General features: G+C 44.4%; 3 protein-coding genes across 5 annotated transcripts in view; 1 reads left to right on the top strand and 2 right to left on the bottom strand.

Moving 5' to 3' along the window:
- The window catches only part of si:dkey-89b17.4 (zinc finger protein 646), a 20,215-nt gene extending 5,628 nt beyond the window's left edge, over positions 1 to 14,587 (bottom strand). For all 3 annotated transcript variants that reach the window (XM_061712649.1, XM_061712651.1, XM_061712650.1), the window contains exons 1-3: positions 14,439 to 14,587; positions 3,505 to 6,308; positions 1 to 58 (exon numbers count right to left, since the gene is read on the bottom strand). The exon at positions 1 to 58 is cut by the window's left edge and continues 1,052 nt beyond it. In XM_061712649.1, coding sequence (XP_061568633.1) covers positions 1 to 58; positions 3,505 to 6,092 — 2,646 coding nt within the window. In that variant the 5' untranslated portion in view covers positions 6,093 to 6,308; positions 14,439 to 14,587. The remainder of the gene's footprint in view (positions 59 to 3,504; positions 6,309 to 14,438) is intronic.
- A 14,178-nt stretch (positions 14,588 to 28,765) lies between these two features.
- Positions 28,766 to 51,226, top strand: thoc6 (THO complex 6). The gene is made up of 13 exons (XM_061712689.1): positions 28,766 to 28,895; positions 29,869 to 29,960; positions 30,104 to 30,168; positions 32,116 to 32,219; positions 32,291 to 32,328; positions 34,143 to 34,191; positions 34,280 to 34,351; positions 35,562 to 35,664; positions 35,768 to 35,817; positions 46,821 to 46,883; positions 47,946 to 48,056; positions 48,219 to 48,347; positions 51,082 to 51,226. Exons 1-13 carry the CDS (start codon positions 28,881 to 28,883, stop codon positions 51,160 to 51,162), a joined length of 972 nt encoding a protein of 323 aa, XP_061568673.1. The 5' UTR covers positions 28,766 to 28,880; the 3' UTR covers positions 51,163 to 51,226.
- A 6,051-nt stretch (positions 51,227 to 57,277) lies between these two features.
- LOC133422673 (histone-arginine methyltransferase METTL23-like) lies at positions 57,278 to 60,508 on the bottom strand. Its single transcript, XM_061712695.1, has 4 exons — positions 60,407 to 60,508; positions 59,158 to 59,395; positions 57,668 to 57,752; positions 57,278 to 57,578 (listed from the first exon to the last, which is right to left on the bottom strand). Exons 1-4 carry the CDS (start codon positions 60,488 to 60,490, stop codon positions 57,374 to 57,376), a joined length of 612 nt encoding a protein of 203 aa, XP_061568679.1. The 5' UTR covers positions 60,491 to 60,508; the 3' UTR covers positions 57,278 to 57,373.
- Positions 60,509 to 65,582: the final 5,074 nt, after the last annotated feature.

The following is a 65,582-nucleotide window of genomic DNA, read 5'->3' on the forward strand; positions in this document are numbered from 1 at the left end:
GTGGTTGATGAGCTGCTTCTGGATTTTAAAGGCTTTGCCGCATTCCTCGCACTTGTGCCTGCAGCAAGGAGCGCCAGAGGCGAGGGAGACACAAACACATCACACTGAGTGACTCGAGCCCTGGGGACGAGGCCGCGGCTCACAAGTCCAAGTCATTCAGAAGGTGGACCTTTTTATTACAGAGACTTGGAAGACGGGAATCACATTATCTGATACACTCTGGTTCTCTCGTGTGAGCAAGGATCCTCACAAACCAGAGCCGGTCATGGTGTTCAACAGGGCTTTGTACTTGGACCACTACTTCTCACATTTCATATGTTCCAATTTAGCGCTGCTTGAGTACCAAGAAAAGAAATGTTTAATCCGAAGGAGATATTTAGCTCTCATTTGGATTGAAAAGAGGGAATAGAATAAACTCCATCCTCTCTGGATGCCTGGAATCAGTCCTACCAGTATCCCAGATACCTCGCTCTAACATTCTTTTGGCAAAACTTCACAACACAGATGCAAGTTTAGACTCTTCAGTGTTTTTCTGAGGAGCTAGAAGCTAGAATGTCTGAGTTCTGGTTCCTGAAACTGCCCTGCCTGGCATACACTTTCATGCTTCTATGTAGATGACACTCAGCTGTCCATGAAGACAGAGATTAGTCCGCCAGCTGTGCCTAGGTGACTGCTAAGATCCTGCTACTAAACCCAGACCAGAATCCTCGTCACTGGACCTTTTTTGTTAACTCCGGCACCCGTCTTGAATCTAACACTGCTGTGTAAGAATGTGTGACTTAAATAACACACTCAACAGAACTCCTGAGGAGGTGCAGACTCGGTCTGGGGGATAAAACCATTAGTTCATATTCATTTGTATTAATAGTTTTCTTGTATTGTTTAATAATATAACATTATAATATACCTTATATATAAACCTTCATCTGAAAAATCATCCATAATGCCTTTTGTTTCCAAGAAAATAGAGAAAAGATTTTACTTCTAGGCAGTATTTTCCAGCCCAACTCCAAATTTACTGAAGCTGCTGCGACGACGTGTCTGGAGGTTGTTGAGCTGCGGTGGGTTGTGGGTGGAGTCGATGTTTATGTTCACCTGCATCAGTCAGTTACGCAGTGAAATAAAAGGCCATTCAAGTGGTATTATTTATGTGTTAGGAGAAAAATAAAAACTATTAACAACCAATCAGTTGAAACTGGAAGTGTGTGCATGTATGTGTGTACATGTATGACTACCTATGAATATGTGCATATATGTTCACATGGTTACGTGCGTCCCCTATTTATGTCTTTACTTAATAATATTGGTTTTATTAGTGAGAAGTATATATATATATATATATATATATATATATATATATATATAATAAAAGTATGTATTTATGAGCATGTATGTTCAGGAGTGTGTGCTCTTCAAGTACATGTACGTGCACGGCTCACGTACCACTACTACGGCTGTAAAAAAATATTCTGCATTCGAATAGTTTTAAAAAACAGAATTTTGAAGGTGAAAGTTGATATTTGAATGTGGACAAACCGCCACGTTAAGTTACTGGACCAGAACTTCACCAGCACCCGATATTTGTTGGTTGTCGTAACGCGTTAAACCGTTATCCACAGAGAGCGTGAGGGCAAGCGAGAGAGAGAGCGTAAGGGGGGGAGAGAGAGAGCGGGCGAGCGAGCAACAGAGAGAGAACGAGAGCGAGGGCGAGAGAGAGAGAGTGTGAGAGAGAGAGCATGAGGGCGAGCGAGAAAGAGCGTGAGGGCGAGCGAGCAACAGAAAGAAAACGAGAGCATGAGCGAGAGAGGGCGAGCGAGAGAGAAAGAGTGTGAGGGAAAGGGTGAGGGCGAGTGAGAGAGAGAGCATAAGGGGGAGAGAGAGAGGGCGAGCGAGCAACAGAGAGAGAACGAGAGGGCGAGAGAGAGAATGAGGGCGGGCAAAAGCGTGAGGGTGAGAGAGAGAGAAAGAGTGAAAGAGAGCATGAGGGCGAGCGAGCAACAGAGAGAGAACGAGAGCATGAGCGAGAGAGGGAGGGCGAGTGAGAGAGAAAGAGAGAGAGAGAGGGTGAGCGAGAGAGAGAGGGCGAATGAGAGAGAAAGAGAGAGAGAGAGGGTGAGCGAGAGAGAGAGGGCGAGTGAGAGAGGTCTGCGGTCTTGGCCAGTAGTTGATTTTACTTGTTCGTTTCTGTAAAATGTTGTTAAATACGTTTAAACTTAAATCAACAACCTCCGCAAGTAGTTATGTCTCTTTGTAATCGTTTGTCCTGTTATGGCTCTTTTCCACCAGCACCTACTCGTCTCTCCTCCACTCGGTTTGGTTCTTTCCCACCAGGGGTCTAACGTGCAGAGTAGATACTTTTCTGTTTCTACTCTGACAAGGTTCTAATGGCGCTTTTCCACTAGCACCTACTCAGCCCGACTGAGTCCCGGCTCCACCCGTTTTGTCCTCATTTGTTTTTCCACACCCAGGTGAGAAGTGGGCGGGTTGGGCTGAAAAGATACAGAAAAGTATCTGCTTGGCGCGGCTCCACCCGCCTTGGCCCGTAGTGGAAAAGCGCAAGACGGGGGCGTGGCGGGTAGAAGCGAGCTGAGTAGGTACTAGTGGAAAAGGGCCATAAGCAGCTGAGTCGGCTGTGATATCATCACACTACAGGCCACCGATTGGTCGGGGGGTTGGAGTCAGACGTCTGAGTCAGGATGTGACTCTGACGGAGTTTCTTGTTCATTTTATTCCACCAGCAATGGCAGCAGAAGTCTGTTTGGTGATCCAACTCTGAGGTGCAGATGTTCATAAACCTGGTGCTGAGGAGAGAATTAAAAAGGGATCTAGACGGCGATAAGGAACGACCAGATCTACCAGGAGCTCTGTCACTTCATAGCTGCTCGCGGCTCCCAACGGAGTTTTCAGCAGCGCCGAGAAACTAAAAAACATTGAAAAACGTCACCGCTTGAAGCTTCTCTCTCTCTTATTTTTAACTTGATATGAAACAGAAGCCACAGATCCAGCAGCACATCTATCATCTCCTCCAGATTCTACATCTTTAGTGTTGTTGTCTTCTTCTTTTAGATACACAATCAAATACGTCACAGCAGCTTCTCTCCAACCTCCTACTTCTGCTCCAGGTGCTGAATTGTAGTGGAAAAGAAACCAGGCCGAGTCGAGTCGAGCAGGTGCTAGTGTAAAAGCGCCATTATTGACAAAATCCAAAACCAGATGTTCGAAAATTTGAACGTCATCTTTGAGCAATCTTGACCTCCCTCGCCACGACTCATTTTTTTTAAGATTTTTTGTGGCTCTAGTGGCCCTTTATTGAAGTTGCAGACAGGAAGGGGGTAGAGAGAGAGAATGGGGATGACATGCAACAAAGGTGCGCAGGCTGGGATTCAAACCTGCAACCCATGCAGGGGGACTGTAGCCTCAGAATATGAGCCGCTTAATAAACAGAAGAAGGTGGAATCATGAAAGGAAAGAGACACTTGTACACATAAAGGGGGCGTGATCTACCTTTTCAGGTCAAAGTGGGTCCTCTGGTGGTTCTTGAGCGCCAGCAGGTTGTAGTAACGCTTCTGGCAGACCAGGCAGCGGAAGACGCCGGTCTTGTGGGACTTCTTGTGGTTGAGGAGCGAGCAGGGATGTCGGTACCCCCGTCCGCACTGGTCGCACTTGTGGGGCTTGTCGCTTTGGTCGACCATCGTTCTCCGGCCGTCGCCGCCGCCAACGTCGCGGCTACCTCCGCCGACACCCCCGCCCACGCCGTCCCCTCCGGTCATCCCCTTGGCTCCGTTCAGACCCTGCTTGTTCATGGAGCCGCCTTGGCTTTTCCCGGGGCACAGGTGGGTGATCAGGTGGTGGCGGTCCGTGAAGAACATGCCGCAGTCCACGCAGATGTGGTTGCGGCCGTCGATCTTGCTGCCGTTGGCCGAGCCGCCGGCGATGACCTGCTGCTGCTGCTGCTGGGCGTCCGGCCTCTGGGGGCCGTGGATCAGCTGGTGGTTGAGGAGGTCCTGCTTCCTGGAGAAGCTCTGGCCGCAGGTGGAGCAGATCATCCTCCAGTCCTGCTCCAGGTTGGAGGGCCCCGGGGCGGTGGGGTTGTTGGCGTGGCTGCGGAGGTGGCTCCTGAGGGCTCTCAGGCTGGCGTAATGGTTGCCACACACCGAGCACTGGTACACCTCTCCGTCGTCGTCGTCGTCCTTGTCGTTGCCGCCTATCCTCTTGCCTCCGCCGTGTGCGAACTGTCTCTGACCGCTGCCTTCCTTCATGCCGCTCGAGCTTCCTGACGGTAGCGAGGTCCCCCCCGAGCCGTGGTAGCTCATGTTACCCATGAAGCCGTTGGACATGTTGCCTTGCTGCTGCTGCTGCTGCTGCTGCGGACCGCGGCGAGGGCACATGTGCGACTTGATGCCTGAAACGTCTCCGTACATCTCGCCGCAGTCGGCGCACTGGTGGCGGTCGGCCTGCCGGTGGGCGGAGCTGTTCTGGGAGAGCGAGCTGCCGTCGAAGCGGTCGTGGAACTCCAGGGAATCCAAACCGCTGCTGTGCCCCGCGTCCGGCACGAAGTGGGCGGCGTCCCCGAGGTTCCCCGGCAGCGAGATGGGCGTGGTGGCACCGCTGCCCTCCTGGACGTAGTTCTGCTGGGAGTCCAGCGTGAGCGGCTCGGGGGACAGCCAGTCGCTGCCGTCGTTGTTGATGGGCTGGTTAGAGGGACGGCCCTTGTGGCTGCGCAGGTGGCTGTGCAGCGCCGCCAGGTGGGGGTACTGCTTGCAGCAGATGGTGCACTGGTAGTGGCCCGTCTGATGGCAGCGTTTGTGGTTGACCAGACTACCCGCGTGACGGTAGCTTTTGCCGCACTCCCCGCACTTGAATCGCCGCTCTTCGTCGTCCGGAGAGTTGGCCTGAGGCACGCGGGCCCCCGACGGAGACGCCACCGAGCCCTGAGATCCGGAGCTGAGCGCGTCCGAGTTCAGGATGGAGCTTTCTTGGCTGTGGGCGGGCGGGTGGGGATCGTGGGTCAGGTAGTGGACTTTCAGAGTCTCCAGGTCTGGGTGTCCGGCGCCGCAGTATGCACATGTGTAGATGGGGTTGTTCACCGGGGGCCCCATTATAGGGTCATAGGGGCCTCTCTTATCAGTGGGCAGAGGCGGCAGCGGCAGAGGGTCCCCCAGGGCCGGGGTGTACGCCGGCGACCTGACAGCGCTCAGGTTGTGAGGCATGATCCCGGGAAAGCTGCGCGACAGGCCCAGGGGAGGCGCGGCGGCGTTGTGGAGCAGGATGTGCTCCTGGAAGTCGCTCTTGCTCGGCAGCGCTATCTGACACAGGTGGCAGAAGCAGGAGCCGGCGTCGTCGCTCTGGGACGACTGCGAGCCGGCGCCGCGCTCCGAGTCGTGGTGGCTGCCGCCGCTGCTGCTGCTCACCATGGTCGCCCCCGGCGTCTTGAACTTCGAGTGAGTTCTCTCGTGGCTGTTTAAGGCCGCCAGGTTGCCGAATTGTTTAAAACACACCGAGCACTTAAAAGTTCCTTGCTGGTGACACTTCTTGTGGTTCACCAGGCTACCGTGGTGCCGGTAGGTTCTGTCGCACTGGTCGCACTTGAACGGCCTGTCCCAGGCGTCGTCCGATTCAGGGGAGCTTTTCTTCCCGTTGTCGTCTGTCTCGTGGCCTGGCAGGACGCTATGGCCCATACCACTATTGTTCAAATGGGAGCGACCAAATCCGTCCGAGAGGTCCTGGGCGAGGCCGTAGTCCCTCTCGTCGTGGCCCGCCTCCTCGGGCACCTCCTCGCTCTCCTCCTCTGTTTGCGCGCTGCTGGGGGACAAGGTATGGATGCGTAGGTGGTTCTTCAAGGCCACCGCGTTGGGCAGCGTACGGGTGCACACCGGACACTGGAACGAACCCACCTCGTGGGACTTCTTATGGTTGGCTAGGCTGGCTGCGTGCTTGTAAATCCGACCGCACTGCTCACACTCGAAACGTCCACTCTCTTCTTGCTGATAATGTGCTTTCATATGCTCTAGTAGACTTGGAGTACTCGGACAGACCATATCACATTCTTTACAGGGGAAACCCTTGGCGCGACTCATATCATGCATTGCCATAGTACTCTACAGCGCAGCGGTCGGAGGAAATCACGGTTCACGACATGGCGTTGAACTGTGATGTCGGGGGTGGGGGTGGGGGTGGGGAGGGGTGGGGTGGTGGAGTCAGTGAGGCCTAGCTCTTCAACCGAGACCGGTGGCCATCTTCGCTGACAGTGTAGCTCCAGCCAATCAAGGCCCGCCACCGCGGGGATCACACCGGCCAATGAGGTTTCACTGCAAACACAGAGAAAAGGAAGAGTTACTAACAGGGAAGTATCATCTGACTAGGGGTGTAACAATGTATCGTGCCACGAAATTTCGCGATACAAAAACGTCACGATACGTGTCGTGGAGGTGACAAACTGTAGCGCAATATTAGGACAAATTTATCCAGTCAATACAAGAAGACGCTGATTTCTTTTTCAATGTAGTGATTTTGTTTTAACACAAGAGGGTGCTCAGAGCTAGTGGGTGACTAATCTGCGCCGCACCCCTCTCCCATCTTTCCAATGCTTGTTGTTTCAGTGGAGTGTGTAGCACGTAGAATTTACAAGTAGAATGGAGAACAATGTAGCAATAGAAGACGCCCCCCGTCACATTTAAGTCACCGGTATGGCGGCATTTTGGATTTCCAATTCTGGATAGAAACGGCGACTGAGTGGCTGACAAGACGCAAACAATCTGCAAACATTGTAGGGGAACCCTGCCCTACACCTAACACTAGCAACATGCAAAGCCACATGCAGCACCATCACAGTGAATTACAGTTAGCGGTGCCTGGGAAGAGTTTTGGACTTTTCATAGTTTATTTCTTTACTTTTATTTATTTATTTAATTTTAGTTGTTAAATTTCTGGAAAAAAAAAAAGTCAAGTCATACATGAGAGAAACTATTCAGTTTGTGGTAAAATATTTGTACTTGTATGAAACTGAAGATGCATAATGCAAACCTGACATTTACTTTTAGTTCAGTTTGTGGAAAATGGTTGGCCTGGCTTTCTCTTTAAAACTTAACAGTTACAAAGCATTACAAACTGTAACAATAGGGCAAACGCACAGGATTGTTTTGCATTTTGTGTCTTTCAAATAAAAGACATTTTTTTCCAGTCATATGTTCCTCATTCAATTTCATTCCATTTTACAATTCAAACAAGGTTATCTTAATATTATATTATTGTTACCTTATAGACTCAAGAATACATTCATTCCAGATACAGAAGACTCTAATTTGAGTTTACAACTTTTATTTTTTCCTGTGATTCTGTGAGGACGTGACGTCACCCAGCAGCAGCCACTAAACCAGAGGAAACTACTGACAACATGAAGATTAAGGATCTTTGGTAGAACATTTCGTCTCGTTTTGGTCAACGAAAATGAAGACACATTTTAGCAGAGTTTTTATTTTGTAATCTACATTTTAGTCTGGTATTTATTCCTGTAGGATATTGCATTATATATTTAATTATCGTTATTGTCACGACCAGCATTTTCGTTGCATCTCGTCTCGTTTTCCTCAGGTGATAAAGGTTCGTTGACGACGATATTTAGTCATAATTTTCGTTGACGAAAGCAACTTTAGTTACAACAGACCTGCCGTTTATTATTAAAAAAAAAAAATATAAATAAAAACATTTGATCACAAAAAAAAAGATACAACATTCAGGGATGATTACGTATATGAGCTGAAAATCATCTTAGCTCTGGCCTGCAGCCCCAACCAATCAGCAGTACAACAACAACAATAATAATAATAATAATAATAATAATAATAATAATAATAATAAGAGATGCTCACAACGCTCTCATTATTCAGTCACTCATCATTCATACTGATGGTCAAGCTCACATCTATATTATTAAAAGTCTTCCCACGTTTCATTTATTGAACTTTTTTGTTGGTATTCTTACACGTAGGGCTGGGGATCAATTCAGATGTCAAGAATCAATTCGATTACGATTCTTAAGATTCAGAATCGATTATCAAGATTCGATTCAGATATTCATTTAGGTTAGTGTTATTAAAACTGTTTTTTGAGCTGTTGCATGAATTATATGACTGTAGTTGTGCAAAATATTACTACTAGTATTATATTGAGATTAAACAGCAAGTATTGGCAGCTAATGATGCTGTAAGGACCAATCAGCTCCCAGAATGCTGATAGAACTGCTTTCAGAAACATCGTGTGGGGCAGAATTACCAAAGAGATCCAGGGAGGAAACAGAGACGGATGAAATCGGTTTTATTTTTTCCCACATTCCGTTTTTATTTTTTCCATTTTCTCTGTTTTTCATTTTTGAGAATTTGGTTTTTAGCATTTTATGCAAATGTAACCCCAAGACAGTATATAAAGTAATGAAATATAGATCATTTATGCAATTATAACTGAAAACTTTAATGTTTTCATACCTTTAAACATATTTAAAGGCAAAAACATGGCACCATTTATTCTTGTGTCCAACAAAACATTCCTTTTTCTAAATCAATCTTTAGACATATGAATCGATTTTTAGGAATTAATATGAGAATAGATTTAGAATCGGAAAATCGATTTTTTCAACACAAGCCTACTGACTCGTGTCTGTGTGTTGTTGTTGGGTTCTTAAACACTACGAACCCTCAACAGGTTTCTCCTGTCCGTGGTGATTTCTCAGCGGTCAGTAATCAGATCAGCGCTTCCTTCTCAGATTATTGTGTCACTTTTAACCGTCTGATGTGGCGTCTGCAGCAGATTACTGCTCATCTCGTTAAAGAAACACCGGGATTTAAACGCTCGCATTTTCACCGTCCTGCCACCAACGGAGCCCAGACAGATCAGACCTCGCTCCCTCTCACGCCAGAACTTATGAACCCCCGCCCGGCATCCCGCGGCTCCTTCCACCAAAGTAGCCCGTTCAGAACCAGTCCCAACTGGATTTTCACTTTACTTCAGCCAGCTGCAAAGAAACTCACCGGTTCAGACCAGAAGTCTGAACAAACTTTACAGCAAACATCTACATGCACTGCTGGGTGCAAAAACTGGTTTGGTCTTTTGATTGCTGTCTGTCTGTAGCCAAGAGTTAGCTGTCGTCACTATCGCGAGTGCTGAAGTCAGTGCGCTGTCTGGACGTCTGAGCTGTGAATAAAGACCTGACAGAACATAATCGTTCATAAGAGATCAGTGACTACGTTTACATGCAGTCAATAACCTTTTTCTTACTGGAATATTAGCAATAACCCGGTTGCGCACAGCCATGTAAACACCAATAACCCCTTAGAATAACCAAAATTTGCTCATATTCTGGTTTAAAAAAAACCCGAATATGACCCCTGGGTTACTCCTTTCCTAACCCGAATATTTGGTCATGTTTAGCCTAACGGGATTTCCCCATCAGAAGGAACAGGAATTTGTTTTCTGCGCATGTTCTTTTAGCAAGGAATCTTGGTGTTTTGAGTCCAGAAAGTGCCCAAGTGCTGTCTTTCCTTCTGTCTACAAAATTATATATATATATATATATATATATATATATATATATATATATATATATATATGAATGAATTAGTTTTATTTTTGTGTCATGTCCGAAGACCCATCCCTTACAGGATTATAAGACACCAGAAACAGAAAATCATCAATATACAATATCACACTCACTTAATTGGGAGCTACACAATGTACACCAGAAAAACAAAATAAATAAATCAAATAAAAAATAAATAAATAAATAAAATAAAAATACTTAATATTTCTTTCTCCCCAACAAAAACCAGAATGGATATTTTCACATATATGTTACTTTTCTTTGTTTATTCCACACTTTCCCACACTTTCTATATAAGCAGCAATCATTAATCTAATAAAACATTTACCTCTTAAAACTGGATTGGAGCTTCAGGTTTGGGACTTTTTCAGGGAGAAACTCAACAAAACGTTGCTCTTTACGGTCCGTGTTCATCTTTGTGAGCAGACTACCAGTCTGCGCACAAGGCTAGACTTTGCTGCTCTCAGCAGTTTTGGTTTAATCAAGTGGCCGAGGCTGAATTTTCCATCACAATTTATACTTTTTTTTTTCTTCAAAAGAATCACTTCCTACACCACGGACGTAAAGGGTGTTGCAAGGTTCATAGGATCCTTATAAAGATGCAGCGCCACCAACCTCTGTGGCCTCTAGAAAGCCAAACATCAGAGGTCTGCAAAAGACGTACTAGCAACTAAATACTCTCTCCAAGGGTAAAACCCAGAACCAACTAAAATAAAGGAATAATTGAAAAAACACATCACAGTTTATATCCGGAAGGACATTTTCCATCGCAGCATCTCAACAGAAAACATCCTGGTTCTCAAACCTCAAAGTGACGACGCCACAACAACATGAGCATTTACCTCATTATTAAGTGACAGTAAATGTGTTATTTATTTTTATTTTATAGTTTTCACGTGATGATTTTCTGGTGTAAAGAATAAGACGATTATGCTAACCGGCTAAATGCTTCAAAGTCTTCCAGGCTTTTTGGGTCTTTTTTGAGCATTAAAACTAAACAAAGTTATTTCTAATATTGTCACGTTTGTGCCGTCAGCTAGTAAAAGATAATTTAAGATTAAAACTAACATATTCAATGTGATTAAACCATTCAGACTCACAACTTTGGGGAGAATTTATATTAGAATTATGGACTTTTAAACTGTGTTTGCACTTTTTGAATAAGTTATTTTAGATTTATGGAGATTGTTCTGAATAAACTAAATGAGTCCTGAGACACTTTTGCTTTGGTTTATGTATGAATTTTTTTCTTTTCTTTAAAGTAAAAAGCTGTGAGAATGGTAAAATGTATTATTCATTGGCATTTAACAGAAAAATGTATCAAGAAGTGAAAAGAATCTTCATAAGATTGATCGATAAAAAAAATAATCATTAGTGGCCTTAAATCAGATCATGAAGTGGGAAATAGCTTAAATCCATTTGTTTAGCTATTCGGTTTGAGGCCAACTGACGAGAAAACACTGAAGAAGATTTCTTCAGGTCAAAAACATGATTTATTTAACTTGTGTGGTGAAAAACTTTGCTGCTTTGAGGCCCCGTTTACACGGAGCAAAAACGGTGGTGTTTTCATGCGTTTTGGCCGTTCGTTTACGCGAAAACAAAGCTCAAAGTCACCAAAAACGATAATTTCTGAAAACTCCGGCCAAAGTGGAGATTTGTAAAAACTCCGTCTTCACGTTTGCTTGTAAACAGAGAGAAACGGACATTAAGGCTTCAGAACGTCACATTATGCGACAGAAACGTCACCAGTGTCATGTGTGCGACCTGTGTTTACAATTTGTTTGGCCACCGTCAATATTTTCTTGTATTTTACCTGTTTTATATTCTAAAGTCGCCCTTAAAAGTAACTCCACTTCTCTGTCACTTTAAACAAAAGACTCTCGTTCATCTTGGAAGTAACTGGAAGTTACTCGTGTCATTTGTTGATGTTTTTTTCCAGGATTCCGATTGGCTAGTATGACTTTATCTTCTCGTTACACTGCCCCCTGTAGGTTTGGCTGCTCATAGCACCTTAACAGCTATTTATGCGGGTTCGAGTAAATTATGGTATTTTTCAAAACGTAGAGGGGGAAATATCCGTTTGTGTAAATACAGGTAAATACTATTTGTAAACGTGGCCTAAGATTATAAAACACCAATGACCATCCTGTCGTCACCAACAGTTCTTCTCGGTACCAGAACTCCAAGACCGGTGAAGATATCCAGTAAAATGAAGTAAAAGAGGACGAGAAGTCGAGAGGACGGGGTGGAGGAGGGGGGGGATCCAGGACTCAGTTCCACCACACATCCGTACCGTTTCTACCAAAAAAATTTAAAATGCTTTCTGAAAGTAGAAAACGAGTTTCCTGGCAGTGACCTCTCAAAGGTCACGCAGGTGAGACACGCCCACAGAACGCCTGGAAAAACGACAACTTAACCCAGAGATTCTCCATCAGCAAAGTTCCTTAAAAGGAACAGAGATCTTTAAAAAAACAAAAACAAATTCAGGACAAAATGAATGGAGCGTTGTGTTTCTGTAAAAGGTATCAGTTTATGGAACAATCTGGATACAGAAGCCAAAGAATGCAAATCAAACATTACATTTAAAAGAATAATAAAAGCCAGTTTGATGAAGAAATATCATGATAATTGTTAAGTTAGGTGGGTTTTCTTTTTTTTTCCTCTCTCTTTTTAGCCACATTGTCATATTTTTTTTGTTTGGATCAAAAAAGAATACGACTATCTATGTTTGATGACAGCTATTTATTGGAGAGTGTTTTTTTTTTTTTTTAAATCACGTAATTTGTCTTTTTTTTTTTTTACTATTCCATTAATTGAAATGTGATTTCTTAGGAAAAAGGGGTCAGATAAAATAAGTTTAGTCTACTTTCCGTTCCCTTTCCTTCAAGGAAAGAGATTTGTTGTAATTATATTGAACTGTTTTGTTTTTCTTTTAATGAATGAAATAAATAAATAAATAAAAGAAAGTAAAACGAAAGCAAACTAGAAAAGTCCTTGATTAAAACCCATCAGCCATCATAAGGAGTATAATTTATTTAATTCTGATAGTTTTTTTTTTATTTTTTAGATTATTTAGCTGATTGTAGAGGGATCGATACAAACACAGATGAACAGTGTTTTTCACCCGGCCATAATTTCTCGGACAGACCGCCAGGTGAAGCAACATGGTAAAGAATAATAACCAAAACTTGAAAAAGTTCCTCTAACGGGGGCAAAGGGAGGCCCGTAGCATCGCTAGCACGTCTGTTTCTTCTGTCCACATTTACGTCAAATAAAACCGTGATAAAAGTTAAATGTTCTGCATCTCTGGTTGTATTTGTGTACGATCATACGATTGTTGTTGTTTTTTTACCAAAGATCACCCGTCAAGATCAAAAGATTCTCATTATTTACTTTTTATTTAATCAGCTATTTAAATCAGCTAATTGACGTATAAAATCTCCAAACAAACGAGGAGGTCACCTTGAGTTCAGGGACCAGAACCTGAGCCCTGACCCGGAATCAGACCCTGCAGCTTCCTGTAGACCCGGTCCAGGTCTGGACCTGCAGACCCGGGTCCAGACCTGGACCTGCAGACCCGGGTCCAGACCTGGACCTGCAGACCCGGTCCCTTGAAACCTCCTAAAACCTGCAGACCCTAAAACCTGCAGACCCCTGAAACCTCCAGACCCAGTCCCCTAAAAACCTGCAGACCCGGTCCCCTGAAACCTCCAGAAACCTGCAGACCCGGTCCCTGGAAACCCCTAAAAACCTGCAGACCCAGTCCCTGGAAAACCCTGAAAACCTGCAGACCCGGTCCCTTGAAACCTCCTGAAACCTGTAGACCCGGTCCCTCAAAACCTGCAGACCTGGTTCCTTGAAACCCCTAAAAACCTGCAGACCCGGCCCCTCAAAAACCCTGTGAAACCTCAAGACCCGGTCCCTTGAAACCTGAAAACACGGCCCCCTGAAACCTGGTCCTAGTCCCCTGAAACCTCTAGACCCCTGAAACCTCCAGACCCCTGAAACCTGCAGACCCGGTCCCTTGAAACCTCCAGAAACCTGCAGACCCGGTCCCTTGAAACCTCCAGAAACCTGCAGACCCGGTCCCTTGAAACCTCCAGAAACCTGCAGACCCGGTCCCTAAAAACCTGCAGACCCGGTCCCTAAAAACCTGCAGACCCGGTCCCTAAAAACCTGCAGACCCGGTCCCCTGAAACCCCTGAAACCTGCAGACCTGGTCCCTTGAAACCCCCTAAAACCTGCAGGAAACCTGAAACCTGGTCCTAGACCCCTAAAAACCTCTAGACCCCTGAAACCTCTAGACCTGGTCCACATCTAGACTTCCAGACCCGGTCCTGGTCCGGTCCCCCCTGTAACCTGGTGTTTGGGTCCTGGGGGGTCTGACCTTGGCCCCCCCCGGGGGTTGGGCGGGTTTCCCGGGCCCCAGCCCCCCCTCACCCCCCTAAACCCCCTCACCACCAGAACAGCCATTTTCCAGCTCGTCCGGGAGGAGGAGGCGGAAAGCGCGCTCCCGCGGCCAGAGAGAGAGAGAGAGAGAGCCCGCGGGAGCGCGCGGCTAGGCGGCTAACAGCTAGCAGCTAGCTAGCTCCCGCGCTGAGACAACAAAAGCTGCACAAACGAACCGAGCCAGCGCATTCCGAACCGAACCGCGGCCAGAACGCCGCGCACGCCGCTAGCGCGGCGTGCGCGGCGTTCTGGCCGCGGTTCGGTTCCGTCCCCGCACGTAGCATCGCGTTAGCCCCGAGCTACACAAAGATCCCCCCACTCCTCCTCCTCCAGCACCGGGACCAGCTCGGTTCGACCCGGTCCCGGGCCCGCTTTGTTCCGGTTCTGCTGGACTCACCCCCTCCGGCGCCGCTAGGGCGGCAGCTGCGCGGCGGCGGCGGCTCCACCGCGGGGAATGGCGGGGGTTCGGGGGTTCGGGGTTGCGGGTTCCGCTGCTGGAGCCGAGTCCTGACCGGGACCGCGCAGACAAGTGCGTGTGTGTGCGCGCGCACCGCGGCGCCGGAGCGCGGACGGAGCGGCGCAACTTCCTGCCGCGGCAGCGGCTGCCGCACGCGGCAAACGCGTGCGGCAGCCGCTGCCGCGGAAAAGAAACAAACCCACTACAATTCTATTTTATTTATATAGCCAGTACTCGAGTTGTAAAAAAAATCAGGGGGGATGGTGGATTTTATCATAAGGGTAGTGTGTTGTCTCAGATTTTAAATACCTCGGGGTGGTCATTGATAGTAATCTTAAATTTAAAGAACATATCAAAAAGGTTTCTAAATGCATCAAATTCAATCTGGCAAACTTTAGACATGTTCGCAGTTGCATGTCAACCAAAGCTGCACTAATGTACATCCACTCCATCCAGTTCCATTTTCTTTTTATTGTCCTCTGTATCATGAGCTGCGTCAAAAATTATTTGATAGGTGTAAGAATTTGGATTTGATGTGGGTAAACGATGCTGAGAGACTCAAATGGATTTTTGATCATAAAGTATTTGCACTTGCTGACTATTTGGAGAAAGCGTGGGATAGGCGAAGAAAAGTAACATATATGTAAAAATATCCATTCTGGTTTTTGATTTATTTATTTTGTTTTTCCGGTGTACATTGTGTAGCTCCCAAATAAGTGCGTGTGATATTGTGTATTTGATGATTTTCTGTTTCTGGTGTCTTATAATCCCGTAAGGGATGGGTCTTCGGACATGACAAAAAAATAAAAATCATTCATTCATTCATTCATTCATGCATTCATTCATTCATTCATTCATTCATTCATTCATTCATTCATTCATTCATTCATTCATTCATTCATTCATTCATTCATTCCACTCAATGATCTTCTCCCATATAACATAATGCTTGACAACCTGGTCTCAAGCTAGTAACACTGCACTTAAACCACTACTTTCCTTATATAAAAAAACCATAAAGGTACTGGACAAGAAATCCAATGACTATCATCACTGCCATATTTTATTGAAATATAAGTTGTTACATCTGGAAAATCTCATCAAATGCTCACACTTATGTCTATTGTATAAAATCATTCATGGACTTGCTCCTCCTGTACTGAACCAGTTTATAAAGGAGCAGCTAGAGGAGATTGTGTGGTCCAGTCAGAGCTGTCAAGTAACGAAGTACAAATACTTCGTTACCTTACTTAAGTATTAATTTTGGTTATCTATACTTCACTGGAGTAATTATTTTTCAGACGACTTTTTACTTTTACTCCTTACATTTTCACGCAATTATCTGTACTTTTTACTCCTTACATTTTAAAAACAGCCTCGTTAATCTATTTCATTTCGGCCTTTAAAAAAAAACTATCCAGTTAAATTGCTCCATCCGGATAGAGTGAATTTGGTTGTGGTTGTTTCAGATGTTCTTGTCCAGTTTTGTTCTTACATCCGTTCCCTCAGATTCCTGCAACTAAACTTGGATGTACATTCCAATAAAGGTTAGGATAAATGATAACATGCCTCTGAAGTTTGACTTTTTGCACCATTACAATACTTATAACTAGTCATCATATCTCCTGCTCTCTGAAACACATGTTAATGCTCAATAGTACACATATATGGTTCTTTAATATATTTGTATTATACTAAGATGCATTCATTTTTAATGGCTTTTTTCCCCCTTACATTACTTTTACTTTTATACTTTAAGTAGTTTTGAAACCAGTACTTTTATACTTTTACTTGAGTAAAAAACTTGAGTTGATACTTCAACTTCTACAGGAGTATTTTTAAACTCTAGTATCTATACTTCTACCTGAGTAATGAATGTGAATACTTTTGACACCTCTGCTATTACTACTAGGGTCGCCAACCATCCCTTGAAAAACGGAATCGTCTCCGTATTTATAAACTAAAGTTCGCATCCCGTATTGAGCTGAAAAGAGACGCACTTTGTCCCGTATTACTGTGAGAGTCAAAAAATAGTCATAAAATGCCAATGGAAAATGGCATTGAGCTGTTGAGTTCATAAGTTATTTTGTTTCTGTAGCTGTAGCCTGCAGTCATGGCCTTTGAGGCACAAATATGTTTACAAGTTTTCTACAGACTTTCTGTTTGCACTTTATTTATTGCACTAAAAATGTGCACTATTACAGAATGGATGTTCTGCTTTCTTTATATTGTTTTATATAAATGTATACAATTTTAAGTAAAGCAGGACAGGTTTCTGTTTAAAAAAGATACTTATTTTATTCAGTTGATTTTGTTATTTTGTATTAAAGTGAATTGCTGGATAATAATTTGTTTTCCATGTGTTTATGGCATTCAAAAATATGCATCTCAGGTTCAGGTTCGAGTCCAATAGTGAAAAAATCGTTTCACTGACAAAAAAAGGGGCTAAAAAAATTCACCACGCCAGGAAGGGTGAAGGCAATCGGGAGGTGTCCCTTATTTATTTTACAGGGAGTTGGCAACCCTAATTACAACAGTACGACGGAGTATAAGGGCCAAACTAAGACAATAAAGATTCAAGATTCAAGACAACTTTATTAATCCCTTGAAGGGCAATTTGATTCGGCAGCTCACGCCCAAACACACACATACAGGACTGTCTCAGAAAATTAGAACATTGTGATAAAGTTCTTTATTTTCTGTAATGCAATTAAAAAAACAAAAATGTCATAAATGTCAGATAAAGAAATCTGTTAATTATGTTGGTATAGACTATTATAGATTAACATGAAAATAGCACCACTATATACCCCTTTTTACATTATTAGTATTACTATTTTTATATAACATAATGCAATGACAGTTTCTCTTTGTTTTCTTTTTATATATTTATTTTCTTATTTGTGTATTATCATCCACCATATGCCATATTGTGTGAATGATATACACTGCACAGGATAGGCTATAATAAGCCCTTGGCTTCAGCCTACTCCTTTTTCGGACATTTCTATTTACCTTTTATTTTATTTGTGAAATGAACATGTAAATGTCTCAATGTATTCTGTCCGAAATAAACCATTCATTCATTCATAAACCATTCATTCATTCAGTAATCCCTTGAAGGCCAATTTGATTTGGCAGCTCGCGCCCAAACACACAGATACAGGACTGTCTCAGAACATTAGAATATTGTGATTTTCTGTAATGCAATTACAAAAACAAAAATGTCATACATTCTGGATTCATTACAAATCAACTGAAATATTGCAAGCCTTTTATTATTTTAATATTGCTGATCATGGTTTACAGCTTAAGAAAACTCAAATATCCTATCTCAAAAAATTAGAAAAATTTGAATATAAAAATTAGTTTAAAATCAACTCTAAAACGAACATGCGCCAGTGAAGGGAATAGAGGACCGGGATGATCTGCTCTCGTCTGGGTGTGTTTGTTAAAAGACGGGCAGATGTATTTTGTACCAGCTGAAGACGGCTAAAAGAAGATTGGGCGATGCCAACATAAAGTGCATTGCAATAGTCCAATGTGGAGCAATTCAAATCAACAATTCAATTCAATTCAATTTATTTGTTCCAAATAAAAGAAACCCGCTATGACCTGAGGGGGGAAACTCATGTTTGAGATGACGACAGTATTTATTTATTTATTTAGAATAGGGACAGTGTATATTAATACACATTTAAATAAGTAAATACATAAATGTAAATATGCCAGATATAGTCATCAGGCTTATTTTTCATCTGCAGTCCCTTGTCAGGTTGATGGCAACAGAATAAAACAAGAAGTCGCAATTATAAATGCACAATACATGTAACTTAGCAGAGTAGTCCACCTGACCTGGAACTTACTCTACACAGTAACACACCCATATACATAAAATAAAATATACATAAAATGTTATAAATGATGACTAAAAACAGGCAGGGGCACATGTGTGCTCTCTCTCTCTCTCTCTCTCTCTAAGAACAAATATTAAAAAGAGATGGACATCAATTAAGGCTAGAGAAATATGGAATAGTTGTGACAACGATGTAAAAATGTACAGTTCTATCTACAAGTTTAAGAAAATTTTTAAAGAAAATATTGTAAATAAATATAAAACACTACAACTATAAAGAATATTATCAAAAACATTCTAGAATGTGAAACGTCAATTTTATATTTTGTCTTCTTTATTTTTTTGTCTTCTTTATGCATTGTTTGTTTTCACGGATTAATGCTAATGTTCCAGATTTAAGTTGATCACAAGATAAAAAGTGTAGGCACTATAAACCACGGCTTCAGCTACACCTTTTCGGCAAAAGCAATGTTTATTTTACTTTTTTTTATTTTTCATTTTGTAAAAATGGCTTAACTTGTACAAGGCTTAAGACTGAAATAAAGACTATTCATTCATTCATTTATACAGCGTTGCAGAACAGAAGTTGTCACTAGGATCTTTCCAGAGTCCAGAACATGACAATTAAACAGTAAATAACAAATAAAATTAAATGAAATGATAAGAAAAGAGATAGAATAATAAAACGTACAGAGAAGGATAGATTCATCCTCATCCCGAGTCTCACAACGAGCAGCATCAGCTGCGTCACGGAGAAATAAATCAGCTTATTCTTTTTCAAGCTGCTTTGGCTGGAAACACAAGCCAATATTGAGATTATCTGAGCTATTGTCAAATGAATAGTGAAATGACTTTTTATCACAAGTAAAGCCCATGTTGAAGAACTCAGTAAGACAGATGACCTCAGGGAGAAGATTGGGTTTTTTGGTAACTTGGTACAACATGTCATGAGTCTCAATGGCAGATGTTTCCTTTCAACACCTGGAACATTCACAAATTGTACCATTTAGGCCTGTGTTGAAAAAAAAATAATTTCCAATTCTAATTTGATTCTCATATTAATTCCTAAAAATCGATTCATATGTCTAAAGATCGATTTTTTTTCATCATTATTTATGCCCGAAAAAGGAATGTTTTGTTGCACACCAGAATAACTGGTGCCATGTTTTTGCCTTTAAATATGTTTAAAGGTATGAAAACATTAAAGTTTTCAGTTATAATTGCATAAATTGTTTATATTTAATTACTTTATACACTGTCTTGGGGTTACATTTGCATAAAATGCTAAAAACCAAATTCTCAAAAAATTAAAAACCAAAATAGACCGAAAATGGAAAAAATAAAAACAGAATGTGTTAAAAAACTAAAACCGATTTCATGCGTCTCTGTTTGCTGCCCTGGATCTGTTTGGTAATTCTGACCCACATGATGTTTCTGAAAGCAGTTCTATCAGCATTCTGGGAGGTGTTTGTTTCTTACAGCATCATTAGCTGCCAATACTTGCTGTTGAATCTCAATATAATACTAGTATTCACTAGCAAGGACCACGCCATCAACAGGATACGTTTAAATGATTTATTGATACGAAGATGATAACGATGACGATGGTGATGATAATGGCGATGACGATGACAATGGCGATGATGATGATCTATGGATCAGTCGATGCGTTGTGGGGAAGCTGGTAGGGAATCCGCCGCAGCGCCCGGGCAACGACGAACCCCCTAGGAATCTATGAGGTAGAGAAAGAGAGGGAAGAAGGAGAAGAGAAAAGGGGTGGGGGGGAGGGGTGCATAGAACGAGGGCGAAGAGGAAGTGAAGGTTAGGCTGGTATTTGAAGGTTTGCCGGAAGAGGCGTGGTGCCGGAGGAGGCGTGGTTGAGGCGTGGTCCTGCTCCTGAAATTCGCTTGTTAAGCTCCAATTCACTAGCAAGGACCACGCCATCAACAGGATACGTTTAAATGATTTATTGATACGAAGATGATAACGATGACGATGGTGATGATAATGGCGATGACGATGACAATGGCGATGATGATGATCTATGGATCAGTCGATGCGTTGTGGGGAAGCTGGTAGGGAATCCGCCGTAGCGCCCGGGCAACGACGAACCCCCAAAACCGTGGATTATTTAAGGAGATGAGACTGAGCGGATCTGAGGTCGCTAAGATCTGAGCGAATGTAGCGATGATAGTTGGGAGGACCATCGGCCCATGAGCTGTATGAGGTGCTCTGGGATACGTGGCAGGAGGCTGAAGTGGCGGCTCCGATCCTAAGGAGTGACCGGAGTAGTGCGTTGGGGAGATGCCAGATAAGGAGAGTATATGACGGAAGCGATGGTGAAACCAGAAACTGGTGACGACTGTCCTGACTCGGACGCAAGGATCTGTCGAAGATGTGCTCTGTGTTTTCCAGGAAGACAGGTAGTTGGCCAGGGTCTCGAAGTATTCAGGGGTGATTGGTCTTCGGGGATGAGAAACGAGAGAGTCGGTGATGGTGGTGGAGTGACCGGGGACATGTGCTGCATGGAGGATAAATTGATGTATGGCTGAGTGCCAGACTAGACGGCGCATGAACAGCATGATGGATGTGGAGTTGGAGCGTCCTTTATTAATTATGTCGATACTTATCGATATGAAGATGATGGCGATGATGGTGGCGAAGAAGATGGCGATGATGATGGCGATGAATGATGATGGCGATGACGAAGGCGATGACGATGGCGAAGGCGAAGACGAAGGCGATAACGATGATGGTGGCGAAGACGATGCCGATGATGATGGCGATGAATGATGATGGCGATGATGATGATGGCGATGAAGATGATGACGAAGGCGATGACGATGGCGAAGACGAAGGCGATGACGATAACGATGCCGATGCCAATGATGATGGCAATGACGATGTCGATGGCGATGAAGATGATGGCGATGATGGGGGCGAAGACGATGCCGATGATGGCGATGAATGATGATGGTGATGATGATGATGGCGATGGCGATGGCGATGACGAAAGCGATAACGATGACGATGCAAATGATGATGGCAATGACGATGTTGATGGCGATGACGATGGCGAAGGAGATAACGATGACGATGAAGATGATGGCGATGATGATGATGATGATGATGATGATGATGATGATGATGATGATGATGATGATGATGATGATGATGATGATGATGGCGATGATGATGATGGCGATGATGGTGGCGAAGACGATGGCGATGATGATGGCGATGAATGATGATGGCGATGATGATGATGATGATGGCGATGATGATGATGGCGATGACGATGGCGATGACGAAGGCGATAACGATGACGATAACGATGATGATGCCAATGACGATGCAAATGACGATGGCAATGACTATGGCAATGACGATGATGATCTATGGTTCGGTCGAAACGTTGTGGTATTCGTTTGCGCGCTCTGAGGGCCGTCCTGCTGCGAACCATCTGCCATCGTAAAAGCCCCCAAAACCGATTGAAGGAGCAGCATCAGTGTATGGATTGATGTCGTGGGGGTGAGCCAGTTGGTCATCATAAAAAAAAAGTGATCGCCTTCCAGGTGGCAAGGAGGTTGAGCCAAAATGGAGCTCGGCACGGCTCGAGTTGTCTGGGGAGATGGGAGACAAGAGAGATGGAACAGCGGAAGTGATGGACGGCAAGTGTGAGATGAAGGCCCGCCCTTGGGGAATAATGCGCATGGCAAAATTGAGGTGGCCCAGGAGGGAGAGGAGTTGGCGTTTGGTGCAGCCTGGAGCTAAGAGGAAATAGAAGACCGATAAATAAGAAGACCGATTCGGTTGAGCTTTCGGTTGGAAGAGAAGCCTGAAACAGATCCGTATCAAGAGTGATACCAAGGAATTCGAGGGAGGTGGAGGGGCCTGCCGTTTTCTCAGCGGACAATGGAACCCCGAGTTCAGAGAAAACGGAAGTCAGGGTGACCAGGCCGGAAGCGGGTGGCGATGAGAGAGGGGTAACGATGAGGAATCATTCAAGAGATGGACGAGGAAGGAATGCCGTGGTTGTTGGAGAGGATCCAGCAGAGGGCCTCTGAAGGTGTCGAAAAGTTAGGGGCTACTCTTGCAGTGACTGACTGCAAGTAGTATGCACCTCGCCAGCGGACGCTGAAGTACACCAGCCCGGAAGCGGGTGGCGATGAGAGAGGGTGCCAGAAACCCTGGCCGGATCTAGCGGCTGTAGTTGGTGGAGGTGGGCTGAGGGGGGCAGTGGCATCCCGGTGCCAGTAACCCCGGCTGAAGTTAGCTGTTGTAGGTGCTGGAGGTGGATTAAGTGCTGGAGGTGGGCTGAGGGGGGCAGTGGCATCCCGGTGCCAGAAACCCCGGCCGGATCTAGCTGCAGTAGTTGGTGGAGGTGGGCTGGGGAGGGGCAGCGGCATCCCGGTGCCGGAAACCCCAGCCGGATCTAGCTGCTGTGGTTGGTGGAGGTGGGCTGAGGGGGGCAGTGGCATCCCGGTGCCAGAAACCCCAGCCGGATCTAGCTGCTGTAGTTGGTGGAGGTGGGCTGGGGGGGGCAGTGGCATCCCGGTGCCAGAAACCCCAGCCGGATCTAGCTGCTGTAGTGGCATCCCGGTGCCATAAACCCCAGCCGGATCTAGCTGCTGTAGTGGCATCCCGGTGCCAGAAACCCCAGCTGGATCTAGCTGCTGTAGTTGGTGGAGGTGGGCTGGGGGGGGCAGTGGCATCCCGGTGCCAGAAACCCCAGCCGGATCTAGCTGCTGTAGTTGGTGGAGGTGGGCTGGGGGGGGCAGTGGCATCCCGGTGCCAGAAACCCCAGCCGGATCTAGCTGCTGTAGTGGCATCCCGGTGCCATAAACCTCAGCCGGATCTAGCTGCTGTAGTGGCATCCCGCTGCCAGAAACCCCAGCCGGATCTAGCTGCTGTAGTGGCATCCCGGTGCCAGGGACCTTGGGGAGGGAGTGAGGAGATTGCTGGTGTGGGTGGAAATCTGACCTGCGACGACGGCTATGGGCTGATCCGGATTGTCCGCGTCCTCTTCCCTCCGATGGCGGAGGTGGGCTGGAAAGGCTGGAAGATGGTGAGCTGCAGTGATGCCGGATGTTCAGAAGGGATGAACCGGGTGGAATGTGGACGACTGAAGAGGCAGAAGTTTCTGGGCGGCTGTCAGGCTCGGGAGAGTGGTTATTCGGGCACGGCGGCGGCTGAGGAGTTTGCCTCCTCCGAAACATGGCGGGGTGTGCTAGCATCCCGGTGCTAGTAACACCGCTGAGTTAGCTGTTGTAGGTGCTGGGGGTGGGCTGGGGGGGGCTAGCAACCCGGTGCTAGTTACCCCAGCCCCGAAGTTAGCTGTTGTAGGTTTGTTTGCGCAGGTTTGGCCGGAACCGGAGAAGTGCGGGGAGCGAAAGCGTTGGGATGACGGGCGGCGGGACCAGCCGCGGACGGGGCGAACGAGCAGCTGCCCACGGGGCCGGAACGAGTCGAGGAAGAAAACCGGGCCGAAATGCGGTGGGAGGGAAGCCAGGCACTGGCCGGAACTGGGGAAGGGCGGGAAGCGAAAGCGTGGGATGACGGACGGCGGGATTAGCTGTGGACGGGGTGAAATGAGTAGTTGCCTGCGGGGCCGGAACGGGTTGAGGAAGGAAACTGGGTTGAAATGCGGTGGGAGGGATGCCGGGGACCGACATCACGATGCCGGTGGCCCCCAACCGAGGTAACCTGTTGGGACTGAGGAAGCAGAGGATCCTGGCAACCCGGTGCCAAGAGCCCCTTCTAGCGCTGGCGGTTGAGGCTGCTGAATGAGCATGGCCGGTCGGGGGGGGGGGGCGGCGGATTGCGCAACCTGCGCTGTCGGATCGATGGCGAGGAACACGGAAGAGGAGTCGGAGACCTGCGGCGACAATCCAGGATGTTCAGGAGAGGTGAACCGGACGGGATCACAGAGGATACGGGGCTTGACCGGCTCGCCGGGCGGCCGTGGGGGCCCGGAAGAGCGGCGCTTCAGGCACGGCGACGGCTGAAGAGTTTTCCTCCTCCGGATTCCGATCAGCTGGTGTTTGCTGGTGATCTCCTGCAAGCCGATCGTGGTCCGGAGGCGATAGCAACACGAGATCCATGAATGGGTGAGTAACTGTTTTCGAGATACGAGAGTGTGTAGGAGCGTTGACGTGCTGCCCGAGAGCGAGCGTGCTGTGCATAGAACGAGGGCGAAGAGGAAGTGAAGGTTAGGCTGGTATTTGAAGGTTTGCCGGAAGAGGCGTGGTGCCGGAGGAGGCGTGGTTGAGGCGTGGTCCTGCTCCCGAAATTCGCTTGTTAAGCTCCAATTAATATGTTGCAGAACTACAGTCATATAATTCATGCAACAGCTCAAAAAACAGTTTTAATAACACTAACCCAAATCAATATCGGAATCGAATCAAATCTTGATAATCGATTCTGAAGCTTAAAAATTGGAATCGATTCTTGACATTTGAATCGAAGGAGTCCATCCAGGTACGAGCAGGAAGCAGAGGTTTGTGAATATGGACATCCAGCAGCAGAGGAGGCCGCTAATGTACTTCATTATCAATGCATAGTGCTAAATGGAACATACAAGGTACATTAGATATGTTATATAGCTGTCTTTAAGCTGGAGGGGTATAAAGAAATAACAAAATTACAATGTGATTTATTCTGTTCTTCAATGTGAGTGTGAGATAATGACATTTCAGAAAACATCGATCTATGTTTTTTTAGGGTCACAAAGGGGTTGAAACATTAGAAAAGAGGCTCCATCATGACAGGCTCACATAGAGACAAACAACCATGCACACTAACTCCCGCTAATTCAGTCTAGATCAGAGGTCGGCAACCCAAAATGTTGAAAGAGCCATATTGGACCAAAAACACAAAAAACAAATATGTCTGGAGCCGCAAAAAATGAAAAGTCTTGTATAAGCCTTAGAATGAAGACAACACATGCTGCATGTTTCTATATTAGTTAGAACTGGGGGGAGATTTTTCTTTTCATTATGCACTTCAAGAAAAAAGTCGAAATGTTGAGAAAAAAGTCGAAATGTCAAGATTAATGTTGAAGTACAATCTTGAGAAAAAACCTGAAATGTTGAGAAAAGTCCAAATTTTGAGAAAACAGTCAAAATGTCGAGGAAATAGTCAAAATTTTGTGAAAAAAGTCGAAATGTTGAGAAAAAAGTCGAAATTTCGAGGAAAAAAGTCAAAATTTAGAGAAAAAAAATCAAAATGTTGAGATTAATGTTGAAGTACAATCTCGAAAAAAAAGTCGAAATGTTGAGAAAAAAGTCAAAATGTTGAGAAAAAAGTCAAAATGTCGAGATTAAAAAAGGAAGAAAAGAGAAAAAAGAAAAAAAGGAAAAAAAGAAGAAAAAAAGAGAAAAGGAAAAAAAAAAAAAAAAGATGAAAAAAAGGTCAAACATTTTTGAAAAAGCTCCAGGAGCCACTAGAGCCGCGGGTTGCCGATTCCCGGTCTAGAATAATCTATTTTAGTTAGTCCAACAAGTAAGAACAATATTTGCCTTAGTTTTTGGACTGTAGGAGGAAGCCATAGCACCCAGAACTAAAACCTACTGGAGTGTTTATGCTGTTACGCAATATAGTCAGTGATTGTGATTATTGTATGTATGTATGTATGTATGTACAGTGGGGCAAAAAGTATTTAGTCAGACACCAGTTGTGCAAGTTCTCCCACCTAAAAAGATGAGAGAGGCCTGTAATTTTCATCACAGGTATATCTCAACTATGAGAGACAGAATGGGGGGAAAGAATCCAGGAAATAAGGAATGTATTTGCAAATTATAGTGGAGAATAAGTATTTGGTCAATAACAAATGTTCATCTCAATACTTTCTTATATACCCTTTGTAATACTGTATTTGACCCGGTCTTTGTAAGTTTTGACCGTATAGAAACGTAATTCTCGTCAGTTGTGTGAAATAAGACCTGAAACAGGCATTGCGGCATAGAATTATCAAATTGCTTCAATTCACCGTACGAATTGTTACAGATTACTTTTGTAATATTGTATTTGACCCGGTCTTTGTACGTTTTGACCGTATAGAAACGTAATTCTTGCCATTGTAAGAATGAGGTGTACCTGCTGTACTGTACAGCCCTTACTTTTTAATTAACAACTTGTGCTTTTTATTATTTTCCCTCTTTTCTTATCATTTTATTTCATTTTATTTGTTATTTACTGTTTCAATGTGTCTTGCGCTTTTAATGTTGATGTAAAAACACTTTGAATTACCTTGTGTTGAATTGTGCTATACAAATAAACTTGCTTGGCCTTGTTGGCAGTGACAGAGGTCAGATGTTTTCTGTAAATCTTCACAAGGTTTTTCTCACAGTTGCTGGTATTTTGGTCCGTTCCTCCATGATCTCTAGAGCAGAGAAGTTTTGGGGCTGTTGCTAGGCAACACAGACTTTCAACTCACTCCAAAGACTTTATTTTTTATTTTTATTTATTTATTTTTTTATTCTCTTTTTATTAAGATTTCACAAAAGGTTCACAGAAATATCACAATTTCTCTCATCTCACCCTCTGTTTCATAACCTAATGCATCTGAAAAGTTAAAGTGAAACAGAGAGAGAATAGATAAACAGACAAACACATTGTACCTCATCCATCTTTCCCACTTTCTCAGACCGTAGTCCTGTTTCAATCTCTTTTTTACATTTTTTTTTTTTTTTTATAAATGAACAATGAACAATTAAAATTTTGTAGCAAGAACCAAGGGAATCTTTAAAATGTATTACTACATTGTACTGCTATTACTAAGTCTGCTCTCAATGGTGACACGAATTCAACCCAGTGTTTCCAGAAATTCTTAAATTTGTCCAAATCTAATCTAAGCGAGAAAGTCAATTTTTCCATCATGTAAATGTTGCTTCATAGGTTTAATTGTTTATTTGTTTAATTAGGATCCCCATTAGCTACAGCATGACTGCAGCTATTCTTCCTGGGGTCTGCCAACATTTTAAAATAATACAGTACTAAACATAACATAATAAAAGCTAACCAAATAAATTTCCACTAGATAAAGAGAATATCAAATTAAAAATACTAAAAAAGCAGAGACATTCCAAAAAATGAAGATAGCGAAATGAGAACAAAACAAAACAAAAACACTGCACAGTTAAGTTCATCTGAGGTCGTCAAAAGGTCTGAAAAGCAGTCCACAATTTCATTTCATTTGTAGTCTAGAACTTCACAACTGATCTAATACAGAAAAAAGAAAGAAAAAAATACATTCAACAACAGTCATAACCAACTATGTTTCAATTTCCAGCATGTCAGACAATCAGTCTCAGCAAGCTGCTTGTTTTGTGATCTCTATTTCAATGTTCTATCATTTTTACTTATACTGATACAAAAGATGTTGCTCAACTAATAATTTGAATGTTCTTATGCTGTTTGTTTGTGTGTGTTTGGGAAATGAATTCCAGTCATACATGGCCCTGTACAGTACGGAAGAGTGTTAGGGCCAGGCAGGAGAAAAATAAAAATATTATTTTAGAGGAGGAAGATTTCTTTTTCATTATGCACTTCCAGAATAAAGTCGAAATGTCGAGAAAAGTCGAAATGTTGAGAAAAAAATTGAAATGTTGAGATTAATGTCGAAATACAATTTTGAGAAAAAAGTCAAAATGTATGTCAACTTTATTCTCGACATTCCGACTTTATTCAGGAAATTTCGACTTTATACATGAAATTTTCGACTTGATTCTTGAAATTGTATTTCAACATTAATCTCGACATTTCGACTTCTCGAAGTGCACAACAACAAAAAAATCTTCCCCTCTCAAATATTTTTTCTCCTACATGGCCCTAATACTCTTCCGTAGCACACAACAGTCTTTTTTACCAGCATTAGAATTCATTAGAATTCTAATAATAGGTATGGTGTGGTGATTCTAATAGAATGCTAATAGGTTAATAATAATGATAATAATAATAATAATAAATAATGTTCTTTGGATGCAACTCAGCTTTCTTTCTCTTCCAAACACGACAAGTTGTGTTTCTACCAAAAAGTTCTGTTTTGGTTTAATTTGACCAGATAACATTCTCCCAATTTTTTTTTTATTTTTGAAATGTCCAAAAAAGAGAAAAATACATTTGCAAACATTGATTAATGGTTCTTTTTTAATTTTGAAAGAAAGTATTTTTAGATACATTTTTTTTCTGTATTCAGCTAAATAAGTAAAAAAAATAGCGATGTAGAAATACAAAAAAATTAATAAATAAAAAAGTCGATAGGTTGACAAAAATGAATGAATAAAAAATGTAAATTATTTATTTTCTATCCTGTATTTGCCTCAAAGCTCTTCTATCTGCTTCTTGGCGTTTTACTACATGTCCCAGAATGCCCCGCGGGTCGCTGACGTCATCAGCGCGCTGCGCTTGTTCTGTTTCCCTCCTCGCCGCGCAGCTTCGCTTCTGTCCGTCTTCCTGCGGGTTTTTCTCTGTTTTTCCTTCAGTTTCGGAGTTTCTTTGGGACCAGAACAACTCGGACGTGCAGGATGGGTCCCGTAGAGGTGAAGTTAACCCTTTTCTCTGGTCCCGTATGTTTCAGTTTGTTCTATCTTCCTTAATTATACAAACTAGACGGTTGAGTATTACCATTATTATTCACAGGGAACTTTATTAAACACTCATTACAAAGTGGTACATCAGGTACATCAACTGCGCATGTGCGGTGCTTCACCTGAAGCCGTCCGTGTGAAACAACATAAACAATCCCATTTCCTTTAAACAGAATAAGCAATAGTAACGAAAAATGATTTATAAATTCCTTTTTTCCATACTCTTCCTTTCAAATTAAACGATAGCAGTGTATGTTTATATATTTTCCCAACTCCTGTACATCTGTACATTTTTCAACTGTACAAATTCACAAATGCAACATTGAACAATAATATAACTTCAATAAAATGGCAGACTTAAACATAAATTTCAAACAGCTAAATTATAATCTCAATAAAGTACTTCACATAAACAAACATTACTGTATGAAAGTCCAGAAACATTTTTTTTCTTTTCATTATAGAATTTCCTTTAACATGTTTGCAGTTGATAATTATCATAGAAATACGATGATTATCGAACAAATACGATATTTATCATACAAATACGATGATTAAAAAAATAATGAATACGATAATTGTCGTACAATACAATAATTATCGAACGAATACGATAATTATCGTGTATCCGCTGATGTTTTTACATTTATTACCGTAGTTTCAGCTATTGATCGTACAAAAGCGATAATTATCGTACAAATCGGATAATTATCATACAAATAGATCAGACCCAGACTGACCAGACCAATAACAGAGAAGGGCGTCGGTGGAGGACCCGCTGGTCCGGGTAAATAAAGCTGGAGGTAGCCGAGTTCTGCACACGTGCATGTTCTGAGTTGATGCTGCCGGTCCTGGTCCGGTCCTGGTTGGGTCTAGGTGGTTCTGACCCGTCTCTCTCTCTCTCTCTCTCTCTTTCTCCATGCAGCTGCTCCACATGTCCGTCTTCTCCCAGAGCTTCTCTCCCTGCGGACGCTTCCTGGCGGCGGGGAACAACTACGGCGAGATCGCCCTGTTCAGGTGAGCAGAACCCAGACGGGTCGTGGGGTCCAGGACCCAGACGGGGCCTCGCCACGACCCGTCTGGGTCCTGGACCCCGCGACCCAGACGGTTCGCGGCGAGGCCCCGCCCACGTGAAGGCTCACCGTCTACTTGTGTTGCAGCCTGTCGGCGGCGCTGAGTCCAGAGGCCACGGCGGACAACCAGAGGCCGATTCTGACCTTCACAGGTTTGTTTGTTTGTTTGTTTGTTTTGTTTAGGATCTCCATTAGCATTAGCAACAGCATCAAGCTGGGCATACACTGTGCGATATTTTAAATTGTTTGATTCAGCCCCATCTCACACTGCACGACTAGATCGCGAAGTTCAAAAGTTCACAGCCCACGATTTATGGTCTCACACTGTACGACCCGATGCTCTGATGCTCCGTCTGCTCACACTATACAATCATAATCCTCACGTCGGACCTCTGTGTACTGGAACTCGAGGCCGGTTTTGGGGCACGGGTAGGCTGTTCCAACCCAAACGTGCGTCCTGCCCACCCGATCAAAGGTTATGGGGATCCTTTATTTTTTTATAGTTAAATTTTTTTCATATATATAAAAAAAATTCCCAAAATATTTGTACCGTTTCTGATTGGGTGGGCACTGCACATCATTTTTAGACACAGAGAAGTTCAGAACAGCACACACTAAAGGCTGATTTATGGTTCCGCGTTACACCAACGCAGAGCCTACGGCGTAGGGTACGCGGCGACGCACCCCGTACGGTGCGGGTCGCCGCGTAACCTACGCCGTATGCGTATGGTTGGGCAGACGTGGGAAATGCAGTCTTTTTTTCTGCTATTAAAACATGATTTGTAATGTGAATTTGCAACACTTTAAACTACAAATAATAGTTTTTGACGTGACATCAGAGATTGTGCATGCTCTCTGTGAAAGGATGAGGCAAATCGGGTCATAGCTGCTTCAACTGTGTGATTCCTTCACGAGGAGCGACCAGGATTTCAAACACGTTAGATTTTCTTGCGAGCACACGATTTGTGATCGGGAGCTCGTCGTGAGGTGTTACCCTCTCGTCGTTACCCCACGTTTGCTGCACGAGGCACGAGCAACGATTGGGTCGAAATCCGGCCCGATCTAAAAAATAGTCGCACGACAGGAAAATCGGCTCAAAACGAGCCGACAATCGCACAGTGTATGCCCGGCTTTAGCTATTCTTCCTGGGGTCTGACATACACACAACACACAAATTAACTCTTAATACTTAACAGACATACATTATACATGACAAACAAAACAATTAGTGTGTTTACATGGGAACTTTAATTCCTCTTTAATTCAGAATTAAAATTAAATCAGATTTAAAATGAGTAAAGATTACCACGTAAACACCTAATTCCGAATGAAAACGGCCATTCCCAATTAAACTTAATTCCGAAGTAAGTGGCTGGTTTATTCCGATTTTAAGTCTGCATAGAATAATTCCATGATCATGTAAACACTCATTCCACTTTAAATTAATTCCGGTCTTTCTTTCTGCTCGTTCCCTCGCCCGTCTGTCTCCATGACGCTTATATTCCACGCTGGGCTTGTTTTCCAAACAAAGTTTCAAGATGGCAGCACGCAGTAAACGGTGGTCAAGAGCAGAGACCATTTATTTAGTAAATATCTTGGAGGATCTGGAAATAATTAAAGAACAGATGGAAACAGGAAACATAAAAATTGTGAACTTTTCAAAGTTCTAGCGGCTAAGTTTGTTTTTCTTCCGGTAGACGTAACTTCCGGTCCGCCCCCCTATCCAATCAGAACCTTCCCAACCCCCAGACCTGAAGAGGAATTGGATAAAGCCGATCAACCGTGTTTTCCATCAGAACCTCAATTCGGAATTACTATTTCCATGTAAACTCGAAGGAAAATAGTTTAATTCGTAATAATTAATTCAGAATTAAAAAACCTCATGTAACCGTGGCCACAGTGATAGTGAGTGATAGTTGGTGAGTTGGGCCTGGTGGGATGTGTAGTCCGTTACCGTGTGGGCTCTGTCCTGGTCTCACCGACCCGTCTCCTGTCCCTGTGTCCTGGTGTCCTCCTGGTGTCCCGGCCTGGTTCTGGTTCTGATGTCCCGGCCTGGTTCTGGTTCTGGTTCTGGTTCTGGTTCTGATGCCCCCCCTCAGCCCACGAAGGTCCGGTCTTCAGCCTGCGGTCCTCGGACGGCGTCCTGCTGAGCGCGGGGAACGGCGAGGTCAGCGCCTGGAGCTGGACGGAGCTCAGCAAGAAGGTGACGCCCCGGTTACCCACAATCCCCGGTGTCCCCGGGGGACGCTCGTCTCACCATGTCTGTCTCCGCAGAACGTGAAGCCGCTGTGGACCAAGAGACCCAACTACAAGTAAGGAGGACCGACGTCCGTCCGTCTGTCCCCCTGATGGACCGTCCATCTGACTGTCCATCCGTCCATTTCTCTGACCGTCCGTCCCTCTAACTGACCATCCCTCCAACCAGAGGTGGAAAAAGTACAAAAATATTGTACTTAAGAAAAGTACAGATTTTCTGCTTGAAAATTACTTAAGTAAAAGTAAAAAGTACCTCAAATTAAATATAATAGAGTACCAAAACTACATGGTGTAAAATGTACTTAAGTACAAAAGTAAAAAAGTACAAAATTCAAAGTACAAAATAATTTTCAAAAGGATTGCAAAGAAATGAAGTCCCAACATTGTCATGCTGTTGAGAGTGGCTTTATTCCAAGAATTTGCTTACAACTCTAAATAATGGTGATATTATTCTGACCCCTTTAGCGTTTGTCTCCATTACCCCATTTTAATTTCTCCCTTTGCTCATCACTGCTGCTGTACCCCATTGGCCCCGCTGACAGGTACACCCCCAGCCTGTAGTATCAACCCCAGCTGAAGGAGGATGAAGGAGACTCTTGAACTGATTGAACTTTTAAATGCCAAAACCACCTTAGAAGGGGTGGAATGAAAGAATGGTGCCCATGGATTAGGGCTGGGCGATATGGACCAAAAGTCATATCTGGATATTTTCTAGCTGAATGGCGATACTCGATATATATCGATATTTTTTCTGTGCCATAATTGGGGTTTCCCCCAAAGCATTATAGCATAGCATCTCTGTTAGCTTAATTTTTTTCTGAGGCAAACCCTTAAAAAAACAGTCAGTTTTAATACAAAGCCTCGTGCCAAATGTCACACAGGTTCCTTTATTAACAGAGGTCTGCACAATATCAAAATGTATAAAACAAATGAAATAAAAATAAACTGCCTGCATATATAGAATAAAAATGCTTCTTGAATAAAACAAAACAAATATCCCTTTCCTGCATAACAATTAAATTAAAATACACTGTGCAATTAATACAATGTAGACAGTAACAGGCAGACTTTTCCACTGAGGTTGACAGTTGTGCAAATAACAAAACATTTGTGCAAATCTCAAATAAAACATTCAAGTCAATTTGTCACAAAATAAGCTATATCAAAATTGTAAAAAAAAAAAAAAAAAAAAAGTTTAAAAATCGATATAAACGATATTGTCTCGTACCATATCGCGTTTAAAAAATATATTGATATATATTAAAATATCGATATATCGCCCAGTCCTACCATGGACACGCGTCGGCTGCCGCTCGGTCCTCGTCGGTCCTCGACGCGACGGCGGTTCCTCCGGCCTTCCGGCCCGCCTCTGCGGCGCAGCTCCCCCTCCTTCTCGGTATGGAGGCCGAGTCGCCCCGTCCGCCCCAGGTGTCTCTTCACGGAGTCGCCGCCGGGCAATTCCCGCGCCCCCCTTCCCGATTAATTTCTCATTGTGGCCTCAATTACGTCCGCCTTATGGTTCCGCGTTAAATCGACGCACACCTTACGCCGTAGCTCTGCGTCGGTGTAGTCGGCAATGGCCTACATTTTCATTTAATGTAAGACTTTAATTTGTAACGAGTAACGATGTGTCCAATTTTAAATATAGCGGATTAAAAGTACGATTTCTTTTTCCTTGAAAATGTAACAAAGTAAAAGTAAAAGTACAGAAAAATGAAAGTATCAATAAAAGTACAAATTCTCAAAAATCTTACTTAAGTACAGTAACTAAGTACTTGTACTTCGTTACTGTACACCACTGCCTACAACCGTCCCTCCATCCATCCATCCATCCATCCCTCCGTCCAGACTCACGTCTCTGTCTCTGCAGGTTCAGCCTGGAGATCCCGGAGATCAACTCCATGGTCGTCAACACAAAAGTGAGGAGCCGCTCGAACCACAACTATGACAGGAAGTGAACGGCTGACACCAGGAGTGTGTGTGTGTGTGTGCGTGTGTGTGTTTCAGGACAACAGCCTGGCCCTCGGAGGCGGAGACAACAACATCCACATCCTGGACCTGGAACACGGAGTCTTCAAGGTGCTTCACGCTAAAGTTGCTTTCATCACGAAAATTAGGACTAAATATCATCGTCAACGAACCTTTATCACCTGAGGGAGACGAGACGCAACTAAAATGCTGGTCATGTGACGATAACGATGATTAAATATATAATGCAATATCGTAGACGAATAAAAACTAGACTAAAATGTAGATTACAGAATAAAAACTTTGCTAAAATGTTTCTTCATTTTCGTTGACCAAAGTGAGACGAAACGTTGTAGCAAAGATCCTTAATGTCCATGTTTTCAGTAGTTTCTCTGGTTTAATGTCCATGTTTTCAGTAGTTTCTCTGGTTTAATGTCCATGTTTTCAGTAGTTTCTCTGGTTTAATGTCCATGTTTTCAGTAGTTTCTCTGGTTTAATGTCCATGTTTTCAGTAGTTTCTCTGGTTTAATGTCCATGTTTTCAGTAGTTTCTCTGGTTTAATGTCCATGTTTTCAGTAGTTTCTCTGGTTTAATGTCCATGTTTTCAGTAGTTTCTCTGGTTTAATGTCCATGTTTTCAGTAGTTTCTCTGGTTTAATGTCCATGTTTTCAGTAATTTCTCTGGTTTAATGTCCATGTTTTCAGTAGTTTCTCTGGTTTAATGTCCATGTTTTCAGTAGTTTCTCTGGTTTAATGTCCATGTTTTCAGTAGTTTCTCTGGTTTAATGTCCATGTTTTCAGTAGTTTCTCTGGTTTAATGTCCATGTTTTCAGTAGTTTCTCTGGTTTAATGTCCATGTTTTCAGTAGTTTCTCTGGTTTAATGTCCATGTTTTCAGTAGTTTCTCTGGTTTAGTTCTGCTGGGTGACGTTAGTCCTCAATCCCAGTCGCTGCAGCAGGAATCAGATCCAGAAGATGCAGCTTCAGAGTTAGAGGCTGATGCCGTTAACGCAGAGCTCTAGGTTCACGTACATTAAAAACTAAGTTACATAGAGAAACGCAGGGATCTGCTCTGGGGGGGGAGAAGAAGAAGAAGAACCATCTTTGGATACACTTTCCTACATAGACGTGGAAAAGAAAACCCAATGTGTCGTGGAAAAGAAAAAGATAAAAATAAATATGTTGTAAACTCAAATTAGAGTCTTCTGTATCTGGAATGAATGTATTCTTAAGTCTATAAGGTAACGATAATATAATAATAAGAGAACCTTGTTTGAATTGTAAAATGGGTTTGGCTAAATACAATCTTTGTGTGTGTGTTAGTCGGTCCTCCAGGGACACACTGATTACGTCCACTGCTTGGCGATGAGGGAGCGGGAGGCGGAGCTTCTGTCTGGAGGAGAAGACGGAGCCGTCAGGATGTGGGGTGAGTGACAGCTGCTCTTCATCTGAGGATGAGGATGATGGTGATGAGGCTGATGGTGATGAAGGTGTGTTAATGTAAATGTTAATGTTAATGTGTGTTCCAGACAGCAGGACGGGTCAGTGCGTTCACTGCATCGACATCTACAAGTACGAGGTGAGTCACGTGACCCGAGGGAGCGAGTTGATTGGTCCTCGGGCCTGAACCATGTGGTGTGTCAGAGACGTTTTATAAACTCTACCCCCCACTCCGGTTGTGTTTCCTGTATCTGTGTCACGTGGGTTTCCCCACTGCCCCGCCCCTTTATGAGACTAATGGCGCTTTTCCACTAGTACTTACTCAGCCCGACTCGGCTCGTCACGCCTCTACCCGTTTTGTCCCCGTTTGTTTTTCCACAGCCAAGGGAGAAGTGGGGGGGTTGGGGTGAAGCTGCTGTGACGTACTCGATTGTGCAACCGCTTTGTTCATGTCGGCGCTGATGAGAAATCAGCTGGAGCCGCGAGCGGCAGAGAGTAAAACAGCCCGTCTACATCCCTTTTTTTTTTTTTTTTAAACATGTATTTATTAAGAATTTTGTTCATATAACAGACAATACAGAACAAGACAACAAGGCACATAATAAGGAAGAAAAAAAAACAAAAAAAAACAGCTCTGTAATGAATAGTGATAAGTGTAGAATCCAGTTGTTCGTGACACAGTATACAGTCCGTAGGATTACATTGACTAATTACATTGTTTAAAGGAAGAAAGCAGAATGAAATCGATACAATTATTAAATAAAATAAATTAATCATTACTTTATTAAATCAAATTAGATTAAATCAAAGGAGAAAAAAAAAAAAAAAAAAAAAAAAAAAAAAAACTCAGCCTTAATCCATTTTATCACCCTTCCATCCGTCAACTTCTATATTGTTATTCTGAAGGAAGTTATAGAATGTGGACCAAATTTCCAAAAACTTGTCAAGTCTGTTCTTTATTGTGTAGCTTATCCTCTCCAAAGCTAAGCAAAAAGTCATTCCCTTCAACCACTGGGAAGTGGCACAGGGTGTATCTGATTTCCACGAGCAAGCTATACAACGTTTGGCTTCTAGAAAACAAATATTCAGAAGAGATCTAATTTTTTTGGAGGTAGTGAAGTCCTCTGGATAGAGATTTAGTAGACACATTTTAGGACTGAGAGGTATCTCTTCACCTGTGATTCGGCTAGCCAGGTCCAAAACTTTCCTCCAAAAAGAAAGTATCTGTGGACAATCCCACATACAGTGAAATAAGGTACCTTTTAGGTCCTTGCATTTGAAGCAGGTATCAGGTATGTTTGAGTTAAAGTGGTGAAGCTTAGCTGGTGTTATGTATAGACGGCTTAGCCATTTGTATTGCAGCAGTTTGGAGTTTGTGTTTATGGATTGAGTCTGAGCTAGAGAACATGCTTTGGACCATTCCTCCTCTGTTAAATTTCCCTGCAAGTCTATTCTCCATGCTTTAAACAAGCGTTGTGATGACTCTTTAGACTTGCTTACAAAAAGCTTATAAAATAAGGAAACCTGCCCTCTAGAATGTAAAAACCTCAAAGAGTAGTCCTCTAGTGTGGATAGGGGAGGAAGATTCAAATTATTACTCTGTTTGGAAAGGATAAAGCTTCTAAGTTGAAGATATTTAAAAAAATGTTTTGCAGGAATCCCATATTTCGATTTGAGCTCCTCAAATGACATGAGAATTGCGTTTTCATTATAGAGGTCAGCTATCTTGGCTATACCCTGGGAAGCCCAGATTTTAAAACCTAGATCTGCTCTACCAGGCTGGAATTCGTGATTACCAAAAATTGGAGAAAATTGAGACAGTTTAGTTGTTTCTCCCAGATATGCAAGAGCATTATGCCAGATTAGTACTGTATTTCTGAGGAAAGGATTTTTAGTATGTTTGAGTAGTTCTTTTTTTTTGGCAGAATATACATATAAGTTTAAAGGAATGTTAATTGAATGTGCTTCTATTGAAACCCAGGCTGGGGGGTGGTTTCTCTCAAAATAAAACATCCCTGCCCTGATTTGAGCAGCCCAGTAGTACCACTCAAGATTTGGTAATTGTAAACCACCTCTCTCATATGGCAAGTACAGTAGCGAGAGCTTAAGCCTGGGGCGCTTATTGTTCCAAACAAAGTTAGAAAAAAGCTTTCTAAGTGAATTAAAGAGTGAGGATGGAGGAGCGAGTGGGATAGATTGGAACAGATACATAAATTTAGGTAAAATTGACATCTTCAATACATTTATTCGCCCGATCATTGAAATGGGCAAATGATTCCATCTATTTATAAGTTGGGTGATCTTATCTGTTAAAGTATTGTAGTTATTAGGAACAATTTTGTAGGTGGTGGGAGCAACATTAACACCCAGGTATGTGAAACCATTGTGTGAAACCGTGAAAGGAGTACGAATTGGAGGGTTTAGTCGATCCTTTTCATCCATGAATAATATTACAGATTTGGAGTAATTTATTTTGTATCCTGCAAAAGTGCCAAAGTAGTTAGATATGTCTAGTAAAGTTGGTAGTGTCTGTTTCAAATTAGAGCAAAACAAGATTACGTCATCAGCATATAGGGCTATACGATGTTCCATGTCTCCTATCCTTATGCCGGTAAAAGCAGTATGATTTCGAATTGCCATGGCAAGTGGCTCAATAGCCAAGGTAAATAACAGAGGAGACAAGGGACAACCTTGTCTTGTGCCCCTGTACAACTTAAAAGGTGCTGAAGACAGTCCATTTGTTAAAACTACAGCTTGAGGGTTAACGTAAAGTAGTCTAATCCAACTGAGAAATTCCCCTTTTATACCAAATCTTTGTAGTACCTCGAACAGGAAGTGCCACTCCACTCTGTCAAAGGCCTTCTCGGCATCCAATGACAAGATAGCAGCGTCCGCACAGCCTGACTTTTCAAACACAATGTTAAGCACTCGTCGTATATTATGAAATCCCTGTCGTCCCTGAACAAAGCCATTTTGATCCTGGTGCACCATTTGAGGAAGAAGTGTATCTAACCGTCTAGCTAATATTTTGCAAAGAATTTTGAGGTCGTTATTAAGAAGTGATATTGGTCTATATGATGTACAAAGTGTAGACGTTTTACCCGGTTTTAACAGAAGTGTAATCACTGCCATATTTAGAGAGGGGGGGAGAGACCCGTTGCCTAAGGACTCCTTATACATTTCAAGTAGAGGTGGCAGTAATGTTTCTGGAAATAATTTATAAATTTCGATGGGGATCCCATCGGGTCCTGGAGTCTTTCCCCCTTTCATATTCCTAGTGGCTGCAGACAGTTCCTCAATGGTTATGCCAAGGTTTAGATCAGCCAAGAAGTTGTTCTCAAGGGGTCTGATGTTCAATGAATCTAAAAATTCGTTTTGTTTTTGTAAAGCTGGGGTTGAGAGATCCGTTTTGTATAAGGTCTCATAGAAACCTTTTAAAAGCGTTGTTAATTTCTTTAAGGTCACTAGTCTCCGAGCCATCATCCAACCGAATCGTATTTATTGTTCTTTCAGTTTCAAATTGTTTAACACGCCAAGCTAAGAGTTTACTGGCCTTCTCCCCCTGCTCATAATAGGATTGTTTCAATTTCAGCAGACTTTTAGTTGCTTTGTTGACAGATAGCAAATTGTATTTAGCTCTAAGTTCATTAAGATCTTTAAATGACTGTTGGGAAGGGTTTAAGAAGTGTTTTGATTCAGTTTCTTTAATCTTTTTCTCTAGCTGTTCCATCTCCAACCTCCAAGATTTATGTTTAAAGCTTGTAAAACTTATCATCTGTCCTCTCAGGAAGGCTTTGAATGCTTCCCACCGTATAGCAGCTGATGTTTGGGATGTGTTATTTTTAAAGTAATCATCAATTTGTGCCCTAATAAACTCCACAAATTCTGGTTCCCTCAGCCAAAATGATTGAAGGCGCCACCCCGTGGAGAAATTCAGCGTCTGAGGCATATTTAGACAAAATGAAAACGATGCATGGTCTGAAATTATAATACTGTCATACCAGCTCCTCGAGATTGTGGGCGCCAAAGAGGCAGAAATCAAAAAGTAGTCGATTCTGGAGAATGTTTGGCAGGTGGCAGAATAACATGAAAAGGTCGACTGATTAGGATAGATTTTTCTCCATATGTCAGTTAAATTAAATTCTTTAATATACTGTAATAATTCCTTTCTCGTCTGGGCATGGGTGTTATCTATTCCTGTGGATCTATCAAGCTTTGGCTGGAGAGTGCAATTAAAATCACCGCCTATGATGAAACTACCCGGCAAATCAGCTAAAGACAAAAATAGGTTTCTGAAAAAAGAAGGATTGTCATCATTGGGTCCATATAAGTTGACAAGGTTTAACCTAACTGAGAGAATTTCACACTGGATAATAAGGTATCTCCCAAATCTATCTTCATCAACCTTAATAAGATGAAAAGGTAACGAAGTATGTATCAGAGTGGCCACCCCACGTGAGTGTGAACTGAATGAAGCTGAAAACACTCGACCTGACCATCTCCTCCTCAATTTCACCACATCCTCAGGTGATAAATGAGTCTCCTGCAGAAAGACTATCTTAGCTTTTAGTTGTCTAATCCTACTGAATACTTGTTTAAGCTTGACGAGTTTATTTAAGCCTCTCACATTCCAAGAAGTAAACTGAAGTTCAGATGACATGACATGTAACTGTAATGTATGTATGGGATGGACATGAGTATATAACATAAAGAAAAGAAAACTTAACTAAGAAAAAAGAGAATACGTGCCTTAAAACGTGAACACAACAGGGTGTATTTCCCCAAACGAAATACACACCCCCCTCCCAAAAGTCACACTTCCAATAGACCCCTGAACCGGGCCTGACTATGGAGCTGGGCTGGTCCACCCACGACGGCGTGATGAGGAACAACATGCTCAGCAATCGCAACAGAGCCCCATGCAAAATGTTCAAAATAATCTTAATGTCAGGGTTTGACACTTCCCCCCAGTGTTTGTAACTTTCAGTTCTGTCTTGCCCCGCCTGTGTCCCATCTGCCCTGATTGTGTCCACACCTGTGTCTCGTCTTGTCTCGTTATCCCCTCAGTATATCTTGTCTTGTCATTCCTTGGTTCCCGGTCGGTCCGTACTGGTTCTTCCCTCCATGTCTCCTCGTCGGTTTTCCCTGTTCCTGGTTTTTGTTTATCCTGCTCTGCAGCGCCTTGTGTTTTGCCTTTTTTGGATTAAATCCTTTTGTTTTTGAGAACTCCTGCCTCTGGCCTCCCTCTCTCTCCCTGCACTTGAGTCCTTTAAAAACCATACCACAACAGAACGGACCGACCAACATGGACCCAGCGGGAGAGTATATTACTCTTTTTGAGTTCTTCCGCCGAGAGGCAGAGAAAAATGGGGACCCCTTTCTGGGAACCTGCCAGGCTCGAGGCGGGCCCGGGGGTTCTCAGCCCCAGGGGAAGCGACGGCGTCAGCGCCAGCCCCAGCCTGTTCCGGTGGGGGCCCTGGACGCACCTCTTCCTGTTCCCGAGGTGGTCCTGGACGCATTCCAGCCTGTTCGCCCCTTCTGGGGAACACGCCAGGCTCGAGGCGGGCCCGGGGGTTCTCAGCCCCAGGGGAAGCGACGGCGCCAGCGCCAGCCCCAGCCTGTTCCTGCTCCAGCGGTGGTCCTGGACGCATCGCCCCCTGTTCCTGCTCCAGCGGTGGTCCTGGACGCATCGCCCCCTGTTCCTGCTCCAGCGGTGGTCCTGGACGCATCGCCCCCTGTTCCTGCTCCAGCGGTGGTCCTGGATGCATCGCCCCCTGTTCCTGCTCCAGCGGTGGTCCTGGACGCATCGCCCCCTGTTCCTGCTCCAGCGGTGGTCCTGGATGCATCGCCCCCTGTTCCTGCTCCAGCGGTGGTCCTGGACGCATCGCTCCCTGTTCCTGCTCTAGCGGTGGTCCTGGACGCATCGCTCCCTGTTCCTGCTCTAGCGGTGGTCCTGGACGCATCGCTCCCTGTTCCTGCTCTAGCAGTGGTCCTGGACGCATCGACCCCTGTTCCTGCTCCAGCTCCGAGGACCCGTGCCCCCCCTCAGCCAGCTCCGAGGACCCGTGCCCCCCCTCAGCCAGCTCCGAGGACCCGTCCCCCCCCTCAGCCAGCTCCGAGGACCCGTGTTCCCCCCCAGCCCGCCCTGGATGTGGACTGTGGGGACATCTGGGATCTGTCCCTTGAGGGGGGGCCAGCGCCCCGGACCCGGGTACCCCCGCAGCCGGCACCTCGGACCCGGGTACCCCCGCAGCCGGCACCTCGGACCCGGGTACCCCCGCAGCCGGCACCTCGGACCCGGGTACCCCCGCAGCCGGCACCTCGGACCCGGGTACCCCCGCAGCCGGCACCTCGGACCCGGGTACCCCCGCAGCCAGCGCCACGGACCCGGGTCCCCACTCGGGCAGCTCCGGGGATCCTCTGCCCCCCGACGCCGGCTCCCCGCATCCTGTCTGCTCCTGTTCCGGTTCCCCGCATCCTGTCTGCTCCTGTTCCGGTTCCCCGCATCCTGTCTGCTCCTGTTCCGGTTCTCCGCATCCTGTCTGCTCCTGTTCCGGTTCCCCGCATCCTGTCAGTCCCGACTCCGGCTCCCCGTCTCCTGTCAGCCCCGACTCCGGATCCTGAGGCGGTCCCGCAGCCCTCTGTTCCTGAGGCGGTCCCGCAGCCCTCTGTTCCTGAGGCGGTCCCGCAGCCCTCTGTTCCTGAGGCGGTCCCGCAGCCCTCTGTTCCTGAGGCGGTCCCGCAGCCCTCTGTTCCTGAGGCGGTCCCGCAGCCCTCTGTTCCTGAGGCGGTCCCAGAGCCCCGTCAGGTTCCCGAGCCCCGTCAGGTTCCCGAGCCCCGTCAGGTTCCCGAGCCCTGTCAAGTCCCCGAGCCACGCCAAGAATCCCCGTCACGCCCCCCGCCAAGACCCAGGCCTAGGCCTCGGGGACGCCCCCCCGAGCGGTCTCGCTGGTCTGCCCGGTCCCGAGGTCGGCCCCCGGAACTTTGGCCGTGTGTGGCCTGGGCCCTCCTCCAGGCCCCCTCCGCCCACCCTGGGTTAGGACTCTGGGGACATCTGGGATCTGTCCCTTGAGGGGGGGGTACTGTCAGGGTTTGACACTTCCCCCCAGTGTTTGTAACTTTCAGTTCTGTCTTGCCCCGCCTGTGTCCCATCTGCCCTGATTGTGTCCACACCTGTGTCTCGTCTTGTCTCGTTATCCCCTCAGTATATCTTGTCTTGTCATTCCTTGGTTCCCGGTCGGTCCGTACTGGTTCTTCCCTCCATGTCTCCTCGTCGGTTTTCCCTGTTCCTGGTTTTTGTTTATCCTGCTCTGCAGCGCCTTGTGTTTTGCCTTTTTTGGATTAAATCCTTTTGTTTTTGAGAACTCCTGCCTCTGGCCTCCCTCTCTCTCCCTGCACTTGAGTCCTTTAAAAACCATACCACAACACTTAATATATATTGCAAATCAGATATAGCCACTTTACAGCAAAAACAATAGACTCGACTTAACAGTCTTAACAGTCCAGGAAAAGCTCAGGCTGCGCGCAATGCAGCCGCATTGTTAAAACAGTCCAGAAAATAAAAAGAAAAAAAAGCAGTTACCTGTATTGTGACCGCGTTAAACAAATCAATCAGCGCCCGGCGTGTCCTCGTTTCCGTCAGACTTCAATTTTCTCACAAAAGCCTCCGCATCAGGTGCTGTGTCAAAAGTGTGACGTTTTCCCCTGATGGTCACCAGGAGGGTGGCTGGATGAATTATTCCGTAGCGCAGGTCACGGATAGGGAGAGAAGCCAGCTCTCTCTTTGCAGCATCAAACACCTTTCTGCGCTTAAGCAGCTCCACAGACATGTCGGGGAAAAACATGACGCTCTTATCGCCGGCAAGGATCCTTCCTTTGCTCCTCGCTGCTCTCATCACTCGTACCTTATCAGCGAAGTTCAGGAATTTCATGACCACCACTCTGGGTCGCGCTGGGGTTTGTTGATTCCCGGCTCTGTTGATAATCCTGCCGACTCGGTGCGCCCGCTCTATCAACAATGGTCCTGGAAAGTTGTCTTCACCAAGCACTTCAGGAATCCACTTTTCCAAATAAGCACGCATATCGGGTCCTTCTGTTGACTCGGGAAGACCCACCAGACGCATATTCGAGCGGCGTGCTCGATTCTCTAAGTCATCCACCTTCAGCGCTAGTTCTTTCATAGCTGCTTTCATGTTAGTTGACTGTGTTTTCAGAGATGCTACGTCGTCCTCGTTCGTGCTAATTCTGTCTTCTGCTTCAGTCATTCGGCCAGTCAATGCCTTTAACTCCCCTTGCACTCCCTGAATAGCGCCCAATAGCCCATCAAACCTGGACACGAAGTCTTCTTTCATTGTGTGAATAGCGTCCAGAATTTGACCGGAGCTACTTGTGTTCTCGTTGCTAGCAGCGGAGCTAGTTAGCTTCGATGGGCTACCGGAGCCACCTGATGATTTAGTGGGGTTCGAAGTTTTAGTTTGCGGTCGCCCGGGCATTTCAGCTGTTTCTTGCGTCTGGAGTACGTCCTGGAGGCTTTCTGATTTTTATTATACGGATTTTACATGGGAGCTCTCTGCCACACGTCCGCTCAGCAGCGCGCCATAACCGGAAGTCCTACATCCCTTTTTTAATTTTCTCGACAGCCACCAGGTTTATGAACATCTGCACCTCAGAGTTGGATCACCAAACAGACGTTTTGCGCTTTATAATAAAATCACCGCGAGCCGCTCTCGCGCTGACTCCCGCTTCCTGATTCAAACGTCTGACGGACCCGCCCCCCGCCCCCCGACCAATCAGTGGCCTGTAATGTGATGACGTCAGAAAAAGTCCCGGCTCAGCTCGGTTAGAACCTCGCCTGAATGGTTACAGAAAAAGTATCTGCTTGACGCGGCTCGGCCCGCCTTGGTCCGTAGTGGAAAAGCGCAAGACGGGGGCGTGGCGGGTAGAAGCGAGCTGAGGTGGTACTAGTGGAAAAGGGCCATAAAGCAGCTCCTGAGTCTATTGAGTCCTATGGGAAAAGTGAACGTGAGCACAGATTATTACCAATTCCTTCGCCCCATAGTAACCTAAGTAAATATGGGACCCGTTTTGCAAAAGCCACAAACCTTCTGAACATTCGGACACCAAAATGGCAATTTTCAGACCGACAGATTAGGAGAAAATTAACTTTGTTTGAGACCTGTCTCTGTCTGAGCAACACACTCTCGTGAGATTTGGCTCTCATAGCTAATAATATAATATAATATAATAATAATACATAGCTCTCCTCTCTGGTGCTGATTCAGAGATTCAGAGTCGTCGGTCACTGCAGAACTGCCAACGTCATTTTCCCATCGGATAAACTGAAATTTAAAATTAAAATAAAACTTGCTTCTTTGCTTAATAATACTGTTATGGTTATTATTGAAGTCTTTTTGGAAGGGAAAAAAGAATATTAGACTGATCCGATGATCTTGTACTGGGTTGATAGACATTAAAGGTATTGTGACATCATTTTTAACATGCTTTTAACACTATTAAAAGTCTTGGCCAACATCCCTCAAATGTGTCTAAAAGAGTGTAACAAGAAAAACTTCACTGTAGTACTCCATTCCTGGCTTTTTATTACAGTGTTTTTTTGCCCCGTGAAAAACGCTTCCTTTTCCCCCTTTCCTGTCAATCATAGCTCCGCTCCTCCTCCAAACCTCCTCCTCCTCCAGCCATACGCTCACAGCGGCGTCGGAGAGTTAAGCCGGGAGCGACAGGCGAAGCATGCACGGAAAAGCAGCACGGAGAACCACAGCAAACAATCATAAAAATAAAGGCATGCAAGCAGCAGTGTCCCCTTGTCTTAAGTCCAGTCAGTGGCCGCGGGTCTTCTTAGCAGTTTTCCTCCGCTGATGAGAACAGAAGGGGCTCTAAACAGCTCCGTGTTAAGCCTCATTTATGGTTCCGCGTTAAATCGACGCAGAGCCTACGCCGTAGGGTTCAGCGTACCGAGCGCGTCGCAGCGTAACCCTACGCCGTAGGTTCTGCGTCGGTGTAACGCGGAACCATAAATCAGCCTTTATGGTGCGCTGGAGAGGAGAGGAGACAGGGAGCTGGGTGGAGGGGGCGGTGATTTAGCGGGCCGTTACGTAACGGCCCGCCACCAAACCACATGCGCCGTTTTTGCATAGTTATGCGGAAAATCCCAGAAAGCACACAATACACTGAATGTTAAAAGTTTGTTGTTTTTTGGGTGTAATTGATGTCAAGACACCCAACAAAACACAAAAAATCAAGAAAAATGTGTTTTTCATGTCACAATACCTTTAAATTAGCAGATAAAAAAAAACGAGCTGCAAAATAAGCCGCAAATATTAAAGTTGTACTGTATCTAGTGTTGTATGTTCCAAAACGATGTGAGGAGAGGGGCGACCACGCCCACTTAGGAGACAGGAAGTGGATACCATTTCATACCATTGGCAGTAACGGTAATGCGTGATCTTCTGTATAGAGGATCTTTGGGTGTGTTTCAGAGCTGCTTTTTGTTTTTTTTTTTGGTTTTTTTTTTTACTTTATTTAGCACAAAGAATGTACAGATCAAGGCAGGGTGAAAAAGGTATAAAATTAGGAAATGATTACAGCAACAATAGTGAAGATAACAGATTCACGCAGGGACAGCAAGGTACGTGTAAGTGTGAATATGATATTTACACAAAATAATCACCAGGTTGATAATGTTTGAATTTTTAGGATCCAGGTTATCCATATAATAAATAACATCCTTGTAAGAAAAAACTGGAATTTCATCAATTTTTAAAGATAACCAATTATGAATGTCAGACCAAAAGGACTTTGTAAAAAGAGCAATTGAACAAAGGATGTTCAATGGTCTCGGCCTCAGAAGAACAAAATATGCAAGGATCAACTTCCAATTTAAACTTCTGTGTAACAAATCATTAACAGGATAAATAGCTGATGCTATTTTAAAGTGGGTTTCCTTGACTTTAGGGGCGATTGGTAACGATACGTAAAAAAGAGAAGGAATGTTTTCTTAAGGGGATTTCTATATTATCGCGGACAGCAAGAGTTAAAATCTCCCCAGTTTTAAGTTTTAAAAACCAAGCTGCTTGTTTTGTTGTCACACTTTTTATCTAACAGATTTATATCCGTGTGTTTCAGAGCTGCGCTCGGCCTCAGCACGGGAAGTGGATCAGCTGCGTGGCCACGGACTCGGACTGGATGGTGAGAAACACTCACGGGGGGTCCGTTAGTAAAACGGAATCTACTTTTTAGTACAGTATACAATTCTTTGCAAAGTAAGTGATCAAAAATTAATATGCTGCATTTTTTGTTATCTAGTTGTAAATTAGTGTCTTTTAATAAATATAAACTACTGCTTAAGTCAATTTTTTAGTCCAGGACTAATTGTGTAAGGGAATGAATTGAATTCCAATAACTTTGTAAACGGCTGCATGAATGTCCCCTCCATCTTTTTACATCTAGGACACTTTGACGAAATATCCTTTGATATTTTATGCATTTTTATTGGAGTTAAAGGAGCTGTATGTAAGAGCAATAATAAAACGAATCATAAAATGACCCCGATATGTCAACACACATTTAAAAATCATGTTCATTTCAAATACTTATGTCACTGACAACAGCACTCAAGCCAGGATATTCCAGTTTAAAAAGAGGAGTTGCAGCCCTCAACTGATGTTTATGTTGTCATTTTTTGTTTTGGCCTGAAGCTCCACCCTCCACCTATCTCCCAATCACCAAGTCAGTATTGTTTCTGAAGCTCCACCCTCCACCTATCTCCCAATCACCAAGTCAGTATTGTTTCTGAAGCTCCACCCTCCATCTATCTCCCAATCACCAAGTCAGTATTGTTTCTGAAGCTCCACCCTCCACCTATCTCCCAATCACCAAGTCAGTATTGTTTCGGCATCCGGGTTGCCAGCTCGGCTCTAATTATCGCAGCCATGGCAGCCTACATTCCTGCTGCATTCTGCAGCCTACCTGGCAACCTCTGGTCGGGGGGAGGAGGGGGAGGGTACACGCCGCTCAACAATATTTTGAAAGTGACTGCAGTACCAGTTTTGGACATTTCTTACAGACGGCTCTTTTAAGTACAATTTGTGGATGAATTTAAAATTAGCTTCCTTAATTTTATTACTTGTAAATGAAAAATTTACTCTTTCACAGATATTTAACCAGGCATTTGTTTTCTAAGATTCTGCCTATGAATAGTTTCTGAATGTTATCCTAACTAACGCTGGTCTTGTGTCTTGTGGCCCCCAGCTGTGCGGCGGGGGCCCGTCTCTGTCCCTGTGGCATCTGCGCTCGCTGTCGCCGACATCCGTGTTCCCTCTGAGCGGCTGCCAGCGCCAGGCGGCTTTCTACCAGGACATGGTACCGGAACCGCCCCGACCCGCCGCATTCTAGTCCGGTGTCCAAGCCCCGGCTCTAAGTGTGTGTGTGTGTGTGTGTGTGTGTGTGTGTGTGTGTGTGTGTGTGTGTGTGTGTGTGTGTGTGTGTGTGTGTGTGTGTGCGCGTGTGTGTGTGTGTGTGCAGATCCTGACGGTGGGCGACGGCCCCCACGTGTCCCACTGCCTGCTGGGAGGAGACATCAAGGCCCAGATCGTCTGCACGTCGCAGAGTCTCAACACGCTGCAGCTCAACACCAACAGCACCGAGCACCGGGTGGGTCCCTGAACGCAGCGCGGCGCCTGAACGCAGCGCGGCGCCTGAACGCAGCGCGGCGCCTGAAAGCAGCGCGGCGCCTGAACGCAGCGCGGCGCCTGAACGCAGCGCGGCCCCTGAACGCAGCGCGGCGCCTGAACGCAGCGCGGCGCCTGAACGCAGCGCGGCGCCTGAACGCAGCGCGGCGCCTGAACGCAGCGCGGCGCCTGAACGCAGCGCGGCGCCTGAACGCAGCGCGGCGCCTGAACGCAGCGCGGCCCCTGAACGCAGCGCGGCCCCTGAACGCAGCGCGGCCCCTGAACGCAGCGCGGCCCCTGAACGCAGCGCGGCCCCTGAACGCAGCGCGGCCCCTGAACGCAGCGCGGCGCCTGAACGCAGCGCGGCGCCTGAACGCAGCGCGGCCCCTGAACGCAGCGCAGCGCCTGAATGCAGCGCGGTGCCTGAACTAGGGCTGCAGCTATCGAATATTTTAGTAATCGAGTATTCTACTGAAAATTCCATCGAGTAATCGGATAAAACCTATTTTTGTTTAGTTAACCCTTGTGCTGTCTTCGGGTCAAGGAAGGAGGAAGGGAGAAAAGAAAAGAAGGAAGAAGGGAGGAAAGAAGGAAGGAAGAAAGGAAGGAAAGAAGGAAGGAAGGAAAGAAAAGAAGGGAGGAAAGAAGGAAGGAAGGAAGGAAGGAAGGAAGGAAAGAAGGAAGGAAGGAAGGAAGGAAGGGAGGGAGGGTGGGAGGGAGGGAAGGGAGAAAAGAAGGAAGGAAGGAAGGGAAAAAAGAAGGAAGGGAGGAAAGAAGGAAGGAAGGAGGGAAGGGAGAAGGGAAGGAAGGAAGAAAGAAAAGAAGTAAGGAGAGAGCAGGAGGAAAGAAGGACAGGAGAATTAGGTCATTTTGACCCAAAGACAGTACAAGAGTTAAAGAGCAATTATAAATATTAGGGCTGTCAAACGATTATTTTTTTAAAATCGCGATTAATTGCATGTTGTCCATAGTTAACTCGCGATTAATCGCACATTTATTCACACATTTTTTGCTGTTCTAAATTACCTTTAGGTATTTTTTAAATGTTTTTAATACTGTTAACAACATGATAAAGGGCAATTATGCTGCTTTATGCCAATGTTTAATCAACTTTCCACAAAAAAAAGCTTTTGACCTGAATGTAACATTTCTTCTTAAATACAAACACAATGTAGTCCCAACTTTACACTTGTAAAGACTAACTTAAGATTCCTTGTTTTTTAAAGCAGCTCAATGTAAAACAATGAACCATATGCATCACAAACATTGTACAAGAAGTGCATTGGTCAGTTAAATGTTCCATGTAATTATGTCTAACCTCATATGGAGGAAAATAAAAGGCTCAAAAAATATCCCCTTCTCCTGGGGATCAAAACAGGGGGATACAAAAAATAAATCCCAAACAAATAAAGGGGGGGGGCTCTCTGCATCGGTCGTGTGTTTGGCTGCAAGTATTTGAGACTCAACGTACTTCGATGGTAATTCATTTCAAATCGACATGCAAATAACTTTAGTTTTGTCCAGCGAACCATCTGCATCTTTTTGAAAGTGAACTTGCCGTTCAAAAGTCCCTTTTCATTCTCCATCTTTCAGTTCACCATGCTCTTCCTCAAGCTACGGTGCCGTCGAGCGCCAGAAAAGATATAATGCGCCTTTTTTTATCCTGCATGTTAATCATGCGTTAAAAAAATTATCGGCGTTAAGAGGTCGTTAAGTTAACGCGTTATTAACGCGTTAACTTTGACAGCCCTAATAAATATACATAAGATGTTAATTGACATTACTGAGACTAAATTATATAATACAGTAGGTTCATGGCTGTGCATTTAAAAACCCTGAACTTACACCAGTCGACCAAATTCACTGATTCACTCAAAAAACTAAGGATCTTACCAAGAAATGTTCTTGTTTCTAACCTAAAAATGCCATTACACCTGATAACACACATCACTTAAAAGGTTAGGTGTTTTTCCCATGTGTTTCAATTGAACTTTCATTTGTGTCAAATTTATAAGTTCTAGAGACCTGAGAGCTGCTGTATTGGAGCACATTAGGCTCCAGCGCTACTTGATGTTTTATCCATCAATGACTACAGAGCTAAAACTGAAAACTACCCAGTTAGCTTTATTACGTTTTTGCGTTAGCCGCATCGACAGTCGTCTTAATTAACAGAAACCCAGCCCTCCACAGGGCTAACGTTATGTCAGCAAGTTACCGTAACGTTAATCTCATTAATTAGAGCTACGTTAACTTAATTTCACCTTGTCTGGGGTGACGGTCCTACGCTCTCGGAGTAAACAGGGTGTTGGTGGAGAAGCTGCAGCATTGAGGACGTGCTGTTGTATCAGCTCTGTCTTACAGTGAAACATGCAACAGTGTTGCCTTGGTTCCAGCTGGAAATGCTCCCAAACTTTTGACATTTTCTGCCTTTTCTTAGTTAAAACCAAACATATCCGCTTCTTTCTTCTTCCTTTACGTGCGCGGCATCAGTGCGTTGTGCCGCATTAAACGTAGTCCCGGCGAAATACCTGCTTTGAGCTGCAAAGTTAAACGATTCCTCGAGGCAGAGAATCATTTTTTGTAATGGAATTATTCGAGGAATCGTTTCAGCCCTACCCTGAATGCAGCTCGGCCCCTGAACGCAGCAGTAACCCAGCGCGGCCCCTGAACGCAGCGCGGCCCCTGAACGCAGCAGTAACCCAGCTTTGTGTTTGCAGGTGCTGACGGCCGGCGGCAGCAGCAGCAAGATCGACGTCTTCACCAACCTGTCGTACCGAGCCTTCTCCCTCAGCTTCTGACCCGCAGGAACCGCAGGAACCCCGGAAACCCCACAGGAACCTAATAAAGCCATTTTCATATAAATATGAGCTCCAGTCTGACTTTGTAAAGTTAAACATGACACAACCGCGGGTCTGGACCTGGACCCTGGGGGTCGGGAATATTCCTTGTGTGTGCCTTCTAACAACCTGGCAGAAGCTCTTTATCTATTAACCCTTGTGCTGTCTTCAGGTCAAGGAAGGAGGAAGGGAAGAAGGGAGGAAAGAAGGAAGGAAGGAAGAAAAGAAGGAAGGAAGCAAAGAAGGAAAGAAGGAAGGGAGAAAAGAAGGAGGGAAGGGAAAAAAGAAGGAAGGAAGGAAAGAAGGGAGGAAGAAAGAAAAGGAAGGAAGGGAGGAAAGAAGGAAGGGAAAAAAGAAGGAAGGAAGGGAGAAAAGAAGGAAGTAATGGAGAAAAGAAGGAAGGGAGGAAAGATGGAAAGAAGGATGGGAAAAAAGAAGGAAGGAGAGAAGGGAAAAAAGAAGGGAGGAAAGGAAGAAGGAAGGAATGGAGAAAGGAAGGGAGGAAAGAAGGATGGGAAAAAAGAATGAAGGAAGGAAAGGAGAAAACAAGGAAAGAATGTACGAGGGAAGAAAAGAAGGGAGGAAAGAGGAAGGTAAGAAGGACAGGAAAATTAGGTAATTTTGACCCAAAGACAGTACAAGGGTTAAACGTCCCTCTGGTCCCTTTTCCACCAAACCAGTTCCAGGGCTGGTTCTGGTTCTGGTTCTGGTTCTGGTTCTGGTTCTAGTTCTGAGTTTGGAACCGGTCTTTCTGTTTCTACTGACAAAGAACTGGCTCCGGCCCAGAAGAACCGGTTCCAAGGTAGCACCAACTCTTTGCTGGACTAGAGGAAAGAACCGCTTACGTAAGCGGAGGGGGAGGAGTTATTCAGACCAACGGCAACAGCAAGACTAGGAGACGGAGACATTTTTCTCTGTTTCATATTTTTTTATTAGTGCAAAAGTAACAAAGGCACTTCCATATGCCAGGGCACATTGGTGACAGCAATGAACACGGTTTTATTCACCAGTGGATTTAAATGTACATACTTTTTAAGAACAAATAACGATAACACAAAACAAGACTAGATAAACAATACAATAAAATAGACATAATCTGATATAATTAACTGGGCACATAAACATAAGGAGAGACAAAAATAAATAAAAATCTTTTAAAAAACAAAAAAATCAAAACCCAAGTAAAAAATAAATAAATAAAAAGGGAGTGGGAGGGGGGTTACTTGTCGCAAAAAAGTCCATAAACGGTTGCCATTTATTGTAGAATTTGTTCAAGTTTCCCCTTCTTGAGTATCTCATTTTCTCTACTTTTAAAAAGGACATCACCTTGTCAATCCACCGTGTACTGGAAGGAGCTGTCCTGGATTTCCAGTTAAGAAGGAGGTGAAAGCTATTACTTCAAATTCTTTAGTAGAGTATCGGGTTTACTCCTCAGGAAGACCAAAAATGTCAATGTGAGATGAGGCGTCGATAGTTTTTGAGAATACCTTGGACATGGTGTCGAAGAAAACTTGCCAAAAATGTGTAAGGGCTGGACAACAGAAAAACATAACGTAAGATTGCAAGGTTGAGCCTCCACATCTGTCGCAAACATCTACCATATTTGGGAAAATCCTTGCCAACCTTGTCTTTGAATAATGACATCTAAATACAACTTTAAATTGTATCAAGGTCAAACGGGCACAAATGGAAGTCTTGTGAACGACCTTCAGTGCGGCTTCCCACCAATATTGATCAAAAACTAATCCTAGTTCAAGTCTCTCTCGTGCTAGTGGTCAAATAACCGTCATATGACTGAATAGAACTATAGATTTTTGAAATGAAAGACCTTTGTAAAGGATTAAATTGAAAAAGGTCACCCCATGGCTGCTCAGGCGGAAGGTGAGGGAAGTTAGTGAACAGGGATTTTGCACAGTTCCTCACCTGGAAATATCTACAAAGATGGGAGGGTGGGGGATTGAATTCAGTAACCAGGGGCCTCATTTATAAAACGTGCGTACGCCACTTTCTACGCTCACAGTCGGATGTACAAAGAATGATTTGAACGTAGAAAGTTGTGGTCCTTCTCTCACACACCAAGGCTGGCGTACGCACTTTTCTGAGGTTTTGTCCGTTGGCGACACTCGCTGGTGATGCAGTGAAGTGCAGAATATGAGGAAACGTAACTTCAACAACTGACGTTTGCAGAGACGTAACCGACTTTTGCAGAGACGTAACTGACGTTAGTAATGACGTAACTGACGTTAGTAATGACGTAACTGACGTTTGCAGAGACGTAACTGACGTTAGTAATGACGTAACTGACGTTAGTAATGACGTAACTGACGTTTGCAGAGACGTAACTGACGTTTGCAGAGACGTAACTGACGTTAGTAATGACGTAACTGACGTTAGTAATGACGTAACTGACGTTTGCAGCGACGTAACTGACGTTTGCAGAGACGTAACTGACGTTTGCAACGACGCAACTGACGTTTGCAGAGACGTAACTGACGTTTGCAGCGACGTAACTGACGTTTGCAGCGACGTAGCTGACGTTTGCAGCGACGTAGCTGACGTTTGCAGCGACGTAACTGACGTTAGTAATGACGTAACTGACGTTTGCAGCGACGTAACTGACGTTTGCAGCGACGTTTGCAGCGACGTAGCTGACGTTTGCAGCGACGTTTGCAGAGACGTAACTGACGTTTGCAGCGACGTAGCTGACGTTTGCAGAGACGTAGCTGACGTTTGCAGCGACGTTTGCAGCGACGTAACTGACGTTTGCAGCGACGTAACTGACGTTTGCAGCGACGTAACTAACATTTGCAGCAACGTAACTGACGTTTGCAGCGACGTAACTGACGTTAGCGGAGACGTAACTGACGTTTGCAGCGACGTAACTGACGTTTGCAGCGACGTAACTGACGTTTGCAGAGACGTAACTGGCGTTTGCGGCGACGTAACTGACGTTTGCAGAGACGTAACTGACGTTTGCAGCGACGTAACTGACGTTTGCAGCGACGTAACTGACGTTTGCAGCGACGTAACTAACGTTTGCAGCGACGTAACTGACGTTTGCAGAGACGTAACTGACGTTTGCAGAGACGTAACCGACGTTTGCAGAGACGTAACCGACGTTTGCAGAGACGTAACTGACGTTTGCAGAGACGTAACTAACGTTTGCAGCGACGTAACTGACGTTTGCAGCGACGTAACTGACATTTGCAGCAACGTAACTGACGTTTGCAGCAACGTAACTGACGTTTGCAGAGACGTAACTGACGTTTGCAGCGACGTAACTGACGTTTGCAGAGACGTAACTGACGTTTGCAGCGACGTAACTGACGTTTGCAGCGACGTAACTGACGTTTGCAGAGACGTAACTGACGTTTGCAGAGAGTTACTGACGTTTGCAGAGACGTAACTGACGTTTTCGGAGACGTAACTGACGTTTGCAGAGACGTAACTGACGTTTGCGGAGACGTAACTGACGTTTGCAGAGACGTAACTGACGTTTGCAGCGACGTAACTAACGTTTGCAGCGACGTAACTGACGTTTGCAGCGACGTAACTAACGTTTGCAGCGACGTAACTGACGTTTGCAGCGACGTAGCTGACGTTTGCAGCGACGTAACTGACGTTTGCAGCGACGTAACTGACGTTTGCAGCGACGTAACTGACGTTTGCAGCGACGTAACTGACGTTTGCAGCGACGTAACTGACGTTTGCAGCGACGTAACTGACGTTTGCAGCGACGTAACTGACGTTTGCAGCGACGTAACTGACGTTTGCAGAGACGTAACTGACGTTTGCAGAGAGTTACTGACGTTTGCAGAGACGTAACTGACGTTTTCGGAGACGTAACTGACGTTTGCGGAGACGTAACTGACGTTTGCGGAGACGTAACTGACGTTTGCAGAGACGTAACTAACGTTTGCAGCGACGTAACTGACGTTTGCAGCGACGTAACTAACGTTTGCAGCGACGTAACTGACGTTTGCAGCGACGTAGCTGACGTTTGCAGCGACGTAACTGACGTTTGCAGCGACGTAACTGACGTTTGCAGCGACGTAACTGACGTTTGCAGCGACGTAACTGACGTTTGCAGCGACGTAACTGACGTTTGCAGCGACGTAACTGACGTTTGCAGCGACGTAACTGACGTTTGCAGAGACGTAACTGACGTTTGCAGCGACGTAACTGACATTTGCAGCGACGTAACTGACGTTTGCAGCGACGTAACTGACGTTTGCAGCGACGTAACTGACGTTTGCAGCGACGTAACTGACGTTTGCAGCGACGTAACTGACGTTTGCAGAGACGTAACTGACGTTTGCAGAGACGTAACCGACGTTTGCAGAGACGTAACCGACGTTTGCAGAGACGTAACTGACGTTTGCAGCGACGTAACTGACGTTTGCAGCGACGTAACTAACATTTGCAGCAACGTAACTGACGTTTGCAGCAACGTAACTGACGTTTGCAGAGACGTAACTGACGTTTGCAGCGACGTAACTGACGTTTGCAGAGACGTAACTGACGTTTTCGGAGACGTAACTGACGTTTGCAGAGACGTAACTGACGTTTGCGGAGACGTAACTGACGTTTGCGGAGACGTAACTGACGTTTGCGGAGACGTAACTGACGTTTGCGGAGACGTAACTGACGTTTGCAGCGACGTAACTAACGTTTGCAGCGACGTAACTGACGTTTGCAGCGACGTAACTAACGTTTGCAGCGACGTAACTGACGTTTGCAGCGACGTAGCTGACGTTTGCAGCGACGTAACTGACGTTTGCAGCGACGTAACTGACGTTTGCAGCGACGTAACTGACGTTTGCAGCGACGTAACTGACGTTTGCAGCGACGTAACTGACGTTTGCAGCGACGTAACTGACGTTTGCAGCGACGTAACTGACGTTTGCAGCGACGTAACTGACGTTTGCAGCGACGTAACTGACGTTTGCAGCGACGTAACTGACGTTTGCAGAGACGTAACTGACGTTAGCAGAGACGTAACTGACGTTTGCAGAGACGTAACCGACGTTTGCAGAGACGTAACTGACGTTTGCAGCGACGTAACTGACGTTTGCAGCGACGTAACTGACGTTTGCAGAGACGTAACCGACGTTTGCAGAGACGTAACTGACGTTTGCAGAGACGTAACTAGAGACGCTGCAAACGTCAGTTACGTCGTTTGCAGCGACGTAACTAACATTTGCAGCAACGTAACTGACGTTTGCAGAGACGTAACTGACGTTTGCAGAGACGTAACTGACGTTTGCAGCGACGTAACTGACGTTTGCAGCGACGTAACTGACGTTTGCAGCGACGTAACTGACGTTTGCAGAGAGTTACTGACGTTTTGCAAAGAGGTAACTGACGTTTTCGGAGACATAACTGACGTTTGCAGAGACGTAACTGACGTTTGCGGAGACGTAACTGACGTTTGCAGAGACGTAACTGACGTTTGCAGCGACGTAACTAACGTTTGCAGCGACGTAACTGACGTTTGCAGCGACGTAACTAACGTTTGCAGCGACGTAACTGACGTTTGCAGCGACGTAGCTGACGTTTGCAGCGACGTAAATGGCGTTTGCAGAGACGTAACTGACGTTTGCAGAGACGTAACTGACGTTTGCAGAGACGTAACTGACGTTTGCAGCGACGTAACTGACGTTAGCAGAGACGTAACTGACGTTTGCAGAGACGTAACCGACGTTTGCAGAGACGTAACTGACGTTTGCAGAGACGTAACTGACGTTTGCGGAGACGTAACTGACGTTTGCGGAGACGTAACCGACGTTTGCGGAGACGTAACCGACGTTTGCGGAGACGTAACCGACGTTTGCAGAGACGTAACCGACGTTTGCAGAGACGTAACCGACGTTTGCAGAGACGTAACCGACGTTTGCAGAGACGTAACCGACGTTTGCAGAGACGTAACTGACGTTTGCGGAGACGTAACTGACGTTTGCAGAGACGTAACTGGCGTTTGCAGAGACGTAATGACGTTGCTCCCCTTAGCACCGGAGCTGTGGAAAAACAAACCGGTTCTCAGCTGGTTCCTAGTTGAACGAGTTGTGAACCAGAACCAGACCTGGAACCGGTTTGGTTGAAAAGGGGTACGTCAGAACTGTGCACGTCCTTCAGCTGCAGACACAGAAACCTGTTCCAGGTCCAGATGGTTCTAGCAGTTCAGAGGATCAACCTCCTGGGACAGTTCTGGTCGGTCCCGCTCCGTCTTCCTGGTGATGATCATCATCTGGACGCTGTGGTTTCCCGGCAGACCCGACCCGGCCAGCTCGGGTCCGTGGGCCTGGAACCGGTCCAGAGGAACCTCCCGGCAGCTCAGGTCCCAGCGGTGCAGCAGCGGCTCCACGGACCAGTCGGCGCTGGAGCCGGAGAGAGAGACCGGGGGAACATGAACACGGTCCAGAACCAGGAACTGGACCCGGAGAGGGGAACCAGGACTCTGACTCACCTCCTGACCTGGTACGTGGTCCAGAACTGGGCCCTCGGGTTCTTCCTCAGCAGGCAAACCAACGTCACAACAACATCCTCGAAGTCTGGAACAGCCAAGCAGATCCAACCATGAGCACCGGCGGCCGGACAGTTGTCGGTTTAACGTCGGTAAGGAGAAGTTGGTAGAAGTTAGTAGAAGTCAATTAGTAGAAGTCAGTTAGTAAGATGCCGGTTAAGCCGGGCATACACAGTGCGATTATCGGCTCGTTTTGAACCGATTTTCCAGTCGTGCGACTATTTTTTGGATCGGGCCGGATTTCGACCCAATCGTTGGTCGTGCCTCGTGCAGTAAACGTGGGGTAACGACGAGAGAGTAACACCTCACGACGAGCTCCCAATCACGAATCGTGAGGTCGCAAGAAAATTAAACGTGTTTGAAATCCTGGTCGCTCCTCGTGAAGGAATCATAGTTGAAGCAGCTACGACCCGATTTGCCTCATCCTTTCACAGAGAGCATGCGCAATTTCTGATGTCACGTCAAAAACTATTATTTGTAGTTTAAAGTGTTGCAAATTCACATTACAAATCATGTTTTAATAGCAGAAAAAATACTGCATTTCCCACGCCTGCCTAGCCAATTCCTTGTCCAATCACGGCTAATCTAATCTTTTTTCATTTAACGCCACACAGAATGGCACAAATTGCTAAAGGCTGATTTATGGTTCCGCGTTACACCAACGCAGCGTACCGGGCGCGTCGCTGCGTACCCTACGTCGTAGGCTCTGCGTTGGTGTAACGTGGAACCATAAATCATCCTTCAGTGTGTGCGCTGTCTGCTGTTCGGAACAACTCTTTTTTCTCTTCTCATTTTGCTGGGACGTCGGGTTCCTCCGTCGAGAGTATCTAAAAATGATGCGCAGTGCACACACCCAATCAGAAACGGTACAGATATTTTGTGATTTTTATATATATATATATATATATATATATATATATATAGATATATATAGATATTAAAAAATACAATTATAAAAAAATAAAGGATCCCCATAACCTTTGATCGGGTGGGCAGGACACACGTTTGGGTGGACACAGCGCACCCCTGCTCCAAAACCGGCCTCGACTTCAGTACAGAGAGGTCCGACGGGAGGATTATGATCGTATAGTGTGAGCAGACGGAGCATCCGAGCATCGGCTCGTACAGTGTGAGAACATAAATCGTGGGCTGTGAACTTTTGAACTCAGCGATCTAGTCGTGCAGTGTGAGATGGGGCTGAATCAAACGATTTAAAATATCGCACAGTGTATGCCCAGCTTAAGTAGAAGTCGGCTAGTAAAAGTTAGTAGAAGTTAGTTAGTAGACGTCGGCTAGTAGAAGTCGGTTAGCGGAACGCCAGTTAGTAGAAGTCGGTGCTCCGCCGGTAGAAGTCTAGCCAGTTTCCCCCGGCGCCCGTAACAAAACGTGGGTCTAGAACGGGAACTCCAGAGCGGTGCAGGCGTCACACGTACCGTCCGGGTCGTAGAAGACGTCCGAGCCCAGGACCAGGTCCAGCTCGGGGAGGGACAGCAGGGCCGGCGAGACGTGTCCCCAGGTCAGGCCCAGGACCAGCACGTCCCGGACGCCGTTGGCGGCGCAGCTGCGTCTGCAGTTCTCCAGACACAGAGGCTTGTCGGCGCTGTCCGACAGGATGACGTCGGCGCCACAGCGCGCCGCCACCACGCCTGGCAGACTCACCCCGGCGCCGAGCTGTGGACGGAGGACACGCTGGTAGGAGGACGTCCACGTCTGAACCACACTACCGTCTGCTGTTCTACAATTTGTACATTTCATTTACACAGACTGCGTTTACATGCATCAATAACCCTTTTCTAACCGGAATATTAGCAATAACCCGGTTGCGCACGACCATGTAAACACCATTAACCCCTTGGAATAACCGGAATTTGCTCATATTCCGGTTTTTAAAACCCGAATATGACCCCTGGGTTACTCCTTTTAAAACCCGAATATTCGGTCATGTAAACGCCTAACGGGATATCCCCATCAAAAGGAACAGGAATTTGTTATCTGTGCATGTTTTTTCACAAGGAATCTTGGTCTTTTGAGTCCAGGAAGTTCTTATAAACACGGAGAAACACAAGACCAGAAGGAGACTAATCACTTCATAAATGTAATGAAGGATATGAACATTTCTGCATTTGTAGACGGTAGAAAGTACCGGGATAGCCAGATTTACAAATAGGTGAGTGAAAAGTTGCGAAGCAGGATTTGTAGGAACGCCAGACCAGATCAAGCTCCGCTGGAAGACGCTGAAAAAGGCGACTTCTACTGGGCTGTTGATTATCCACCGTGCTGCTGTTATTGTTGTTGTTTTGGATTTGGATACAGGAAGAAGAAGCGTAAATGACGGGAATTGCGTCATGATGTTCTCCGCGCGTCGCTGGTTTGATCCAGATATCCCAAATGATTAATCACCATTTAAACAGGGATAACCCTGTTTGCTCACGCATGGAAACAGATTATTCCCAATGTTTCAGTAACCGGAATATTGACCTTAACCCGAATTTTGACTGCATGTAAACGTAGTCGCAGTTTGAACTGTTACATCCTGTAACATGACATCCATCCATCCATCCATCCGTCCATCCATCCATCCATCCATCCATCCGTCCATCCGTCCATCATCCATCCATCCATCCATCCATCCATCCATCCCTCCACCCCTCCACCAGTCCTGGTTCTGCAGGATCTTCTCACCTCCAGCACCGTCTTCCCTCTCAGCTCCCGTCTGTTCTTCCACAGATACTGGGCCAGAACCACGGCGCTGGGCCACACATACATGCCGTACTGCGGGTCCAGAACCTGAGCACCAGTTATTACAGTTAGACTTATGACCTCAGAACATCCACGGGGCTGCACTTCTGAAGGCTCAACGTTTCATGAAGACTACACTGTTGTCGTACATCCCGGGTCAAGCTCAACGTTCAGCGCTTTGTGGATCCACCTTTAAAACCAACTTAAATTCAATAATAAAACTGCAAAAACGAGCCGTACGTATCATCAATAAGGCTGATTACTACGCTCACACAGAGTATCTTTTCCTAAATTCTCATGTTGTTTTATTATAAAATCATGCAAATTATGTTAAGAGCAAAATCAAAAATGCTCCCTGACTCAATACAGAGGTTTCTTTCAATTCAGGAGACTCCGTATAATGTTAGAGGTGTCTGCAATGTTACTGAACAAAAAGCTAAAAAAGGTATGAAAAGGAGACGTGTCTCCATTACTGGAGTTAAATTCTGGAATGATGCCAACATACATTTAAAAATGTCTCTCTTTTGGTTTTTAAGAAAATGGTTTGTAAAGCTATTTTTGAAGCTTATAAGTGCAATTGACTATTTGTCAATGTTTCTTTGCTTTTCTGTTGTTTCTTTGCTTTTCTATTGTCTCTTTGCTTTTCTGGAGGTTGGTAGCCAAAAAAAGAAAGTTGGTAATAAAAGGATAGGCTTTTATAAGCAGTTTGCTTCAGCCTATGCCTTTTCAGTCATTGTTGAACACATGATTATTTGTTTTGTGTGCAATGTCAATGCTGTGAACAATGTTTTTTTGGTGTTGTGTTGTTTTTGTGTTGTCATGATTGAATAAACTTCATTCATTCATTCATAAAATGAGCAGCCTTTAACATTTAAGGACGTCTCTGTTAGGAACTTAAATGATGAGTGATGAGCTGAAAGAATTCAAATTTAAATTCACCATGATGAGTTTGTTTTTTTGCAAGTTTACAATTTAAAAGGTCACAATTTTTCAGAAATGTAAATGTATGGTTTAATTATTGGTTTCTGCAGGTACGTGCAGTCAGAACTGGTGACGGCCAAGTGTCTAAAGTCAGTAATTCATTATTTCTCTTTTCTTTTTGGGAGTTTATAAACCAGTTTCTGAGTTTCTTTTCTTGTACATTTATGTTTACACAGTTTAACTTTTTCATATAACTTTATCTGCCACACTAGTTAAATGTGAGCAAGTCTGTTGTTGAGCCAAGAGATTAAAGCATCTTTAAAGATGTAAACTTAACTACTTTACTTTATCCATTATAATAACTAACAGTTATAATAACTTTAACATGAATTATAATAAGTTGAACATCAATTATAATAATGTTAACATAAATTATAATAACTAAAAGTAGTTAATATAACTTGAACATCAATTATAATAACTTTAACATCAGTTATAATACCTTTAACATCAATTATAATGACTAACAGCAGTTATAACTTTAACAGCTGTTATAACATCAGTTATAATAACTAACAATAATAATAACTTTAACATAAATTATAATAACTAAAAGTAGTTAAAATAACTTGAACATCAGTTATAATAACTATATATACATATATATACATATATATAGATATATATATATATATATATATATATATATATATATATATATATATATATATACACACACACCCACCCACACACACACACACACACACACATACATATAGGACTGTCTCAGAAAATTAGAATATTGTGATAAAGTTCTTTATTTTCTGTAATGCAATTAAAAAAAACAAAAATGTCATACATTCCGGATTCATTACAAATCAACTGAAATATTGCAAGCCTTTTATTTATTTTAATATTGCTGATCATGGTTTACAGTTTAAGATTAAGATTCCCAGAATATTCTAATTTTCTGAGATAGGATATTTGAGTTTTCTTAAGCTGTAAACCATGATCAGCAATATTAAAATAATAAAAGGCTTGCAATATTTCAGTTGATTTGTAATAAATCCAGAATGTATGACATTTTTGCATTACAGAAAATAAAGGACTTTATCACAATATTCTAATTTTCTGAGACAGTCCTGTATACATGTGTATCTATAATAACAAACCTCGGGGATGGTGATGGACAGAGTTTCCGTGTTTTCTTTGGCGTCTTCAAAAGTAAAAACTTTATTGACGATGCTCGCTGTTTGAGCTCCACCCGTCGCCATTTCGCGAGCTAATACGCTCCAACTTACTGTAATTACTACTATGCTGTAATTACTGATATTAACGTTTTAAACTGAACACTTTCATCGATATTCTCGATAATGTCACCGGGTCGGTTCTACTTCCGCGTTGGACACACGTGGGGTCTGGCGCAGCCAATGAGAGCAGAGGGCGGGAAGCGCTCCGTTTGTCGGAGGACCAATCACTGAGGAGCTTTGCTTCAACCATTCAGGTGCCCGCATGGGTGTCGATGGCAATGAGAAAGCAGACAATATTGCTAAAAGAGCATTGAAATTGAGTATTTTTTTCTTTATTTAAAAGAATTATCACAGAATAGTATACAAATAGAATACAGAACATGTGCCAGGGGTGATGTCCGTTATTCAAGAAGATTATACATATTACACGTCTACGGTTTTAAAGGGAACCCTGCATATTAAGACATGTAGTCCCTAATTAGCCACAATTGTTCTCTTATACTAAAATATGTTGTTAGAAACACATAAAATAATCTAATTGCTTTAAAAATCTACAATGTTTATTACATATTTTGACCTGCGGGAGGCGCCATGTTTTACCTGCGCAATGTATTCTGGGGGCGATGACGTACGACGGTGGCTCTGGGAAGATAAGCCCCATTAGTTTAACTGGGACAGGTATCTAAAACATAGTTGAGCAGCTCTCTCCCGGCCGTAGAGGCTGACGAGGGAGCCCATAAGACGTCTCGGTTCAGGCAAACTGGATCAAAGTTCTGTGATGCACGGGAGACGCACGGCGTAGCCTACGGCGTAGACGGCGTAGGCTACGCCGTAGCCTGCGTAGGCTACGCCGTAGCCTGCGTAGGCTACGCCGTAGCCTGCGTAGGCTACGCCGTAGCCTGCGTAGCCGGGGCTCTACAGCCCGCAGCGCTCCGCCACCCGCTCGCCGCTCTCCGCTCTCCGCTCTCCGCTCTCGCTGTCGCCGCCGGGATGGAGACGCCGGTGGGCAATATGCACGTTTGAGTGGGCATAGCCCCCCCCCTCTCCCCCCTAAAACCGGCCTCGGTGCTGGGTGATGACAGACCCGACGCTGAGGGGACTGGCCCGGGACTTTGACGAAACGGGAGGCGCAGACTTCGCTTCAAATAGGCAAGAACATCTTTATTTAATTTAATGACGCCAGATCTGGCTGGGGTTTTTATTGTAGCATCGGTTATCTGCTAGTTGAAACGTGTGGTCTGTTAGTCTATCTGAGTTTTATGGTGTTTTTATAGTTCATGCTGTATGGGGCTGCACTTTTTTTTAATTTTATTTTACTTTTTTGTAGGTGCGCCGTCACCTTAATGTTCAGCTGTGTTTTCATCTGTGTTTCTGGTGCGCCGTCACCTGTTTAGCTGTGTTTTCATCTGTTTCTGGGTGTCAGAACAGTGGACGGGGGTTAGCAGGTGCCACCGTGTGACGTTACTACCCAGAACGTAAAAAACAATGGCGACCTACATGTAAAATTATATTTTCAAATTTTATAAAAACGAAGACATCAACAAGGTTTTTTATATCACATTGTTATAATTGATACCAACATTTATCTTTTAAGACCTACATGTCTTAATATGCAGGGTTCCCTTTAATAGCCTTTTCATTTGTTGATTTAGTGATTAGTTTTAAGTAAAGTTCCATTTCTTTCTGGAAAACATAAAATCAAGGGGTTTTCTTTGAAAATTTACTCTTATGAATATGAAATTTGGCAAGAAATAAAAACAGATTTATCAAAAAGTAACATTTTCCTACTTTCTTAGGGAAACAATGGAAACCAAAAACAACATTTTCCCAATGTAAATTAAAATCTATAGTGAAAGAGTCAATAATAAGTATATAAACCATAGTTTTTTCGAATGAGAGCAAAGCCAGAATAAATGAACAACTGTTTCTGGATGTAAATTACAGAAGGAACAATTCGTATTAATGTCCTTTTTAAATTTCTGCATGTAATGGCTAGCAGGATAATATTTATGTATGATTTGGTAAGAGACCTCCTTAACCTTATTTGTGATTAAAAAGGAAGCATCCAAGTTTTTTTCCAATCAATATGATCTGTGAAACGATTCCAATAAGCAGTAATATTAGGGGCATTGAAATTGAGTAGTGAAGCAATTGTGGAAATTTCTTTTGGTAAAGGTGAAGCAAAATCATGAATTAGAAAGGCAGTGAGGGACTCATGGCAGAAGGTGTGGGACAACGGTGTAAAAGGGAGACATTTTTATAGCATACAGAAGTCAATTAACGTGAAGGTTTTCAAAAGAAAGTGTAGGAGAGAGGAAGTAATCATTTCTAGATTAAGATTAGGTCATACTAGTTTAAAATCAACTCTGTATTTAATGGCAAAGTCAGTGTCTGATAAATGTGATGAGTGTGATGTCACAGAGAGTGTAGAGCATGTGATTCTTAAATGTGGCAAGTATGAGGTAGAAAGGAACGCTTTAAGAGACAGGATGTACAAGCTGGGAAGGGAATGGAGTTTAGTAGGTTATTAGGGAGGAGTGAGGTGATGAGGGATTGTTATAGGCAATCCTTGTCTTTCTTAAAGATGCAGGGATAGATAATAGAATATAAATGTGGTTATCTTATTTTATTTATGTATTTCCTTTTTTTTTCTTTCCTTCCCCCGCCCCCCCTTTTAAGTTAGATTGTAACCTGACGTACTAATTATCAGAGTTGTCAAGTAACGAAGTACAAATACTTCGTTACCTTACTTAAGTAGAAATTTTGGTTATCTATACTTCACTGGAGTAATTATTTTTCAAACGACTTTTTACTTTTACTCCTTACATTTTCACACAATTATCTGTACTTTTTACTCCTTACATTATAAAAACAGCCTTGTTACTCTATTTCATTTCGGTCTTTAAAAAAAAACTATCCAGTTAAATTGTTCCATCCGGATAGAGTGA

This window comes from Cololabis saira, chromosome 21 (assembly GCF_033807715.1).
Source record: "Cololabis saira isolate AMF1-May2022 chromosome 21, fColSai1.1, whole genome shotgun sequence".
NCBI classification, from domain to species: Eukaryota; Metazoa; Chordata; class Actinopteri; order Beloniformes; family Belonidae; genus Cololabis; species Cololabis saira.

Coding starts and splice junctions, on each gene's coding strand:
- thoc6 (XM_061712689.1), top strand. Junction 32,329..34,142: donor ACCAAGAGACCCAACTACAA/GTAAGGAGGACC, acceptor CTGTCTCTGCAG/GTTCAGCCTGGAGATCCCGG. Junction 35,818..46,820: donor TCGACATCTACAAGTACGAG/GTGAGTCACGTG, acceptor CGTGTGTTTCAG/AGCTGCGCTCGGCCTCAGCA.
- LOC133422673 (XM_061712695.1), bottom strand. CDS start 60,490: ATGTATGTGTGGCCCAGCGCCGTGGTTCTGGCCCAGTATCTGTGGAAG. Junction 57,753..59,157: donor CGTCTTCTACGACCCGGACG/GTACGTGTGACG, acceptor TGGCTGTTCCAG/ACTTCGAGGATGTTGTTGTG. Junction 57,579..57,667: donor ACCACGTACCAGGTCAGGAG/GTGAGTCAGAGT, acceptor CTCCGGCTCCAG/CGCCGACTGGTCCGTGGAGC.